This window comes from Opisthocomus hoazin, chromosome 1 (genome assembly GCF_030867145.1).
Source record: "Opisthocomus hoazin isolate bOpiHoa1 chromosome 1, bOpiHoa1.hap1, whole genome shotgun sequence".
Lineage (NCBI taxonomy): Eukaryota > Metazoa > Chordata > Aves > Opisthocomiformes > Opisthocomidae > Opisthocomus > Opisthocomus hoazin.
In genome coordinates this window covers 6,019,388-6,091,476 of record NC_134414.1, presented here as the reverse complement: position 1 = coordinate 6,091,476, position 72,089 = coordinate 6,019,388, and the positions used below count along the sequence as shown (strand labels likewise).

General features: G+C 44.1%; 1 protein-coding gene across 1 annotated transcript; it reads left to right on the top strand.

The window, feature by feature from the left end:
- The first annotated feature begins 14,733 nt into the window (after window positions 1-14,733).
- Window positions 14,734-63,424, top strand: GUCY2F (guanylate cyclase 2F, retinal). The gene is made up of 18 exons (XM_009931043.2): window positions 14,734-15,472; window positions 17,153-17,454; window positions 18,987-19,341; window positions 25,523-25,607; window positions 28,878-28,974; window positions 29,767-29,901; window positions 30,740-30,820; window positions 31,880-32,056; window positions 33,000-33,156; window positions 34,727-34,876; window positions 37,003-37,151; window positions 38,433-38,596; window positions 38,889-39,081; window positions 39,205-39,379; window positions 45,249-45,347; window positions 48,489-48,583; window positions 49,640-49,725; window positions 63,286-63,424. The coding sequence occupies exons 1-18, from the start codon at window positions 14,734-14,736 to the stop codon at window positions 63,422-63,424; spliced, it is 3,378 nt and encodes a 1,125-aa protein (XP_009929345.1).
- Window positions 63,425-72,089: the final 8,665 nt, after the last annotated feature.

Genomic DNA, 72,089 nt, shown 5'->3' with positions numbered 1-72,089 from the left:
AGAGTGGGCCATGTCTGAGCTCTTAATCAGACCTCAATTTTGCTGGGAAACCTGAACCACAATGTGTCTTTGATGCCTCCCAAAAGACTCAAAGACCTCAGTCTGATGTGTTTGGCTTCATGCATCACGTTCATGTAGCACATAAGTCTAAGCCAAAATTGCTGAGGTCCAGGCCCTACAGTCTGTGAAGATGTTTAGTTTCATTCATTGTACAGCCAGTCCTCTCTCCTGGTCTCCCTTACTAAGGTAAGTGGGTTTAAGTACACAGCTTTTTGACACTGCAATGGTGCAAACTGAAATCTGGCTAGGAGCAAACTTTATCTTACTTCATAACTCTGCTTAGTCACTGCTTGAATTGGTGTCAGGGGTTTGTTTCCCTGGAACAATGTGTGTTCTGCCCTGGAACAAGGTTTCCTTGTGAAGAGATGGATGCTGTGAACAGAGATGCCTGCCCAGCTGGAGGGTTCAGCTCCAGGCGTGAGGACTGGCAAAGTTCTGTGCAGAACGGATGCTTTGATATGGTCCTCTCTCCCACTGCAAAAGTTAACTCACTGCAAAACATGACCCTTTTGGTATTTCTTGCTGGGAACTCCTTTAGCATCAGCACAGATGTCCGCTCAGGGGAATTATTTGCTTTTCCTCTATTTATATGTTTTTCTGCCAGACAATGAAATAATAGGGGTAAGCATTCCCATCCTTTATTGGATGTTTACAACAAGCCAGTTCCAGCTAAACAAACTTGGGAGGAGATGTGCATATTTTGCAAGACCTCAGAAATAAAGAATGCTGATGAAGACACATAAAACCCTTGCAGGAGACCATGCCCTGTGGGCAGGGAGTGGCAACTAGATTTGGTGGTCTGTGCCTGGATGAACACATGGCAGGAACACCAGCGAATAAAGACCTACGTATAAACAGCGAGCAGGAGACACAAACGCATTTCCATTATCATTTCGACTTGACTCCATCCACTCATCTGTGATAATTCAACGGTTCCCGTTGCCATAGCGATGGACTGTCTCACCCTTTTCACGTATTTTTCTTTGCAACACGCCCGTGAGGTGAGGAGGTATTGTCTGTACATTACATGGGGAAATAAGGCACGACAGGAGGTGTTTTAATCCTCCATGTTCAGCACCTGAATGAACTGGCAGATTTATTTCAACACCCTGGCTCACGACACGGAGAAAGCCAGACACCAGCACTCCAACCCTGACATGTCCTAATGTCTACCTGCTCCAGAGGAGGGGGAATTGCAGATGTAAGGTTTTACCAGTTAAAGGGAGTCTAAGAACAGTGCTAGAAGACAGCAAAACTTGGCCAGAAGGTGCTAGGAGGTCTTTGGAAGACCACAAAGCTGAATACTGATCCAAAGAATCCCTCTTACCACACTCCTGATTGCTCAGATAGAGTGGTACCCACATGCTTGTGTATACTTGGACCTGGAGGCACCATCTCAGGGGGATTAACTTGTGGTGACATCCCTCCCCTTAGCTCCTATCCACTCAAGCTGGGGTGCAGCAGGAGCTTGCTTTTAAATCCCCTCTTTCTGGGCAGCTATCCAATCTCAGCCCCTTGCTGTAAAGCAGTAGCTGAACACTGATTATCATGCACACACAGGGCCCTCAGCTTTGAAAGGACAAGATAATGCGCTGTATGAGAAGGAAATGATACTAATTCACTCAGTGTCCAACCCCGTGCCACCCACAACTTAGCAATTAGCATTTTTTTTCGCTTTTTTTTCCACAGTGGTTTTGGTATAATCTGAAGATGATCCCCCTGAAAAGTAGCCAGGCTGCTCACAGCTGTAATTTGCAGAAAGAACATCTTATTTATACCCCTGGTCCTGGAATTTAGTATTTATGTTGGGATCTGAGGGCTGTGGCTGGTCACTCTCGCTGGCAGGATGGCAAGCTGAGCTCCCCAATGCACAGGGACCCGCAGTCTTTGTTACATCCCATCTGCACTGTGGCTGTAGCACAAGGAGGACCATACAGAGCTGAGCCATCTCTCTCCAGTTTTCCCCTTCGAGGCTGTGTTTGTCTGCTCTCTTCTTGCATCCCCATGCCTGTCTTCTATGTTTGACCATGATCCTCCTAGGTGGTTTTCCTCTCTGACCAGTTTCTCTCCCCTTCCCACCCTTCCCAGTCCCAGTCCTCATTGGTGGTCTCTGGTCACTGCTGCATTGCTTGCGTACATAAAATAGAGCAATGGTAGCAGGCAGCCTTCGGTGGGCAGATCAGTGCTCCTCCCCCTCACTCCCTCCCCCTAACTCCTTCCCCTCCTATCCACCAGGACCAGTAATGGGACAAAATGCCTGGTCTCCCCCTCCCTCTCCTCACTAATGAAGAATGACAAGCCCATAGCTCATCTCTACATTCTGCTCAGCCCTTTCCTGGGGATGCCAATTACAGTGTTAACTATGTGGATGTCTGTCCACTGGTGGTTGGATGGAGACCACCGGTCTGCTCTGCAGAGGCTGTCATCTGCTGGTGCCATTTAATTTGCAAGGAGTTGGACCATCAGTCTGCAGGCACTCTGGGCACTTCCAGCCTCCCAAGAGTTTTGGGCATCTTAGTCGTTTGCCTGCATCTTGCCTCTTAACAGGCTGGAAGAGAGGAAGGAGCACATCTGGGTCCAGGGACAGCTTGTACAGTTTGAGATGCCCTGGCGTATCTGAGACATCTACATGGTGCTGATGATAGGTATGACATAGCCTACGGGAGTCCCCTGCATTTTTTGAAAAGTCAATAGGAGACCAGGTGGGACAACCTGGGGACCTCAGATGGCTTTAGGAAACCAGGTAGGGGTGATTTGTGTGACCACACTCAGTTATTTAGTGGAACAGGAGATGCCCTAGGGCATTGCAGCTCCAGCGTAGTATGCAGCTCCTACCTGAGGCAGGTTAGTAGGCACGGTGGTGATGGGTTGATGGTTGGACTTGACATTCTTATAATTCTTCTCCAATCTTAATGATTCTATGTTTGACACCACACTGATGTGTCAGACCCAGAGGACATCGTATGTGTCACTGTGTACCCTGGGGTGAGGCTAAATGGAGCTATTCAGCTGCTCCAATGTTTTAAGGGGAGCTGAGTTACTTTCCAGGTTCCCTGATGGCTCCAATCCACTAACTGCCACGGGAGCTTGGGTACCCTGTGGACATGGGAACACGTCCTGGCATCAGCTGGAGAGCTCAAACGCACACCAGTGCTGCCGCAGGGGATGCATCTGCCACCAGACACAGCTGAGAGGGGATTTCTTATAGCTGAAGAGCTGTGCTGGGAGGGAAGGAAGTTTCAAAGTATGTCGGGAAAGGAGGGACAAACTGAACGTCCAAGGCATTTTTGGAGGACCCAGTGTCTCACCCAAAGTCCATTGCTGTTCATCCAAAGAGACCACTCCCTGGGCCAGCCCCTAGCCCCACCAGTAGGGTGCTGGGCCACTCAGCTCCCTGAGCTAAAGCAGCGGCTTCATCTTGCCATCCGCAATGCCTTGGCCTCACTGCTCTGGAGAGGACAGCGTTTCTTCCCCTCTCCCAGTGCAGCAGGATGGTGGATCAACCACAGGCTCCACTATGATCCAACACAGTGCATAACTTTAATCACGGCTGAGGAGGGCATTCCTGTTCCCTGGAGGAATGAGCGAAGTGTTTTTCAGGCATCACGCTTCATTAAGTGTTTTTATAGCATTACTTTGCAGCTGCAGGGTGCGGTAAGTGGGGGGCTGCACCTCTGACTTGCTCATTAGCGCAAGGACTCTTATGCACATAGCTCAATGAGACCCAGTGATCATCTGAGCAGGAGAAAACTCAGAATAACATAAAATCAGAAATGGTTTTAAATCCGGCATTTGGGGAGTCCTCTGAACTGTCTGTCATCATCAAACATTCACCAGGAGGAAAACTTGATTAAAATGAGGTGCTGAGAGAGTCTCGCCACTCTTGTCTCCAGAGCAGCTCACTGCTTAATCAGAGAAGCAAACTCTGCTCAATGGCTTAGTGGAACAACCACTGCTTTTTTTGGCAGGAGGTCCGTGAATATGAAAAGAAAGGGTGAGGGCAGTGAAATCTATTTTACCAGCACTGATTTCAGCTTGCTTTAAGGATCAAAATCTTGCTGGTGGCAGTTTAGTCTGGAAGATGGACTGGGAAATCACACCTGCACTCGGTAAAATGTGTGGCTGGGGGAACACACACCCCCTCCCGTGTTGTGCTCTCCACCCCTCTGACAGACCATATGCTGATGTGTCGTGTCTTATTCCCGGGGAGCTGATTCTGGTGGGATCTGGGCATGAGCAGAGGATTAGAGTGCAGCCCAGGGACCAAGCTACCCCAGCTGAGTTGCTTTCCAGCCTTACCAGTTGGAAAAACACAAGGTCTGCCAGCGAGGGAGCGCTCTCTCTTGGGCTACGCGGGCCATGGGCACAGCATGCGTCAGCTATCTTGGCTCAGAGGTGATTAATAAAGAAAATAAATACCGTGGAAGAAAGACATGACATAAGCCAGCACGGCAGTAAAGTGCAACCAGATGTCAGGTTGTTTTGATCTTCTCCTTAAAGAACCAAGGAAGAGGGAAGACAAATAAGCCCCTCAGTGCCAGAGCCACTTTTGGCACCCTCTGTGCTGCTTGAGGCCAGCTGAGATGAAAGAGAAGTCCGACGTGTCCTGTGCTGCTGGCTGGGGGCTGTGAACTGCAGAAGCAAGTAGGACAGCTCGCCGCAGGCACAGACATGCTGGGTTGCTCTAACTTCCCTGCAACAGGGCTTTGGCAAAGCAGCCAGCGCCTGAGGATGGCAGCAGGACCAGGAAATTTCAGGTTCTTCTGCCCATGGTGGTGAGAAGGTGGTGAACACAAGGAGGAAGGAGAAATGCAGATGATGGATGGGAAGAAGGGTCTGTTAATTGGTACAGGATGGTTTGCTCAAGGCTGACTCACTTCTCTCCTGTTAAAGTCTTGCAGCCGTGCTACTTTTGCTGTGTGGGTGAAATGATTTGCCTATGGTCTTACAAAAAGCCTGTGACAAAGCAGGAAACCCTGAAACCAGTTCTCCCATCTCCTGGAGTATCCTCCACTTGTTTGGACCTGCCTTGGTATAAGTGAAGAACGTGCAAGTTACTCTGCTCGCGTCGTACCCGCGTACACATCTCTGTTTCATCTCATGGCACAGGAGCTTTCAGAAATCAGAACAGCCACCAGAAAACCCCGGGAAGACAGCTGGAGCCTTTTCCAGCCTGAGCTAATGCGTGAAATGATGATTCTTGCAGTTAAGCATATCCTTGAATACTTCACTGTATTAAGGTTCCTCGCAGCCCAGAAGAACTTCTCCTTGGACTTTCCACTCAAAAGATAATGCTCAGAGGTTGGGACAGGACCAGAAGCAGAGTTTGAAACTGCTGTGGATGAGCATCTTCCCTCCATCAGCTGAATACCTGACGGCATACTTACACTACTCCTTGAGATCCTCCCTGCCAGTTGGCCAGATATGAAATCATTTGGCAGATCCTCACCTAAACAGTCTAGTGCTCAGGAAAAACAGTGTAAATTGCTCAATATGGGGTAAAACAGGGCTTGCACATATGTCTACAGTCTTAGGAAAGAAGCAGAAATGACAGCTCTTTGCTGCACCTGCTGCATTATCTGCTTGATATTTCAGTCACAGAGATGCTGAACCCGATGCAGGCTTGGAAGTGTTTCGTGCTCTTTAAAACACAGCAAAAGGTAATCCGGGCTCCTGTGTCTTGTTGTAGAAGACTACATGGTCTGCTTTAGAGACAGCTGCAGAAGGTAAAGTTATAGAAGAAATGAGGCAAGTACTGCATCCCCTTCCCACAGAGTGAAGCCAGTAGTGATAGTAGGAAAAGGCAAGATGCCTTCCCCATTGCCCTGCCCCTAACAAATCCATCTGAGAAGCAGGCAGTCCTAGAACCTGGGGAAGAGGTTTCTTACCAGACATCTCTGTTTTGCCTGCCTTTGAGCACTGCAGGCCTCACAGAGACACTCTGACATCGATTAGAAAGGTCAAATGAGAACTGGCCTGGCCAGGGTTGGAGTCTGGGCTCGGATCAGATGTGAGACTTAATGGTCTCTGATGGGGAGTGGAACCCAGGGAAGCTGGAACCACGGAAAGTCAGGACCAGCCCATCAGAGCCAAGGACAGATTAGGAAGAGGTTTTCCTGACCCACCTCTGAGAAATGTCCTCGCAGATAGCTGTGCAGCCTGGCCTGGCATGGAAAAGCCAGGTGGTTCCTAGGGCAGCAGATTTGCTGCTTCCCCAGACATGGCTGTTGCTCTTCCATTTTTCTCCCATGGCTCTGAGCATCCAAGATTTCCATTCTGGCTTGCAGAGCTCTCAGCAATTTTTACCTCTGTCTTGTGTCTGCTGCCCATCCACAGCAGCGCTGGAGGTAACAGAGCAACACACAGTCAGCCTGAGAGGCTTATCATTATCAGCTTAGGAGATGTAGGTCTTCAGGGAATTTTAATCAGCAGAAACACTTTCACACCCATAGAGACAAAGATATTTTCAATTCCCTTAAATGGGCACCAGAAGAGCTGAGCTGTAGCTCTTGGGGCTCTTCCTCTGTTCGTCCTGGCTGAAATAAATTGCTCTATGGACCGCAGCGATGCCATGCTGATCCCCATCTGCTGATGCTCCAACTCTTTGGCCACAGATGTACTTTTCAAAGTTTAATTTCTCTGAAGGTTTTCCTATTACATGAAGAGCACACTGTTTTTTTTTCTCACCGCTCTGGAAGCGACCCTTCGTGATGGCCACCCTGAAAATCTGTACCCGGACACAGCAGGCAGCTGCTATTTAAAAATCTTCGCCGTCTTCTGGGTCAGTGATTATTTTCACCAGTAGTTTTGATCTGTTTTTTCTCTCCCTCTCTCTGAGGGCATGCCCTGCTGTAGTGTACCATGCTGTGCAGCAACAGATAATGGGGGCTTAGCGAGGTGTTAGCCTGGATGTGCGTGTTTCAGATGAAGGGATTAATATCTCGGGGGGTGTTTGGGACTCCTGCAGACTACAGGTTTGAAATACAGCAGTGTTTACACTAGGATTTACCCTTTGTCTTGTTTCTGTCAACATCTTCATTAAATTATAATTCCTTTAAAAAAAATCACATAGTTGGCATGAAGACAGATAAAAGCAATTGATTTTTTTTTTTTTCTCCCTTCTGTGATTAGGTGAACTGCAGGTATTGCTGGTTATTTGGTAGCTGGGTGGCAGTTAGGACTGATTGTTTCTGTAGCCCCAGGAGGCAGAGAAAAAGAGATTCTGGGGGGGGGTTTGCTCTGTTGTCTCTGGTCTTGGTTTTACTGAAGAGTTCAAGCATGTGTTCAACTGACGTGTCACTGTAGCTGGGTTAACTGAGTTTGAGCAGCACTACAAAATCGCCATCTGCAACAGTCCATGTGGTTTGAATGTCCCTTGAAAACAATTGTCTCAAGGGTTGTCTTTATGAATGACAATTAAAGAGCACTAAAAAGCAGGTGTGCTTCGAAAGACAGTAAGTTGGTTCTTGCTGAGTTTTATGCAGACGCTGGAAAGGAAGTAAAATAAAAGTATTTCCTTCAGAAAGGGACCTCAGAAAGGCTTTAAATACAATTTTTAAAAATGCCAGTGGAAATTCCTACAGATTAACTTTTCTGCCAGTCTGAAACAAGGCCAGTTCACTCCCATTAAATTGAGCAGGCATTTGCCCAGCCCTGTGCACACAGAGGGCATTAGTGGGGAGGCTCAGGCAGACCACCAGCTCACTCTCATGCCAGAGCAGCCCAGAGGACATACATATAAAATTAAATATATGTATGTATGTGTGTGTAACTGAAGCAGGAGAGATGAAGCCACCAGGCTGCTGCCTGCTAAGACCTTCCATCTACCCTGGAAAGTCCATACCTGACTCTGGCTCCGTATTGATTAAACTGTTAATTTGTTTATTTATTTATTTTCTGTAAATCCCCATTATGGATGAAGTGGTGTTAGAAAATGGGGGCATGAAAAATTATTGGATGTGCTGCTGGTAAATCAATAAAGATAATTTTGACAGGAGAGCTCTTACGTAGTACAAGCTGGGTGTCAGGGAGCCCAAATGCTGTCAGAGGAGTGATTTAGTGCTGCATGGACCTGCAGCTCAGAGCCTGAGGTGGTCTCTTGCTCTGCTTCTGTACAAACGTCTGTGTAACATCTGACAGATCATGTGGAGTCCTTGCCTTAGAAATGCTGTCCTAAGTCCTATATGACAGAAGTCTACAGTTATAACAAAGGCAACATACCTCTTGGGTCTTGTTTCATCCCACACTAAAAAGAACATAAAGCTTTGGGTCTAGTACAAGTATTTCCTATGCAGCCTAGTTTAGACAGCCAAACTTTGTGTGTCCTCAGTTTCTAAACCTTTAAGTGATGCTAATAACACTATTCTACCACCAAATATTGACTAGATGTTTGGGCAGCCTGATAAAGAAGACTAAGATGTATATTGTGGTAGGCAAGGTGAGAACTGCAGGAAGATATAACACCAGCACTGTTTGGCCTGTGCTGTGATTCAGAATTCAAGTTAAAGTCTCTCCAGCAAGCATGTGAAAGCTCAGATATTGAGATAAGGTTGTAAAACTGGCTATTTTCTTCAAGCCTACGAAGATGCCAGAGGCTAAGAGAGACCTATTGGGACAGAAGATGTTCTGGGATTACTTCCTCTGTGGGATTTGTAAAGCCTTGGTGTAAAGGAAATGCAACTCAGTGTCATGTTCAAGCTTTATTTTAGGGATAAATATCATTTACCAGATCTGGAAGCATCTGATAAATGCTCCAGTGAGGTTTTGTGACTGCAGGAAAGTTTGCAACATAGTGTAGGGTAAGTCGTCATGCAGAATGTCAACCAGCCATTCATGAGTCAATTGACGCATTTGGAAGTCTTGTTACCATTCACCATGAAAAGAGTTGGCCAAAACTCATCATTCTTTGTCTGCCAGAAGATTTAGTGTGGTTTTTTTTCTTTTTGTTTTTTTTTTGGCCGCACTGCAATGAAGCAATTTATTTTTTAAATATCCGAGGAACTACAAGCTTCCTGAACTCTGCAAGTGCTGGGTGCATTTGCTGTTCCTCTCAGGTTTTCTGTTGAGGCCATCAGTGAAATCCCCATTGTCACTGAGCTGTTGTGGCTGATTTCCAGGCTTCTTCTGTGTGGGCCAGGCTTTGCAAAACATGTATCAAACACTCTTTTGATTTCAGTTTCCCTGCCTATGAGACAGACCTGCTTGATATCTTAACTCCCAGATAAGACACCTGGCAGTTTCTAAGGTCTCCAGACATAGATCCAGACATGTCTGAAGTTTTTTTGAACCTGACATATTTCAATAAATACATTTTAAACATGTTGGCAAGTGCTTTTTCAGTTAACACCATGAGACACTCCATCTCCTTCAGTACCTGGCTTTAACTTGCTTATTAAAAGTCCAGGCTCACTAAGCCTCATGTAAAGAAAATGATGTACAGTAGCCACTTCTTAGGTTGAATCATATGTGGACTCTCAGGGGTTTGGAAATGTCCCCTGGAACAGCAGCATTTCTCTGTTTATTGCTATATAATGAGCTTCTGGAGACAAGGCTGTCAAATTAAACGCTCAGGTTTTGATGCCTAAATAAATACATGTATGAATACAGTGTTATGAGACTGTTTCCTGACAGCTCTAATATTGACTGTCCAAGCTACCAGCAATGTCATATATTCCACTAATGCCAGTGACAGACACTTCGGATCTCACAGGCTACAAATGCTGCTTCCAAGAAAATCAAATAAATTTAGCCATCTGGAGAAAGAAGTGGACCCACTTGAACCTGACTCTACAGGAATCTTCAGGGTTGATCCATAGCTTGTCTGATGCAAAGACATATAGCTGCTCTGATGCAAACCAGATAATCGAAGAAAAAGGGATTCCACAAGCTGGAATGAAACTTGAAAAGAAGGATAATATGGCACAGCATGACATTCCCTCCCCAAAACAACAGCCCCACCAAAACCATGGGGCTGCATGGCCAGAAATTGATGTCAGGTTGGGTTGACATCAAGCTTACTCAAAGTCATGGAAAGGACAAAACGGAGAGGAACTTGTGAAGAATTAAAGGAGGTTAACTAATGCCAGGCAGTGAGGCTGGAGCGATAATAAAGCTTGTCAGTCTGATGTTTTACATAATTTTTGTGATTGAGTCAGAAGTCTAGCATGTAAAGTCAAGTGGTGGGTTGCCTTCTCAATCTCCTACGCATTGTCATCCTACTGAAAGGTGATATTGAGAGAGAAAATTAGTGCTACATAGGCAGTGTGCCCATGTCACAAAGAAATAAAAATGGATTAACTGATATTTTGAAATAAAATAGTAGATGAGGAGCCTCCTTTGGTAGTGTTTTCCAGTGGAGCCTCTGCGATCTCATTTTTTCCAGTACTGTTCAATAGCTGTATCATATTATCTGGAAGAAACAGAAAAATCGTTATTCATAAAACTTGCAGATTGGTTTAGACCTCTCATCAAATGGACGTGTTTGAAAAGTATCCACTAAACTAAAACCAGATGGGTTTGTATACATCTGGGAACAAAGAATACATACCACACCTCCAAGGCAGATGTTTGCATTAAGGAAAGCAGAAATGGGCCTGAAAACAGCAATGCTGCAACTGTGTTCATCTGAGCTATAGCATTCAAGTGGAGAAAAATCGAATAGGTGATAAAAGATGCCATCATCTCTATATTCAGCATTAAGGAGTGAGGCTCACTAATCGATACTGTTTTTAATTCAGAAAAGAGAAGGAAAATTTAAAATGAATGTCAACAGAGCGTTGCAAGGATGAAATCCTGAAAGCATACTCTATGGCAAAAGCCTGAAGGAGCTGTTTGGTTATCTTGCTCGGAGTATGACTAGGGTGTGAGCTAATTATGGTGTGAAAATATCTTCAGGGAGGTGATATTTATTGTGCTTCCTAGTTTTTTGTTTCACAGGCAAAGGTGGAGTGAGACTCAGTTGCAGGAAGCTGAAACCAGACACACGAGATATTAAGCAGGTATTTTTAATGTTGAGGGTAATTAACAATTGGAATAATAGATGTGGGAACCTGGTAGATCCTCCAAGGCTGGAGCACTTAATTAAGGCTCAGAGGACATGAAGAAAGGCTGACACAAGCATTACCATGATGCTCTCCCTCAATTTTCTCTATAATCAGTGGAGATAGGAGACTTTTATGCAGGGAGAGTCAGAACAGGAGTCAAGCCTTTCCCCTGTCTCTCTCTGCTGGCTGTAGAGAGTTTCCAGAGAAATCAGCTTGATTTTATTTCCAGGATGCTTGAAGAGCTCAGAGCAGCAGCAGCTCCTGGGAGGCTGTTGGGCCAGGCTGATGTGGGAGGTCAGAGCAAGAGATTAGAGCACCCTCTTCTGCTCTAAAAATTTAAAGCAAAGGGATACAGCTGTGGCTGAACCTTCCCGTGGGGAATGTTACAGCTGTATGAACGCGCGAACCACTCGCTCACCTCAGTGAGCGTGGAAGAGCGGGGGGAATCGGTCTGGTGGTGCGCAAATCACACAGCGTCACAAAGAAATCTTTGCCCTGTGTTGTGGTTGTTGCCGTAACGGTGAGCTTAAGATGTGAGAAAAAAGCAAGGCGTGGAGACGTACACAAGGTTTTAAACTTTAATGTTAATTCCAGCCAGATGAATTACCTTAATAATACTTTTTTTTGCCTCAGATGCTTGATTTACCTCACTTGTTTACTAGTGAGGCAAATTCTGCAGTGCCAGGGCCTGAGCTGCTGTGGCAAAAGCAGGAGCGTTAACCCCAGTCTTGGGTACCCTAAGCATGGGACAGATGTGGTGGAGCTACTTCCGATAACCAGCTTTTCCTGTGGAGGGTGGATTCCTGCCACTGCTATTACCGGATTGCCGGAAAGTCTTTTCTTTCGCTGACAAACAAGAAGTAGAAGAAAAGAGAGAAAGTGACAAAGATTTCAAACCACTTGGCTTTGGAAAAATATGAACTGGTAATTGTCAGATTAATGACACTAATAGAGACCTCCAAGTCAATTATTTTTTAATCTTTCATTGTTGGGTGCCTGATCCCCATTTTCTTCAACACAGGAGATTTTAATGCTATAAACATCCCCTAGAAGTGAGTCACTGGAGTTTTGCAGCTGCTCCAGGAGGCTTTGAGACTGCTGACCCTGAGTGGAATTAAACTCTGCAGCACCATTCTTGATACCAAAAGAAATGAGATAGCAGTGAGCGTTTGGTATATGGATAGAGATGTACGTATATTTATATATGGATAAATCAAACGTATAAGGTCAATTCAAAAAAATCAGACCCCTATCTGCCACTCCTTGATTAAAACCTAGTGTCAAAACCTAATGCATTAGTAGCATACCAAGCACTGTTATGAGTTTAGGCTTGATGTCAGCTTGTCTTTCAGGCACTTTCCAAATGTGAAGCTGTTTGGTAATTCCTGGTAACTATCTTGAGCTGTACCAGTCTACAAAGAAGCACTGTTCCAGGAACCTTTCCAGATCTTGGCCATGCAAGGAAATGAATGAATGGGAGGAAATGAATGAAATGAACGGAGAGCTCTGCTCTCCCCACTGCATCTGAAAGACCTTGTGGCTTCCCTCAACCATTAATCATGAAGAACTGCTGCTGAACACACACCAATGAGATGTGTATAATTTATATGATGTATTTGAAGCTAATACGGCTAAATTGTTGAAGTACGAATGGTTCTCTCTAGACCACAAGCACTCGTCCTGTGACCTCAGCTGAATTATTGCAAGGGGCTTCCTAGCTAGGACAGGTGTGAAGACATTCAAAGTCTTTCCAGGATGACAGTTTTATTGCTGGGCCCACTGGGGAAGGAAGGTGCCTGGGAGTGTGGAGAGGTTTATTGGAGGGCTCAGCTGTGGGGGATATATCTAGAGGACCCAAGAAAATACCAAGAAGACTTTAGTGCAAGCGTAAAAAGCTCTGTGTGTGCCATGATGGGTACAAGGAAGAAACATGGGAAGGGGGAATGTAACACATCAGCAGGATGGTAAAGCCTGAATTCAAATATTCTGCTTACCCCAAACCTAAGATATCTCTTGTCTCTGCTGCTTACAGGGCAGAAGAAGAGCTGTCCCTGCTGTGGTACAGAAAGACTTAAGGAGCTGTTCTGCAGGGGCAGATCCTAGGAGATAAATCCCACTAATCCAAGGGCAGAGCTTTAAGATGCCATCTCTACAGTTACTGAGTCAGATATGAGCATGCCTCTGCACTGAGGCAGTTGAGAGTGAGGCAACCTTGGAGCTCTGCAAGACCTTCCTCCAGGAACTAAGAGCTCAGGAGGATGTACCCCAAGTCATGAAATCCTGAAGGAGAAGTACGACCCTCACCAAAAGGAGCACAGGAAGCTTTTGACAGGGCTTGGAGGGTCCCAGAGCATCCACCCAGTTGGAGTGGCCCATGCAAGCAAGAAGTTGAAGGAGGTGGGCACCCAAGTGCACTTGCAGTGGAGGCTGACAATGCATTGCCTATCTTTGAGGAAGGACCCACATCTGAGGACAGCCACTGCCACCGGTGAGACACTGCTCCGCTGGTGGGTAGCTGTTTCTGGAGGTCTCTCTCCATCAGGTTAGAGGACCTGTGGGTGCATTTATAGCACAAGCTGCACTGTGGTGCTCCACGTTCCATATCTCAGTGGCTGAGGATCCAAGCTAAAAATACTCCGGTAATGAACAGGTAAGCTGGGGTAAGGGGCCTGCTATTTTTAGAGCACAAACCTGCTTGGATCAGCAAATTTTCTAAGCTACAGGGTGACACTGCAGACGGCAGGGAGCTTGTTGTGGGTTTGTAATTTCTGTGCCAGGACTTGAAGGGTGAGGTTGTTCTTCCCCCAAAAAACTATGTCTTCTAGTCTTTAACCAAGAATATTTTAAGCCAAGAGTGAACAAACGCTTTTGCCCTGACAGTTATTTAACAGTTCTTTATCTAGATTCAAATCATAATCCTCCTTTTCCCTCATTTTGTGATTACCTATTTATCCACTTTTCATTTTGCCAGGTTTAAGAGACTCTGTCTGGAGTCGTCCTTGAAAAACCTTTTCAGAAAGTTTTAAAATCGTACACACATGCATATGTATGTCTAAGTATATGCATATATGGGTCTATATATTTGTGCGCATATTTATGGGCTCCGATTCATATTCAAAAGTCACTGAGGATTTTGGATTGGCAAAAGTTACTGGCTTAGTGCATTTCAATTTTTTATTTTCTTATATGCTCACTTGTCTGTGTGATTTGGGAATTATCCTTCTGACACACCAAAAACTTAGTGTATCCACAGGCCGTGTTTACTGCTGCGACGAAAGCAGACTCACTCTTCACTGCCTGGTTTTGGAATATATTGCAAAACGTCTGAAAATGTTTAAATAAGCATGCATTTGAGGGCTACGGTATGCCTAACTGACGCTGTTTGGATGCTTGTCTGCAGGGTGCAGTGGCTTGTGTGGTGCGTGTCCATGAGTCTGTGCAGGGTTTTGGCACCCCATCGATGTGCACCTTGAGAACTGTTGTGTAATTTGGGCTGACTCAGCTGTATCTACACGCACTGGACAAATACCTATACAGGAAGGCAAATGTAATCTACTTTTCTTCCAGCGGCTGGTAATGCAGTGCCTGGCTTCCTGAAGAACTCGACGCAGATCTACCCACCTGTAAAACAATGTCCTTTCTCCTACTGTGTCCTAACAGCTTGTTCTGGGAGCTGTCAAGGCACATTAGATTGAATCAGCTCAACACTGGAAATTCATTCAAGCCATTTTTCCAGGCTCTCTGGTGGCTGCTGTTGGGAATAATCCTACTTTGCTCTCCAGTACATTGTTCTGTTTTTAAAATTGGACTGCTTGGACCCTGGAACTGTGACCCCTTCTTTTCCAAAGCTTTTCCCCACGTGGCTGCCAGGTTAGCGGTGGAACGAATTAGCAAAGATCCTTCACTAGATCTTGGCCACAGGCTGGATTATGTGGTCCTGCAAGAAGAATGTGAGACATCAAGAGCTCTGCTTAGGTTCATCGACTTTGGAAAGCTTTCGTCAGCTTTCATAGGCCCTCTGAACCCTGGCTTCTGTGAAGTGGCTACACTTTTAGGAGAAAACTGGAATAAAGCCATCTTCTCATGGATGTGTATCAATTATAAACTGGATTCCACCATCCACCACCCTACATTTGCAAGGACCCTGCCCTCTCCAACTCGTGTTTTGTTTACAATAATGAAATATTTTAACTGGGCTCACGTTGGCATCATTGCTTCCGATGAGGATATTTGGATGGACACAGCCAACAAGTTAGCAAGTGCACTCAGGAACCGGGGGCTTCCTGTAGGCATTGTTACATCCATGCGTAAAGGAGAAAAGGGCATTGAAGACACCTGGAATGAGATTAAGAAAGTTGACGGCATTAAAAGTAAGTGCTTTGAGTTTCATTCCTTTTTTTCATTTGTTTTTATTTTTTATTTTCTCCAGGGTAGGACTGCATTGTTATCCAATGGACATAGCTTAGAGAATGAAATTTTGAGGTCATTTCAGTCAAGCACAATTTTATCTCTGACCCTAATGGAGACAGGGCTTCATGCAAAAGAATGCTGAGCATTTTGTATGTGATGGAGATAGGGCAAAACAGTCTTCTGCAATGTGAAAGACTGGATCCAGCTTGTCTGAAAAAATACTTAGTGGATGGATGTCTGTGCTTGACTCTGTCAAGTGTGAAGAGAGATTTATAGGAAAGTTTCATATTTGTGGTGGTTTGGATTATAGATTACCAAAAAATCTTATGCTTTGATGCTGTGTCCTTGCTACCTGTATTCAGTGAAGGTATTAGAAGTGAAATCCAGTGGTAAACACCTCATACTAAAGCAGTGGAAAGGCCCTTGCTGAGGTACAGCAAATACTAAAGAAAAATCTTTTTTCTCTTGAGAAAATGTGGGGAAAAAAGCCATGTTTTTCTGATTCAGAGCCTTGTTAGGAAGTCTGTGATCCTGGATGTACACTTCTGCAGTCAGCACTGTGAATCCAGATGAGGATGTATTTTAGCTAAGATTTTGACTTTTATGTCAAAGACTAACAATGTTGGCAAGACACTGTCCAATTTGGAGTTTTATCAGTGCTCAAATCTATGCTTGAGGCCAAATCCACCTTGGGTGTGTTCATTTCATCACTATTACAGCTCTCCATGTGAGTTAGATGGGCTCCTTTCATAGTCAATGATTCATCTGACCATCTTAAGCTCTCTGCTATACTATGGGATGAATCACTGCCTAGAAGTACCCGTTTCTTTCCTGTAATTCAGCAACGTGAAAATGCTTTTATCCACTTCAGCTTCTACTTTGCTGAGGATGCTTTTTCTCCTAAGAAGAGACCACAGCTACTCTAGAGGTCCTGCTCCCTTCTAGTTTAGTAGCAGACAGGTCTGCTTTGCAACGTCCCTTCACATCATTGGCCTACTTTACTCCTCTCACTGATGGAGTTTTGAGATATCTTGGATGAAAGATAAAGAATGCTTCCTTTCATGATGGGCCAGTGAGCACCACGGAAAGCCTGAGAAACAGATACATCTGTATTTCAGATCTCCCCACCAGACATGGGGACATTGGCCCCAAAGCATTTTGCAGGCAAGGACACAGACTCTGGGACGGCCAAGCATGGACCAGATGTTGAAACACAACACAGTGCCCAACCTAAAATCTGTATATATGGTGACAGCATGAACGGGTGGAGCTTGGGCACTGCTAACAACTGTGTGGTGTCTGTCAGCTCAGGGCACACAAAGGGAAAGCTCACATCTCTCAGAAAAAGGCAGCACAGGACCGTGACTTCCCATCATGTTAGCCTGTGCCTCACTTTTGTCAAAATTTCTTACCGCTCCTCCTTCTGTATGGCTCCAGGAATGGATAACGCTCACAGCCTCTTTTGCTAGATGTTGCACATCTCCAGTACAGCTCCCAGCTTCCTCAGAACATCACACTGGTGGGACCATTACAGTCTGTCCTGATACAGCCATTCAGACAGCTCTTTTACTGGGGGGAGGGAGCTATTTTGTGTTGAAAACCCCACAGGGATTAACAACAATGCAATCCATGTGTTTCAGTTATACTCCTGTGCATGCATTCTGCGCTCATTGGAGGGGAAGAGCAGGCCACCTTGCTCACAAAGGCTCTGGAAATGGGACTGGCAGATGGAAGATACCTCTTCATTCCATATGACACTTTACTGTACAGTCTTCCTTACCAAAACAACTCATTCAGTGTCTTTGAGAACAACAGCAAGCTCCAGCAAGCATATGATGCTGTGCTGACTATCACACTGGCATCTGGAGAAAGAACTTTCTATGATGCATTCAGAGAAGCTAAAGAAAGTGGTGAAATAATCAGGGATTTGGAAGCCACCCAGGTAAATATTCTTTCTCTCAGGCTTTTCTGGGACTTGGTAATTGGAGACATGAGACAAACAATAGTCATAGAGAAAGGACAGGCAAGAGACAACCTAGAATGCGTGCTTTCATTTTAGGGAAACTATGGTGGAAGCTGGATGTGATCTGCACTCATTTGGAAAGGATATTTCTCCTGAATATCTGGCAATCTAACTCAGTTCAACTGCAGAACCATGTTGGGAATTCAAGAGAAAGGTGTTGTTTCTAAGGCCCTCAGATTTGGTTTGCTACCTGCTAGTTGCTGTAGATCCAAGATGAAGCAGTGTCTCCTAAAATGGATAAAGTCCTTGGAAATTTTAAGACACCAGAATAAGATGTCCACATGACTGGGAATTTAGGGAGATGTGACAGGCAAACAAAATACTGGATGTTTGTAGAGGGAAATGCTTAGGATCATTGTTCCCTCATTCATTTCAGCACTATAGTCAAAGTTATTCCCTGCCAGCACAATTATCTAAATGTCCCCAGTAGCCCGTAAGAAAGAAAGTCAGTTGCTACCTTGTAGACTTTATAAGAATAATTGGAGAATCTGTCTTTCTAGTGAAGAGATGCAGGATTCAACTGAGCTAATCTTCAAATCTCACTACGATCTTTCAAAAAACTTCAAGCAGTTTTAAGGAAAGATTTATCAGATCTGGATGCATGTTTGCTTTAGGAGGAGATGAATCATGCTTTGCAAGCATTCATTTATTACCCTTCACTATAATGAGAGCCCACATTAACTATATTGCGTGTAGGGTTCTTCATTGTAGGTGTCTACATCTGGTCAATGAATCCCACTATAGATGTCAAATTCTGTGCCTCCCAACAGCACTCCTCATTTTATCACAGGTGAATGGCTATAATCCCTCTTCACCCACCAAATGTGGATGACCACTTGATTGCAAAAGCCACCATGTGTTCTTTTAAGGGAGGGGAAATTCAAGTGTGGCGTAGAAATCAAGTCTGGCACAGAAATGCAAGGAGAAAAGGTTCTGGTACCCCAGAGAACAAGTTTGCTGTGGCTCTGCTTTGTGGTTTTTACATTTGAAGAATAAACAATGTTCTGACAGAGGGGACCAATCCTTTGGGCATGAGATTTTTCCTACCTGGATAGGGAGGCGAACCTCTGACTTTGATCTTCTGTTTGTGGAAGAAGTTTTAGCACATTGCTTTGAGCCAGGCTGTGATAAAGCACCAGCTGAACGTCAGGCTCAGAGTTTTGGCTCTTCCCATGATAAAGCGATTTTACATGGTTTTAAAAATATTTTGAAATTGTACTTTGGGAAGAAACCGTAAGAAAAGACATATATTTGAAGTTGCACACATAGTGAGTCGACCCAGAGCTACCTTCAACCTATGATTCTTCAGACCCATTACTCTGTGAGTCTTAATGCTCAGGTGTCTCAGTTCCCGAGTTCACAGCTTAGCGAGTGGGACATCTTTTGCCACAGATCTCAAACCAGAGGTTGGCAGTAGTATATCCTGACCTAAATTTCTTCTGTATTTTTAGGTTTCTCCACTTTTTGGAACAATCTATGATGCCATTTACTTCACAGCAATGGCTATAGACAGTGCTCGGAGGAAGGGAGCCAGAATCTCAGGAGCTAACATAGCTGACCACACAAAGAACTTCAGTTTCCCTGGGTTTAGTCACCAGGTAGAGACAGACAACTGTGGAAAGGGGCTGAGCAGCTATGTGGTATTGGACACAGACGGCCATGGGAACCAGCTTTTCCCAACGCATTTGCTGGACATGTCTTCAGACTCTGTGAAGTCCCTAGGCCGGGCCATCCACTTTCCCAGCGGAGCTCCACTCAAGCCAGACTCCACTTGTTGGTTTGATCCAGATGTTCTCTGCACTGGAGGTAAGAAAGACAAAAAAACAGAGTGAAATGGCACTGGGCCCATGCTTCTTATTTGTTTCATCTTTTCTCTTACTCCAGGGGAGAGCACCCCGAAGTCAAAACCCTGAACTCAAGAAATTCTTGTAAATATGATTGGTCATCATGCTGCTTGTAATGGGAGTCCTCTACAGAGATCCCACTATTGATCCTCGAGACTCTCCTGTTGTTTGTTAAGTCAGTAAGCTTGTTGCCACTGTTGTGCTCTGGAAAGAGTTTTCCAGGTCTAACAGTCCACATCTGTCTATTTTGATAGCAATTAATATATGCCAGAGGCTCCAGCCAGCACTGTGTCCCTGCCCTTCTGAGGGACAGGTCACTCAGAGGATTTGCACTGAAGACAATCAAGAAGAGACGCACAACAGCAGATGCTCTCACCATCTCTCCTGGCTAACCCCAACTTCTTTACCCAGTTAGCTATGTGGCTTTAAGGATCATCAAACTCACCTCATCAAGAAAAGATGATAATCATTATTCAAAATAATCTGAGTTACTGTAAACAACAGAGGCAATAATCGAAGACTTATGGGCAGAGGTATTTGTGCTGCTTCCTAGGTTTGTGAGACTGGGCACTGGTTTTACTTATTGTTGTTAATTTGACGCAACTGTGGTGCAGTTTTAAACTCCACAGGGAAGCCAAAATTTCAGGGTAGGATACTTAGCCTCCACTTGACATATTTACTTGTAATACTAAGCATTTACTCCTTCTGCTCCAGGATATGACTTAAACAGACAAAATTAACCACATCTACAGAACATTTCATTCAGCAGCTGAAAAAAACATTCCCCTTTGCTCAGCCATAGCTGGTTTAAATCAGTGTCGCTCTCTGGAAATTTGAGATATACTGGTCATACAGCAGCTGGCAAGCTATAGAAGAGACAAATATAATGCTACCATATATCTAATTTTGCACTGCCACTAGGAATGTCTTAGAAATTTAGTATCCCATTGCAGTCTAAAAAAAATCCCACTGATTTTTAGAGATATCAGGTTTTATGTTCATACCTTTACAAAAGCATAAAGCTCTAGGCATCTGTCAGTAAAGTGATAATTTATTATTTTTACTAATATTTCAGAGACTGAATTTTATGACTAGAATTAAATCCAGGCCTCAGTCTGGCTTTTTTATGGAGTTAGGGTTGGAGGGGGGTTAGATGTGAATCTGCCAGGGTGCTGTGGTTCCTGACCACAGGTCCACCACAAGCGGGGCTGGGCAGGTGCTCCAAGTACACACGCACACACAGAGTGCAGACACAGCCAGCCACCGACATTGCAGGAGAGAAATGTGTTTACAGACACCACTAACCACAACAAGCATTGCCAAAACATGGGACAACACAAATGGCCTGATCCTGGTCCTACACACCACTTAACTGGGCTCTAAGCTTGCAAGCACATCTCACAACCCTAGCCCCTGCACACACACAAATGCATAGTCTGGTTGGTGGTCTAGGCCTGCAATTCCCCCATAGCCAGCTCTCAGACCCTCTGGGCTCTGCAGTAGCTGGTCTCTGCAGGAGCTGCTCTCCAGACTTGTGGTCTCTCATTGATTGCAGGCTCCAGGACTTCTCACTTAACCTGTTGGTTAGGTTGACATGAAGTCTACAAATGTCACGTGCAGGCAGGGAGCACACTCATCCAGGAAGAAAAATTAGAAATAGGGGTTAAGAAGAAGGCAGTACAGATTGTGATGATCAGGTGGAGGATTTGGCTGGAAAAACGCCCAACATAATCATGTGTGACCAGCATCCCCATCCTTTTCAGTATCCCACTCTTGAGCCTCCCCAACTCACCCCTGTCCCTCCCTTTCCCCACTTTTTTCTCTTCCTCTGAACATCCCATGAGGTTTCAAATGCTCCCCCAGTCTCATTAAAGCATCCTGTAATGAGTTTAACACAATCCCACAAGTTCCCTCAAGTATGCATAGGTTTGCTCTTTCCCGTGAGCCCATGATAACTTTTCTTTTACTGCTGATTAGTCATCAGATTCTGGATGAGCTTCCTCAAGGCTCAAGGCTATGCCTCCTTCCTGCAATGGCCCATCCATCAGCAATGTGAGCACTCTGGTCTTTGGTTTTGCTTTCACTATCTCCTATTCCTTAGGGTTTGTTTATCTGGCTGTTTATTTTTCAGTTCTCTTGTCCTTTTACTGCCTCTTGTTCACTCCAGTGAATTCTGTGCTCCAGCCAGCTCTTGCTAATATCTAATCTAAATCTGCCCTCTTTTAGTTTACAGCCGTTCCCCCTTCTCCTATCACTACACACCCTTGTGAAAAGTCCCCCTACCCAGCCTTCCTGTTGGCCTTTTCAGGCACTGGCAGCTGCTCTAAGGTCACCCCAGAGCCTTCTCTTCTCCAGGGTGAGCAGCCCCAACTCCCTCAGCCCATCCTCACAGGAGAGGTGCTCTAGCCCTCGGATCATCTTCTTGGCCCTCCTCTGGACCCGCTCCAACACATCCATGTCCTTCTTATGTTGAGGGCTCCAGAGCTGGACGCAGGACTCCAGGTGGGGGTCTCACGAGAGCAGAGTAAGGAGGCAGAATCCCCTCCCTCGACATGCTGGCCATGCTTCTTGTGATGTAGCCCAGGATATGGTTGGCTTTCTGGGCTGCAAGCACACATTGCCAGCTCATGTTGAACTTCTCATCGACCAGTACCCCCAAGTCCTTCTCCTCAGGGCTGCTCTCGAGCCACTCTCCACCCAGCCTGTACTTGTGTTTTGGATTGCCCCGATCCACATGCAGGACCTTGCACTTGGCCTTGTTGAACTTCATGGGGTTCACACAGGCCCACCTCTCCAGCCTGTCAAGGTCCCTCTGAATAGCATCCCTTCCCTCCAGCAAGTTTGGCCACACCACACAGCTTGGAGTCGTTGCCAAACCTGCTGAGGGTTCACTCAGTCCCACTGTCCATGTTGCCGACAAAGATATTGAACAGCACCAGCCCCAGTACTGACCCCTGAGGCACATCACTCATCACTGGTCTCCACCTGGACATTGAGCCGTTGACTGTAACTCTTTGTGTGCGTCCATCGAACCAGTTCCTTACCCAACGAGTGGTCCATCTGTCAATTCCATGCCCTTCCAATTTAGAGACAAGGACATCATGCAGGACAGTGTTGAATGCCTTGCACAAGTCCAGGCAGACGATGTCAGTTGCCCGTCCTTTGTCCACCAACATTGTAACCCCATCCTAGAAGGATACCAAGTTGGTCAGGAACAATTTGCCCATGGACAAGCCATGCTGGCTGTCCGCACTCACCTCCTTGCTCTCCATGTGTCTTAGCATGGTTTCGAGGAGGATCTGCTCCATCATCTTGCCAGGCACAGAGGTGAGGCTGACTGGCCTCTAGTTCCCTGGGTCTTCCTTTTTTCCCTTTTTAAAAATGGGGGTGATGTTGCCCCTTCTCCAGTCAGTGGGGACCTCCCCAGACCACCACGACCTCTCAAATATGATGGAGAGTGGTTTGGCAACTTCGTCCATCAGTTACCTCAGGACCCATGGATGCATCTCATCAGGCCCCATGGACTTATGCACCTTCAGGTTCCTTAGGCAGTCTCGAACCTGGTCTTCTCCTACAGTGGGAGGTTCTTCATTCTCCCAGTCCCCGCTTTTGCCTTCTGCAACTTGGGCAGTGTGGCTAGAGCACTTGCTGTTGAAGACTGAGGTAAAAAAGTCATTCAGCACCTCATCTTTCTCCACATCCCAGGTAACCAGGTCTCCAGCTTCCTTCCAGAGAGGGCCCACACTTTCCCTAGTCTGCCTTCTGTCACTGACATACCTATAGAAGGCTTGCTTGTTCCCTTTGACGTCCTTGGCCAGATTTAATTCTGTCAGGGCTTTAGCTTTCCTAACTTGCTCCCTGGCTACTCCGACGATTTCTCTGTATTCCTCCCAAGCTACCTGTCCTTGTTTCCATCCTCTGTAGGCCTCCTTTTTCTGCTTGAGTTTGGCCAGGATCTCCTTGTTCATTCAAGCAGGTCTCCTGGCATTTCTGCCTGATTTCCTCTTGGTTGGGATGCATCACTCCTGAGCTTGGAGGAGGTGATCCTTGAAAAGTGATTAGCTTTCCTGGGCCCCTCTTCCCTCTAGGGCTTTATCCCACAATATTCTACTAAGCAAATTCCTGAGGAGGCCAAAGTCTGCTCTCCTGAAGTCCAGGGTAGCGAGCTTGCTGTGCACCCACCTCGCTGCCCTAAGGATCTTGAACTTCACCATTTCGTGGTCACTGCAGCCAAGGCTGCCCTTGACTTTCACATTCCCCGTAAGCCCCTCCTTGTTGGTGAGAACAAGGTCCAGCATCTCACCTCTCCTCGTGGGCTCCTCTATCACCTGGAGGAGGAAGTTGTCCTCAACGCATTCCAGGAGCCTCCTGGCTTGCCTTTGCCCTGCTGTGTTGTCCCTCCAACAGATGTCAGGGTGGTTGAAGTGCCCCATGAGGACCAGGGCTTTTGAATGTGAGGGTTCTCCTATCTGCCTATAGAGGGCCTCATCCACTCGCTCGTCCTGGTCTGGTGGCCTGTAGCAGAATCCCACTGTAATGTCGCCCATCCCTGCCCTGCCTTTGATCTTGGCCCATAAACTCTCTGTGGGCTCCTCATCCATCCCCAGTCAGAGCTCCATGCACTCCAGCTGCTCTTTGACATAGAGGGCAACACCTCCTTGTCGTCTCCTCTGCCTGTCTTTCCTAAACAGCCTGTATCCTCCCATCCCAATACTCCAGTCATAGGAGCTGTCCCACCATGTCTCCATGATGCGGATGATCTCGTAGCCACACAGACGTGTGCACATCTCTAGCTCATCTTGTTTATTCTCTATGCTATGTGCATTTGCATAAATATATGTCTCTGTTGCAGTTCGGTGGAGTGCAGACTTGGTCTACATGCACACTGTCTATGAGGTGGAGAAATGGATGTGCAGTATCCATTCTACTGTGCCCAGATTTCTTCTCAGATGGAGGTATACAGGGCTAGTTCCAGGCTGCAGGTCGAAAGCAGAGTGACTTCTACAGAATCATAGAATCACGGCATGGTTTGGGTTGGAAGGCACCTTTAAAGACCATCAAGTCCAACTCCCCTGCTATGGGCAGGGACACCTTCCACCAGGCCAGGTTACTCAAAGCCCCGTCCAGCATGGCCGTGAACACTGCCAGGGAGGGGGCAGCCACAGCTTCTCTGGGCAACCTGGGCCAGTGTATGTGTGAGGACAGTCAGATACTGGGACCCTGAGCTGAGGGAGAAAGTAAGTCCAAACACAACAGGCAAATTTCAGCTAAAATGCTCTCTCTTTTCTTGAAAAGGACACCAATTTTCAAAAATGCCCTCATGCTTAGGAAGCCCTAGGTTTCACTACTTGCAAAAAGTCTGGTGTTTTATGTGCAAGTGTGACATAGAGTAATAAATTTTTTATCAACCCAGATTTCTTCATGCTTGTTTGTGTGTAAGGATCTCTGAATACAGACAGAATAAAATAGAAATAAACAGAAGACAGAAGAGACAGAGACAGTAAACACTTCCCACTGGAATTTATCTCGTCCGCTCATGTCAGCTTTCCTTAGCTTTCCAGCAAAGACACTCATGAGCAAAGTGTCTGTCTCCAGTACTTTCTGTCGATGGGACTGCTGAGGAAAACATCAACCTTCTCCTCCTTCTTGTTTGCTCTTTTCAGCATTAGAAATCTGTATCAGGGAATGAAAAATCCCAGATGGGCTGGTGACTCACGCTGGCCCTCAGCTTGGTACCACATGATAAAGCTTTTTCAGTGTTCCAGTTCCTGGAGAGCAGAGGGTCAAATGTTCAAAAGTTATTAAATTTGCAGAAGCTGCCTCTAAAACTTAATTCTTCCAAGAGAGTCCAGTCTTCATTTACTTGAAGAAAATCTATTTTTCCACTGATCCATGGCTCTAGATCTGATATAGAAAAAAAATGCATGGAAATAAATTACTGAAGTTGTTCCAGTCTCATGTAAGTAAAGTGAGTAAGTATTTGTGTATTCAGAAATTAACATTGCCTAAAAACTGCCTTATAGCTTTCTCCTGGCTGGACTTCTGACATTGTAGTCTAATGGTCTGATACTGATATTTTCATTATTATTGCCTAAATCAAAGGGATTTTCTAATTCGTTCATTCTTTTCCCCTCTTTGCACAGGGATTGAGCCTACAGTCATGATTTTGGGAGCAATGCTGATATTTGCCCTGATGCTTTGTGCTGTGGGCCTGGCTTCTCTCATAAGGTGAGAATTTCAGTACGTGTTTGATTTCGTGCCACTTTGAGCTTCTGTGGGAGACTTGTACTTTAATCAACAGTTTGGACCATGTGAATGCATAGCAGGTTTGACTGTGGTCTTAGCTCTCCATCCACGTAACTCTTCATTTTATTAAGTGATAGTGGCTTAAGTACTGGGGACATTGGTTCTGCTGTCTCAGGAGGAGCCATTTTACCCTTAATCCAGTCCAGATTTGGAAGAACATTGCAGTCTGTTGCTGGAAGTATTAGGTGGATGATGGCTTTGAAGAATTAGGAAGATGACTATCACTTTGGAAGTGCAAATCATGCTCTATAAACCAACGACAGGAATGTGCTTTAAGAACATTGAGGTGGAGACTGAGTGGGCTGCCATGTTAAATGTCTTTTTTCTTATTCTGGATCATTCTTTCCTAGAATTCTGTCCCTAATATAATCGTGTTTTCTATGAAGCACCTAGGGTGACCCTCTTTGCTTTCTCCATGTACTAAAGAGAAAGAGAGAGAGAATCTCTCTGGAGAGGGTTCAGGGCAATTAATTAGGATACCTCTCTATTACCAAGCTGATTCACTCCCGGTTTTGAACTGAAGTCCAGCTCCCTGGTTATTCATATTGTGTATATAATAGTCTGTGTGTGGGATCTTTGGAGTAAATGAAGTAGTCTGCTGGGGAAATGACAGTTTCCAGCAATTGCATGGGTCACACTTGCATCCCGACTCAATATCCAAGGTGGACATAAGGCAGCATGGACTGGGTGGTCCAGGAGCTATGGCTTGTTCTTTGGCAAAGACGTTATGGCCATAACCTATGGTAATCTGCTCCAAAATGGCCTCTGGAGTAATTTATTTTTATTTGTAATAATTTTTCTCATTATTGATGTCTACATGGTGCATGACTGAAATCAGGGTGGAATTAGACTGAAATTAGAAGGCATATTTACTCAGCAGCAATGAATTCAGCAGAGCAGGGTTCCTGAATTGTCTCATCCAGCTTTGCCTCTCAGATCATCCCAAACCATGTTTTCTCTTCACTCCTGAATCATCCCTCCAAACCCAGATGATATAAGGCCACCCACCAAGCAACACCCCAAACCGTTCCCCCCTTATAACACACAGCTGCATCTGATACCTCATAACTGCAGGCACTGAGGAGGTTGCTTCCATCCACCCGCACTTTAAAGCCCTGCTCTGTTCCTTGGCCACCAGTCTCTGCAATTACGTAAATAAAAGACAATCTTTCTGCCTACTCTACTTCTAAGCTGTTCCACAAGTACCAGACTGTGCTTGGGAAGGTTCAGTCATGAGTGAGGATGTATGGCCATCTGCAAGGGGAAAAAAAAAGTCTAGCATGACTCAGACAATGAATTAAGTCAGGGAGGGGCATGTCTGGAACTAAATTTAAACCACAACATGGTCTGAGTTCAAATGTGGGAGCTCTGGTCTTCGCTCTGCCAGGGATCTGCTGCATGACCTTAAATGAGTCATTCCACTCTTTGTGCTTTGCTTTCAGCAGAGGGTGCTTTCTTCCATGCTTGGGGGAGAGGATGTGATTGACTAAACAAGGTTTTCAGGTGGATGGGTGAAAAGTATGTACGTGATGAGTTTTTAGCACGAAGCTGAGTTGCGTGGCCTGTGAAAAGTGGTTAGAGAAAGATTATGAAAAATAATTTCAGGTGATGCCTGTGGTCATATGGCCAAAGCTCCTTCTGGACTCCAAAAAGCTGTCTGTGCTCTTCTAAAATGCCTGGAATGGTACTTGCAGTGGAAAAGTGAATCATGGTGATCTATCAATATTTTTACAAAGCAGATTCCTTCCACAGTATGGTTAGCAAAAGGCATCCTATTGCCAGCTTCTTCAAGATAAGTCTCGAATGTCTACAGATCAGACATCAACTGGAGTGTAAATAAAGTTTATTGAACAAAACAAGTGACACTGGGGGCAATGGAGGATCTTTACTTTCCCTTCTCTCTTCCTGCTTATTGAGTTTTTGGCTGTCCCATAGATACAGTGGGCTTTGTGCTCAGCATTAGACCTTGACATCTACTGAAACAGTGGGTTCAAAATGATGGTGTGTGCCTTCTGCCTCTTCCCTGAGCCCCTAAAATAGCCATGTGGTGGGTATTCATGACAGAGGTATCCCAGCTAAAAACTGACAATGAAACTGTGGAACGTTTCATATTGATTTGCATGAAGTGGTCATAAGCCTCTTTGAACTATCCCACCAACACATAGTCCTTGACAATGCACCATTTCTTGTTGCGGTCTCTTCTGCCTTGCAAATTCCAGAGAAGCTGGGCAAGTAGCATGATGCAGTCAAGCAACAGATAGTCTCTTTGCTGGTCTGACTGAATTTTCTCTCTTGCCCATGGCAATTCTGCAAATCTGGTATCCTGTCAAAGAGTGCAGAGAGTCATGCCTTGGAAAATGGGCAGCAGCATCCTGTGGAGATGCCAGAAGTACATTTGTCCTGTGTTACACAGTGTGTGATAGGCATCCCATCTGGCTTAGGTCCTGGAAGAAGTAGATCTGAATCGACACAGTTTTCTTGATCTAATTACTCCTGATCAAGAGGAACAGCACTGGCTCAGCAATCCTGTTTTCAAGACCTTCACTCTGCATTGCACTACGCCACGCACAGCAAACTGCTCATCCCCTGTAGCTCTTCCCTCTGCATGAGCTTGCAGTCATTACAAGGGGGTATCTTGCTGTGTCCTTCATACTGCACCATGCTACAACATAGAGATTCAGTTAGTACATTGTGGTGGTGACTTGTGTCCGGGCAGCTTGTATAAATGATCCCTGGTTCATTTTCAGTCCCTAAGAAAGGATTGTGTGCCTAAGCGCCATTTGATCACCAGCCAGGATGGCTGGTCTAATAAAACCTGTTATTCTCTCCTAATGGATAATGACCGGAGATATGAAAAATAAAACCAAGCAAAACAAAATATGCATTACATACACATCCAATTCATATTTGTAACCAAAATGACTCAAGATGTTGCTTCATGACGAGACCTTTTGAGATCATAGCTTTTGTAGTCTGTGAATTCAATAACCCTTGCTGTTTGACTCAGGGGATTTCAGTCCAAGTCAGGGCATCATGGTTTGTCTACTGCCTTCACCCATGTCCATCCCCACTGCCACACCAGGTGCTGCACTTTGCTTATACTGTGGGGAAACCAGATGTGAAGGACTCAAAGGCAGTGTAAACCCGTTACTTACCTAAAAAATGATGACTGTGGTTCTCCAAATCTCCCAGGCATAGCATCTTGAACAGCCAGCTATTCAGGGGGCCTAACAAGATAATAATGACCTTGGATGACCTTGTCTTCATCAACCCAGAGCTACATAAAAAGGTAAGTCCTCCTGCTTGTGAAAGTAATCTGGTGGGATACTCAAAGACAGGTTTGCTGGATGGAATTTCCATACCCACGAAGTTCTGGGAAGGTCAGTCACTTCTCCATGCCTCATTTTCCCCTGCATGTCAGAAAACTTCACGTATGCTGAGTGCTTTTGAGTCTTGGATTAGATGCACACATCGTGTCAGAGCTGTACGATGGTGTAAAATAGTCCCCTTCGTTGTGTCTATTCTAACAGCCAGGGCTTATTCTCTGTTCTTGGGGTTGGATGGCATAGTTCATGTCTGTATAGCTAAACTATCTTATCCTCTGAAATAAAGTGTCTGCATCTCAACTACTTATCAGGAACTGTTCCTAGCCTGTGCTGTCTCCTGCCCAGAGCTGGGGATCTCCTGGGGGAGTGTTATTTGGCACAGACCAGAGCCATGTCCAGGACCATGCCAACAATATGGACTGCTGTGGAGCAATACCTTTGCCTAGGTCACTGGCACAGATACAGACTTCTTGTCTATGCCAGAGGAGATGCTTCCCTGTGTCCTGCTCAGGGACATACCTGCCACCCCGAGACATAGCACTTCCATCACCTAGAGTGCTGCTGTAGTGTTTCAGGGTACTAAACAGGGTCAACCTTATGAGCCTTTCAGAGGTATTCAGAGAGGTGGGATGGGCTGTTTGGGAGGTTTGGGAGGTTGCTAGCCTGGGTGAAATGCATGGCCCAAGGTAGAGCTGGAGTGGGGGTTTACATCCAGAGATGTTAACTGTCTTGCACCTGCCTTCCTTGCTTTGCAGAGGCTGACCTTGGACAGTCTGACTGATGCAAACAGCGTAGCAGCCGATGGCAGAAGCTTGAAATCCGTAACACGCTCCTTTTCCTTGAAAAGCGCAGCTGCCACCCACGAAACATCCAATGTGGCTTTGTATGAGGTAGGTAGGGACCTTGTGCAGCCTTCTCCCACTGCTCAAGTTTAGAAAGTCTTGGGATGCAGTATTATGGGTCTCTGCTGTACTGTGAATGCTGCTGACAGACCCTGAGGGTGAAAAGGAGTTACTCTCAAGCGTGGACTTACCAGTGCTTAAGGTGACTCTACCCCAACCCTCACTCCACACCTGGAGTCACGCGGGGTGGTGATATTCAACATCCCTATTTAGTGTGGCCAGGTCTAGTCCCTGTTAGAGATGTCCCCACCTAAAGGCACCATGCATAACCTTTTTTATAAGATTGAGCCTTCAGGAGGTGACAACTCTAATAATGACCTTTCTTACAAGACAGGATCCAAATACACAGAATAAAGGCCATCTAATTCCCCTTCATGCCAATAGGCCTGTATGGAGTTTAAAGAGAGGCAGTGGCCAAGCAAACTTGCCCCATCCATCTGTTCCTTCCTAAAAACACAACTTTTTGATATAATGGCATGGCAGTTTTTCCTGAAAAGGAGCAAAATAAACTGGATCATTAATGGCAGAGAAAAGCTCTGGACAGAGTTACTCTCCTTTTCAAACAGTTTATCATTGCTTATCAGATACCAATACACCTTCCAGGTACAAAGTTCTGATACAGGTGAAGGTCCTGCCTCACCCCATTTTTTGAGGGTTTTCTGTGGATATTCTTTTTTGGGTGCAGTATTGAAAGAATTTACTGGAAAGAATACTGACAATCCCCAACCACTTTCAAAGTCAAGGATCTGAAATTCAGACCTAGGTCCCAATGTTATCTGTTGCTTAGAGACTTGGTCTATCATTCACCCACCTGTATTGTGGACAGGGAGACTGGGTGTGGCTGAAAAAATTTGAGACGGGAGCAGTTCACAATCTGCGGCAAAGCTCCACCAGCATCTTGAGGAAGGTAGGAACAAGGGATGGGCATGTGGAGGGAAGGTTGCTCGGGGGACATTTGTGACTGCAGGGTATTTTTATTCTCCTTCCTATTCAATGGATGAACAGGAGTTCATCCATTGAATCATGCATCATGGTTGTCAGCGACTCTTGCTCAGTGAAATCTGGCGGAATGGACCATGCACGACTGCATCTGAAAAACTTCCCAATGACCCACATGTCAGAGTCAACAGCTTGCAAAACTCCACTCTGGACCTGGCACTTCAAAGCTGGTGCAATGCTGAACGTACAATGAGTCCTCTAAGTGGCCTTGTCCGCGAAGGCAGAGTGGTTTGGAGGCAACCATCCCTGCCTGTGTCAGGGCAGGCTAGTGCACCGGCAGCTATTTTCATGTGCTATTTGTTGACTGCCCAGCAGTGTGGCACAGACAGTCGTGCATTTCTCTGGGATTTCCTTTTGTCTCCCGCTAAGACGTCTGTTAGGAATTTATTTTAGTCTTCAATTTTATTATTATTACCAAATGACAAGCAAACACATTTATTTTCCAAACTCAAGGCCACTAGTCATTGGCAGCTACTGCTAACATAGGAGTGGCATTTTTATGCATATAAATATAATAAATTTACCAGGGCATGTCTCCAAAGGCACCATTGTTAGATGACTTTGGATCCTCCAGGCATGGTATTGCTTTGCAGATCAGATCAGAGCTGGAGCAAGACTCCACATGCTGAACTCAATTTACCCCAAAGAGGCCATTTTGTCCTACTGAAAGATCCAATCCAGCTTGCCTAAAGAAAAACAAATCTCTGGTCAGTTTGCTTTTGCCATCTTGCTTTCTTTGTTTTAATGGATAGAAAAACAAAGCTTGAAAAGAGTGTAGGACAGCTGAAAAGTAAGCAGCAAAGAGGTTGTTTGCTTCCCCATCCTTGCATGAAAGACTGTTTGGGAGTACAGGAATGATAAAGACATCTAATGATATAAGGAAGCTGCTGAGCAGATTGATATAAGGAAGCTGCTGAGCAGATGTCTAGCTGACTGGGTCTCGCTGTGATTCACTGTCTTGTTTCAGATGAAAGATCTGCGCCATGAAAATGTGAATCTGTTCCTGGGCTTTTTCTCTGACTGTGGCATCTTTGCCATAGTGACAGAGTACTGCTCCCGAGGAAGCCTGGAGGACTTGCTGAGAAACGAAGACATGAAACTGGATTGGATGTTCAAGTCATCTCTCGTGATGGATCTAATTAAAGTAAATCCTTTGCTCCAGCTGAGGCATGCCCTGCCTATGACTTTCATATTGACATAGCTATTTCATCCAGGACTTTGGGATTTTTATAGTAATGCAGGGAAAAACAAAGTGCATGTAATTACAACGATATACAAGGTCTTTAATGGAGATCACTTGTTCTTGTTTTGTTACCATCTGTGAGAAGCACTATTCAGGTTAATAGGTCTACATCCACGCAGCAGAATGAGAGGTTAAAACTACACATCAAGCTAGAATTGATTACCTAAAACAGTGAATTTGGTGGCAAATTCATACTTTCCAAAGGTCCTTTCTTGTCAGAAATTATGGATTTAGTATGGATCATGTATGGAACCAAAGTTTAACCATCCCAGTCACAGTGTGGCTACATGTAGGGTCACTTTAGAAGAGTATTCGCACACTATCAACCACGTCCCATGTGTTTTCATGCCCAAATGGTGAACTACCAATCTGGGGCAGGTGGCCTACAGAGGGTAGACTTCCAGAACCATTCATAGAGCCGATCATGGGTAGTATGAAGCTCACCTTCTGATCCTCCTTGAGGGAGGTGTGTCAGGGCATTCAGCTCTTAATGGCTTCCCTTGACCTAACAATCAGATACCACTTGTGACCACCTGTTTAACCTTGTCTAAAAGTACAACTTTTGAGTGCAATGAGTCCTAGGGCTACACAGGAAGGCATCAGATTGTTCCTAAAGCTGCCAGTCCTTTCCAGTATTACTTCAGGGTGCAGATAGGCCAGTTCTTGTTCCTAATCCTCTTCTGAACTTTTCCCACATTTTCTTGGGCTGACCAGCGCTGCACTTGACGTAGAGTCAATGCTGTCTTTGATGTCATCCAAGGTGACAATTGGGCTTTGTGTTTCCGAATGCTGACAGATAAAAGAATTCTTAAGGAACAGCTTCAATCTTTTCTGTGTTTCACAGGGAATTAGGTATTTGCATCACCGAGATTTTGCCCATGGACGTCTCAAGTCTCGTAACTGTGTTGTGGATGGCCGGTTTGTGCTGAAGATCACTGACTATGGTTATAATGAGCTCTTGGAAGCACAGAAATGCCCATATATTCAGCCACCCCCAGAAGGTAGGTGCCATAAGGAAATATTTTTAGGAGATATTTGTCTATTGGCTAAACAGATGTCAGTCCTAATGCAATTGCAGACCAGTGGCCACATCAGGATTTTTGTGCTTGATCTCATGATATCTAATTACCTATATACAATGCAGTTACAGGAAAGGGTAAGCAAAGTATTTTCATACTTCCTGAAACTGAAGTGAATAGCTGAGTGTCATGGTAATGTGTCGTATTTTAACCCAGTAGCTGGCAACTAAGCACTAGACAGCTGCTCGCTCACCCCTTCCCTTCCCCTCAGAAAAAGGTAAAACTCGTGGGTTGAGACAAAGACAATTAAAAAGACGACAAAGTAAATATTAATACTACTACTAATAATGATTATAATAAAGAATATGCAAAACAAACTATATACATACAATACAATTTTCTCATAATGCAAAGAGTTTTTACTGGAAGCAGTGACAGAACTTAAGGCTATCATAGTTGGAGAAGGATTTGAGTGCCCCTGAAATCTGATCAATCCTGAATTTCTGTGACCGGTGGAACTGGCTGTACATCCTTAGCTCAACCCTATACTTCAGGTTAACCCAGATGCAGAGAGCCTTATTTTGTAAAACTAAGCCATCTGAAAAACAGGATGATGCAGATCTCTTTGAAATAGGTCCTCTACATGCCAGTCACAAAAGGCTGCCACATGACATTCCCTCACTTAGGGACAGCATATCATGGGACCAGGTTTGGAGACTCTGATGGGATTTCTTTCACTTGGCCATTGTCTTGCGGTTCCTCTGGTATCCCAGTTTCTTTCTAAAACCTGGTGTCAAGTGGCATGTAGCCTTTCGATGCCTCAGTCATGGGATTTAGTTTCTATACATTTCCAGTGTCTCAGACAGGGCAGTTGCCAGAAGCACTTCTTCTCCTTCCTTACAAAAGTTACATATATTGCAGTAGCTGAAATGTTCCTTATTCCCATTACCCAGAATGCACTGTTACCAGGGTAACAACATCCCGGGTTGAAGAAGATTCATTTCTTGATGAGGCTGCATGTGTTTTATAGCTGTGTCTTTCATCACTTGGGCTGTTGGATTATGAAGACTGATTGTACTTTAGACAGCCACCAACAGCTTTTATGGAAACTACTTTCATCTAAGAAGAACTGGAGAAAATATTTTACTCACTGTTGCTTTGCAAAAGAACCACAACAGTAACAAGAAATCCAGGCTTCAACACCAACATTTTGTCTGAGTGATATTTTAAAAAAAAAAAGGTGTTAACGCTTTTGGCAATGATGAGAAGACTTCTAACATAGATGTTTAAGGCTGGTGTTTTAGAATGTAAATTATTGGTATAGCAAAATTTATTTAAAAGGTAGAGTGAAATTTGTAAAATTCAAATTTTTTGTCAGGGTGGAAGTTTAATACTTCTAAAACATCACAGGAAACAGAAGACTTGATCCAGTAAATAATGAAGTATGTTCCAGCCTTTCCTCAAACGACTAAAATGAAATGTTCATTTAAATACCTAATTTGCAATAGTAGCAACTCAAGTGTAAGAAATGTCATGCTCTTGCATTTTTTAGAATTGCTCTGGACAGCTCCTGAGTTACTGAGGGACCCAGACATGCGCAGAAAAGGCACATTTGAAGGAGACATCTACAGCTTTGCAATCATCCTACAAGAAGTGGTTGTTCGAGGTCCACCATACTGCATGTCAGAGCTCTCAGCTGAAGGTAGGCAACTAATTCAGTACATTTTTAAGGCTTTACACAGAGCACTCATAAAAGGTCTGGCCAAGCCTCTTGAGTAAAACTTTAGTATGGAAACAATCTCATGACCTTTCTCAGTGACAAAGGGCTGTGTTCAACAAAAAATCCATAATAAGCTTCAAAGGTGTGGTTCCGATTTCAGCCTCGGTATGTGACTCATCACTGCCGTCAATGGGGTTGGGGCTCTGGATCCCCCCCAAGATGCTCCAAAGCTGGCCAGCCATCAGGCCTCTGTAGCACCTCCAGTTCCCTGTCCAAACATTGACTTTTCATCATAGCGTGGGGTGAAATCTGATGGCAGAATTTCCCATAGCTCGGAAATTCCTTTGCTTCCCACTCATCACCCATTTTTCTGTGTCATGTGGGTCGAGGTTTTTGAGCTGGACCCCTCACCAACACGCTGTTTTGTCCATCTGCCCATCTACTTTTCCTTAATTACTCCCCCGTTTAAAGACATTCTCGCTTCAGCAGAGACCGAAGTGATACATCATGACCCCACTGACTTATATACAAGGTGGCTTGTATCAGCAATAGCAAATAGGTGAACTTCCTTGGAACTCATGGTGCAATTGTCATTACTTCAAACCATGTTGTGCAGATGTAGGAAGAGCAAACGCATCATGGTCATGGTCAGGTCACAAGCACTTGAACATGGAGGGAGTGAGAGCAATCAAAAAAGAGCTGATTTCAGTGAAAGCCCATTCTCAACACTTTTTAAGCTGGACAGTCACTAAGTGGGGTATGGACGTTCAGTATCCCCCTATTGAGCACCTGGAACAATGGGGCCCTGACGTTGCTGTGCCTGAAGCTGCTGCAACAATGCAATGACAATGATGATTATGATGTAACCTGCTCTGTAATTCAGAGCTGGACCTATGATGTAGACTATGATGTAATTAGCAGGTGTTCCCCACCTAGCCCCCATGGGGAACCTCCAGTAAATGCTGCACATAGTACACTCCAGTTTTCTGACCTGACAAAATGATGAATTTCTACTCATTGAGTCCTAATCCTCAAGGAGCTTTCACTCATGGCGTGAACTTTAAAATCATCTGGGGAAGGCATTTCCCCTTGGCTGCCCCTGGAAATACTTGGGCCAGGTGCTTTGTTTAGTTCATTTGCTAGAGACTGGTGGGATGAGCCAAAGAGCTTTAAAGTAAACTGTCAACACCGAAAAGATTTGGGTACTCACAGTAACAGCTGTGGAAGTGCAGAGCTTCTGCCAGAAAAAGAGTGGTTTTCACTCTATTTGACTGCTCTGCACAACGTCAAATGAAATCTTCAAATACAATCACCTTGGGGCTTTTTTTAAGTGGGAAGATATAGTTCTACCTTACAAAAAACATATTTCCTCCAGGATATTCTTACTAAGAAATACCTAAATTGAAGTCGGGGTTGGGTTCAGACATCCCACTCCCCCGTCCGCGCTTCAGCTGTCAATGAAACCTGCAGCTCAGCTCCTTCGATGTAGGGCTGTTTTATCTGAAAACCACAGATTCAAGGACTGACTTCACAGAATCTGAAAGCCCAAGCCCAGTTCCTTATTAGTCTTATTTCACCTCTGGATAGGGAATCACTTCCCAGACACTGTTTTGAACCCAAACTCTCCCCCTTAAAATACTTTCCACTGCGTCGATTCCCATCAACCTCCTACACACTGGTTCCCAGTTAAAGATGAAGCATCAGAGGCTGGTACCCTTCCTGTCTGGGCTCGGCCATAGCCCTCTGCTCTCTTAGAGGATCACAGATCCTAATGGAGAGAGTCAGGGGCAATTTTATTAAACACAAGCCTGCAGGTTCACACATCCATTTGTCACAAAACCTTCCCACATCCAGCCACTTTATTGCTTATAACCTGGTTTTCCAGGGACCAGAAGGCAGATAAATCTATTATCTTTTAAGTCCTCCAAAAGACTCCTGGCAGAGCAAAGCAGAAACCCCCAGATTTTTTTGACAGAGCTGTTGGGTGATGAGGAGTAACAATGATGTCTGAAGGAGCAAGCCAGCAACAGACGAAATGGTCCGTGTCCTTTCTCCCCACCCAGACCACCCATCTCATAACGTGCTTTCCATTCTTCTCTTTGTCACAGAAATTATAAAGAAAGTGAAGAAACCCCCTCCCCTGTGTCGCCCAAACATAGCCCCTGAGTTGGCCCCCCTGGAGTGCATCCAGGTAATGAAGCAATGCTGGGGTGAAGCCCCCGAACGACGTCCAACATTTGAGGAGGTTTTTCATAAGGTCGGTGAATAGAGCAGCAAGTGTAATTCTTTGTTCTTGACAGGAAAGTGCGGTTTATTTCTTTAACTGACCCCTTAGGTAATGATTGAATAAGTCCCATAGCTCTAGACTTGCCTTTGCTATTTCCTCATTTTATGGTTCGTGGTGTCTAGATACTTGTTTTTGTTGGCCAGGCCTGGCCTGTCTTACAGCTTTCCCTGAACTCGGGCTCCCATGGCACCACCATGTGGGGGGTGAAACAGGCTGGACGTGGGCTTGGTGTCTTCACATTTGCAGTGTACCCGCCTGGATGGTCTCATGGAGATGAAAGATCTGTAAATTACAATAGCACCTTCAGATCAATACATTGTTTGCTCTTCTAAAGTTTTTAAAAGGTGATTAATTTAAAAGGAAAATTCAGCAAAGATTGTTAAATGCAAAGATACAACATTTGGCATAGGATGTCTCTGAGCTGCAGCTTGGTGGAGGCTGGGAGCACAATCCAGGGAAATATGACTATGCTTGAGCCCTGTCTGAACAGCTTTCCCAGACATCTGTTACTGGCCAACCTCATGGACAGGTACTGGCAAAATAAACCCCTTGTCTGATCCAGCACTACTGTTCCTATGTTCTTATAAGGTCAAACTAAGTAAACCAATATCCATAATTTTTACCTTTCAGTTCTATGAAACTGTGATTAACTTTACACTCATATGACTCCACTGCTGAGTCTAAAGCAGCATCTGAAGCTACAGGTTATCCAAATGGTCCAGGAGGCTCATCTTCAGGTCAAGAGGAGAGAGCACAACCCAGTGGGGAGCTGGGAATGGGGGATGGCAGTACACATACTTGGCAGTGTGCAAAGGTGGATTTAAGACCAGAAAAACATAAGCAGGTTGTAAGGGTTGCTAGTGCCCTGAAATTTGCACTTCTGGATGCAAACAGCTGCAAGCTACCCTAAAGACTAGTCATGGGATAAATGAGGGTGCAAATTTGCAGCATGATAGGACTCCAGAACAACTCACATACATGTTGTCGTCTAATGGAAGGTGGTACTTCACTTAACCCTCACTGAAAGTTCGTAGAGGAGCAACATGCTCCTGGGCAGCTGTCACAGTTATTGATGCAAATTTTACCCTTCAGTTTGCCTTTTTTGTTTACTGTTGAACTCTTGCCACTGACGAAGCCAGTCTTTAGTATTTTCCCTTCAAAATATGAGTTTACTTTTTGTTCTTTTCCAATATTATGGCACTACAATGTTGTAATGAGATGGAGAAATAACTGTCTTGTTCAATTTTCCAGTTCAAAACCATCAACAAAGGGAAAAAGACCAACATCATTGACTCAATGCTCAGGATGCTTGAGCAGTATTCGAGCAACCTGGAAGATTTAATAAGGGAGAGGACCGAAGAGTTAGAGATTGAAAAACAGAAGACAGAAAAACTACTGTCACAAATGCTCCCCCCGTAAGTACTAGTACTTTAGATGTTAAAAAAAAACCCTTGGCACTACTACATAGCTAGACTGGACATAAGATTTTCCCAGAACTCCATGAGTTTGTTGAGCTGACTTCCAATTTTGGCAAACACCTTCTGATCAAAGTAAGCAACATTCATCAATGCTTCTTACAGACATATAGAAACTATTTAGTAGAAGATCTTTTGAGCACAGTAGGACAAGAGTGTCTGAGCTCTTTCTTAGGCATGTCCTACAGCAGGGGTTTGTGCCTTGTCATCTTTGCTTGTGTTGTGATTTCAGATCGGTGGCAGAAGCCCTCAAGACTGGTGGCACAGTGGAGCCAGAGTATTTCGACCAGGTGACCATCTACTTCAGTGACATTGTGGGCTTCACAACCATTTCAGCCCTCAGTGAACCCATCGAAGTAGTTGACCTTCTGAATGACCTTTACACGCTGTTTGATGCTGTTCTTGGAAACCATGATGTTTACAAGGTGAGGAGTACCTGGGCATGAGGATCAAGCCATGCCTGGGTCAAACACTCCATGTAGGTCAAACACAGCTCTTTCCCATCTTCAATTTATTTATTTATCTCTTAATGCCATGGTATTTGCCAGGTGGAGACAATCGGCGATGCCTACATGGTTGCCTCAGGGCTCCCAAAACGGAATGGAAACAAGCATGCAGCTGAGATAGCCAACATGTCCCTGGACATCCTCAGCTCAGTGGGAACATTCAAAATGAGACACATGCCAGACATACCCCTCAGGATACGAATCGGGCTACACACAGGTAGGCAGCTGCACTTACCTGTGCCTGAACATCAAAGAACCGCTGCTTTAAATGCTTTCTCCCTGCCTACCCCAAAACAAGCACCCTTAGAAGATGCTTTAAAATCAGAAACAAGGGCATTAAAAATGGAAACACAAACCTCAAGAAGGAAAATGTCTCAGTATCATTTGGGGGAGAAATTGTGTATTCCGTCAAAGTCAGGAATTACATCAAAAATGTTAGTCACAAGGGTTTTGTAGTAAGGGTGGTTCTTTGATGTGCCATAGGATCTTCACTGGTGTGATGTGGAGACATCTTTGTAACTCTGTTCTGAAATGAAAAAGCACACAAAACCAGGCAGATAGAATGAAAGAATCAAAAAGGCTGGGGAGATTTATTATGGATGGGAGGTAACTAGAAGAATATGTGACACAGGTATGAAAAAAAAGCGTGTTATAAAGAAAGTAAATTATCTCTAAAATACAGAAGTCATAATCTATACAACGAATAGAAAAGTGGCTTGTTTAAAAAGAAAATAAGGTGTGGGTTTTTTTATATATAAAATGTAATTAAACTGCAGAACAAAACAAAACGAAACGTGCAGTGAGATAGCAGTTATCATATAACTGAAAGTATGACTGGGAATTTGAACAGAGGAAACGTCATTTGTTGTTTTCATAGAATCAATATTTCTTGAAGAGATATGAACCTTCATAATTTTATACCATAGTCATCCATTGACACATTTTTCCCAGCTGTTCATCACCAGAGTTCTTGCATCTTCCTCTGAAGTACTGCGAATGACCCCATGCATCAGTACAGGCTTGGGGTGGACCTGCTGGAGAGCAGCTCTGCGGAGAGGGACCTGGGTGTCCTGGTGGACAACAGGTTAACCATGAGCCAGCAGTGTGCCCCGGCTGCCAAGAAGGCCAATGGCGTTCTGGGGTGCATTGGGAGGAGTGTGGCCAGCAGGTCGAGGGAGGTTCTCCTTCCCCTCTACACTGTCCTGGTGAGGCCTCATCTGGAGTACTGTGTCCAGTTCTGGGCTCCCCAGTTCAAGAAAGATGAAGAGCTACTGGAGAGAGTCCAGCGGAGGGCTACCAGGATGGTGAGGGGACTGGAACATCTCTCCTATGAGGAGAGGCTGAGGGAGCTGCGCTTGTTCAGCCTGAAGAAGAGAAGGCTGCGAGGGGACCTAATATATACTTACAAATATCTCAAGGGTGGGTATCAGGAGGATGGGGCCAGACTCTTTTCAGTGGTGCCCAGCGACAGGACAAGGGGCAATGGGCACAAACTGAAGCAGAGGAAGTTCCAGCTGAACATGAGGAAGAACTTCTTCCCTCTGAGGGTGACAGAGAACAGGAACAGGCTGCCCAGGGAGGTTGTGGAGTCTCCTTCTCTGGAGATATTCAAGACCCTTCTGGACAAGGTCCTCTACAGCCTGCTGTAGGTGACCCTGCTTCGGCAGGAGGGTTGGATGAGATGACCCACAGAGGTCCCTTCCAACCCCTACCATTCTGTGATTCTGTGATTCTGTGAACTGCCCATTGCGGGAAGCTGAATAATGAAGAAGATTTTCCAGGAACATGACCCAGTATTACAAGTTTTTTTACCCTTCTGCCTGTCTAAAAATGCCCACATTTTTGCACCTTTGGCATGCAAGTGTAAGTCAATATCCTGGTCCCTCTTGTATACATTGGGAAACAAGAGCAGAGAAAAGGAAGTATCTCACCCAGAATATGCCAAGCTGTGACCTGAGCAGAGCTAAAACCAATATTTCATATCTCTTAGAATATATAAGTTCTTCTTTTGGGGCTGTCTTTGAAAACTCATTGCCCTACTGTTTACTTTGTAGTTTGGGGATCTTAGCTGACCCTTCACGGAAATCTAAAGTGCTAAGGAATGATTGCAGGAGCTCTGTGGGTGTTTTACTCTGGCAGAAATGATATAAGACTACGGCCCAGGCTTTTCTTGCCCAGAGCAGGAGTTTCTGAAGCACCAGCAGCACATTTGCAACAGGGAAAGAGAAGAAATTGGTGTGCAACATCTGCTGCTGCCTGTTGACAGTAGGTCAGCAACGTGTCTTTCACGCACGCAGCCAAAAATCTGTCCCTAAGTGGTGTGTACAGGGGTAGTTAGATTTTTTCTTGTTTTTATGAGTTCTGGGTATCTGGAAAGTGGTGTTTCTCTGAGCTGTTGTGTAGGGTGCGAAAGGAAGAGGGGGAGAAATTGATGTTTGCTTTCTAAAGAAGCAGAGGCCAGATTTTGTTTTGCACAGATCTGGCAACATCATACTGTCATGGGAGCAGCGAGAAATGTGATGCTCCAAAGCAAACCAGCTCTCTGAGCCACCGAGCTGACAGCAGAGTTTGATTAACCCTAGACCCCGTTTCTCCTGAGGAAAGAAGCATGAAGAGGGAATCACCAGCATCATGAAAGCATTGAGAAAGTTCTTGGGGGAGAGGAGGACTTGGCTGACACTTTCACTGTCCTGGAAAGGATGGAGAATGGGTGTGACCACCAGTTTTGTGGCCCAAATGCTCTCTGGAAACTGGTGCCAAGAGGAGCTCGTGATCCCCTCTCTGAAAAAGCAGTAAATGCCATTTGGGCATGGGCTGCCCATGCCCCTCCAGCCCCAGTGGAGAGCTGCAGCTCTGTGAACTTCTGCTGGCCCATGCCCATGGTCTGCTTGTGGCAACATATGGGTAAGAGGACAACAAGACCAGTGTTTGGTCTGCAGTTTCTCCCCTGCTTTAAATGCACCCTGGAGCCTTGGCTCTCCTCTCTTGACTTGACTGCATGTCCAGAAAAACTCAGCTGACTCAGCTGTTTCCACACCAGCCATGTCTGGACTGGAGCTGGATAGGCGGGGAGAGCGGTGGTGAGAAGACAAAATTTTCCACGGAGTTTGAGGAGGATCTGTTTATTGGTCAGGCTCTTTGGCAGGCAGCCTCATGCTTCGATAGAGCTTATTAACCTCCTTACCACCACTGATGGCTGTTGCAGGCTCTTAGCCAGCATGGCTCATTAACTGTCCCTGCAAGCCCTGGTGAAGTGCCATTTCAAAACAAACCAGCAAACCTGTGTAATTAAACAACTCGGCCATAATGTTCTCATCACAAGGTCTCTGGTTTCCTCTGAAACTCATTACTGTTGGAGATTTATCACTGAAAGTTTTTGTTAGCCGTTTGTCTAGACAAGGGGGAACACACACAGGCAGTGAAGGCAGCGAGTGAATTAACTCTTGGATGCTTTCATCATGGAGAAGTCCTTTGGCCATGCTTATACTGTAGGGTTTGTTTTGAACTAATAACTTTCTGCAACAAAATGACAGGCTTAAAAGCAGTGCTTTAGAAAGATAGCATCTCGTCCTAAAAATCTTTCCTATCCTAGGTTGTGAGCTTTGCAGAAATTATTGGATGACTGCACTGACTGAGTAGGAAACATAAATTTAGGCATCCACGTGGAGGTGCTTCCAGCAGTGTTAGGGAGCCTGTCCTCATCTGTGGTCAGCAGAGATCTGGTGGACCCTGGAGAACTGTTCTTGTGCAGGAGTGGAACAGCTTTCACAGCTCAGCTGACTGCAATGACCAGGCCTCCACTGACTACAACAGGAGCTCAGCTACCTATGTTTCTGCTTTGAAGAAAATCCTCCTGACTGAGGGCTGGTTTTTGGCAAGGACCACTTTTTCTGTGTCCTTGCAACACCTATTATGGAAGGAGCTTTGATCCTTACTGAGATTTCTGAGTGCCGCTGTCATGTCATAACCACAAGATGAAGAGAGATGATGCCATGTGAGTTAGTGGTTTCTCAGGGAAAGCTCTTAATAAAGCATGAATTAAAATGTCTCCAACAAGACCCTTTTTTATGCATATGCCACATTAGTGTGCACACACCAGTTAGATCAGCGTTGAAACCTTGATTCAGTAGCATCAATATGGATTTACACTTCTGCTATAGAGTTGCCCATAGACTAGACCCTGAAAAAACTTCCTTTAGTGTATAAAGCTCCACTCCTGAACAGCTTGAACCAATTAGCGAGTACTGATACGAATGGGAATTAAATTAGTGGAGATTCTGAGGGACAGGGTCTTATCCAAGGTTGCACGGCACGCTGTGGTAAAAAAACAATTATATGAGGTTCTCCTGATCTCCAGCAGTCCCTGCATGCTGTGTTTGATCCAGAGATGTTGTTTAAGTCCTTGCAACATTTTTTGAATGAACCATTCTTCCTTTTTTTTTTTTTTTTTAATCTTTAAGCAAGCAATGCTTCATTAGGCAGGAATTAAAATCTCTTATCTCTCAGTTTTAATCCTCCATAAATTAACTTAAAATCCTGTTATTTTGACTCTGCAGCAACAACTTTTTGGAGGTCACATCAAGAGGGATTCTTGCAAAGTTCCCCATAGCTTTCAGCTATGGACTTTCATTGTCCTTAAGATGTATCTGAAAACTATATGAAGAATCAGTTTTTGTGATTAAGAAGGCTAAAATTGCAGCAAAATTGCATTGTCCTAAAACAAGTAGCAGATCATTTCTAAATGAGGCTATCATTATTATTATTATTATTATTATTATTATTTTAAAAACAACATTTTGACCTACAAGTTCTTATATTACGACAATCCTTATCTATAGCGTCATTTCAGATACTGTTGATGATGTACTATGTGCACATCTCTTGTAATCTTTCATGGGAAAGAAATTTCCTAGATGTCAGTTTTGTTAAATCTTAATCCAGAAGGGTCACAATACTGAAAAGGCAGGCAGAGCCTGAAAAGACATATGACATAAATACATCCAATGCAAAATACAAAGAAGCCTCTCTTTTCTCTGCAAGGAGCCCCACACCTCCTTACATTTCTCAAAGCGTTTTCTTATTTTTTCATTTTTCCCTTTTTTTTTTTCATTACTTTTGCAAGCCTGATATTTTAAATTGTGGATGATGAATTTCAGCATCTCATTGTTCAGAGCACAGTCTAAACATTAGCTAACCCAAGTGCCCCAGATGACAGTTGTCTGTGCTGTTCGGCTGTCACACATTTTATTGCTCTGTGTGTGCATGTTCGTGTGAATCCTGCACACACACCACTCCCTGAGAATTTGGCACCGGTTCTTCGGGAGCTAGTTTGGAAGGGAGTGGATCTCATCTAAAAAATGAGAGAGAGGAAAAATAAACAGTTTTTGGCTAGACAGGCGAGCTAATGATGTCTTCCTTTCCAAGGAGGGGACACAGGGTGGTCCAGCGTGCTGCCAGCATCTCTGGGTGTGCAAGGCTGATTTTCAATCCTGTTTTACTGGGACACAAGGCATGTCACAGGATCTGAACTTTATGTTTTTCAGCTGGAAAATGAGGTGTTTTTAAAATGAGATTGCAATAGTACTTGAGCTTCTGTGAACTCTGAAAAAATTTATCCCAGATGATGGTGAACAGAAGTCCTACCACAGAAAACCTTTGTCAGGCATAAAACATCAATGTGCAATCCAGAGCAATACTTAATTTCTGATTGCTTTCAGCAAGCACCAAGGCCAATGAGATCCTGAAAAATTTTGTATTCCTAAGTGGTTTTTGAATATCAGTGGAGAGGAAGAGGTTTGTTTGTCAGCAGGCATCTTAATTTAGATTCATAGAATGGTTTGGGTTGGAAGAGACCTCATAGATCGTCCTGTTCCAAATCCCCTGCCACAGACAGGGACATCTTCCACCAGACCAGGTTGCTCGGAGCTCCATCCAACCTGGCCTTGAACACTGCCAGGGAAGGGGCAGCCACAGCTTCTCTGGGCAACCTGGGCCAGGGCCTCACCACCCTCACAGTAAACAATTTCTTTCTTATATTTAATATTTGTGCAGTACCTTCTGGGTTATACAGATTCCGTGTCTTTCAGGGCCTTGTGTGGCAGGCGTTGTGGGGCTTACTATGCCACGGTACTGCCTCTTTGGAGACACGGTGAACACGGCATCAAGAATGGAGTCCACGGGCCTGCGTGAGTATTTCGGACAGTCCCTGCAGTGGGGGGTTGACAAACTTCTCAAGAGAGATGAAGAAATGCGCGTCTTTAGTTTTAAGCATTGCAACTGAATCAGCTCTGAAGAAAGGGGCAAGCCAACAACAACATTCAAAGCAGCCTGGAGGGGAGGTCATCAGCCTTGCCATCGTAGGTCAGCTTTTAAGACCTTGTCTTCCAGCTACAGTCCTCTGATTTGGATCCCATCAAACAAAATGAGCATGAATCTTGCCCTAGATTTCTCCTACATGGGTTGGATGTTGCTTTCAGTCAGTGCTGAGGACCCTTAATTCAGAGCTGTTCTTGCACAGTAAAATAATGCACTTACCTGTCATGGCCAGTACAAGGCAAGGGTTGAAGCACATGTGGGCACCGCTTCCATCACACTGGAGACAACAGGCAACGATGTCCTGCAAAATGAAGGGCATCATTTGTGATGGCTTCATTTATCAGCAGTAACAACTCCACAAACAAGTGTTGACAGGTCTTCCAAAAATCCTTAAACTTCTCTTCCTCTTCAGGTTTTCTCAATGTCTTTCTTGGTGTTCATGCTATTTTCCCCTCTAGTTCTTGCCTTTATTTTTCTGAGGCTTACAGTTATAAAAGGCAAGTCTATACTCGCAGAACCAGTAGCTGCAGCAGACAAGACAGTTCCATTGCTCAGCTATTTCTTACTGTCCCATAGCTGGAGCCTTCCAGACTTGTAAAAAGAGGTGGTAGGGAAGGAACGTTTACCTGCGCTTCAGTCATATGTGTACACAGATATGCTTTTTGTTTGTGTCCTTGGCTAAGACATGGATCTGTAAACCATAGCGGATGAACTGCAGATGACACAGTGGACAGCTAGGGACAGCAGTGTCAGAGCCCTGAATGAATTTCAAATTTGCTTTTAATGTCCAGGCTCTCAGTACAAGTTTGTTTCCACAGGCAAGGTCTTCTACATTGCAATCCCTGATCTCCTGTCTCCCTTTCAATATTTTCAACAGCTCTAAGAAATTACCCATTATGGCTAGTTTGCAAGCCACATGAAATTTATTTAATATTAAAATCTTGAGGTCTTGCCAGACTAGAAACATGTTGCAATATCTCACATAGGAGATTTTTCACTCTTTCTTACAATCCTCACATTTCTAGCTCCAGTGATTTTGATTAGACTAATTAAGACTAACAATTAGGCTAATCATTAATTAAGGAAAATTGCATTTCTTGTGATTATGGCTGGCTTATTTTAAGAGGCATGTACTGTGTTTGGAAAACAGTAGAAAAGGAGGAAATACTTTGACAGCAGATTTCTAATGGCAAGACAGATATTGGAAGATTCTCAAGGTTTAAACCCGTGGAAATGTAAAGCCCCGCTGAGACTGGGAGCACTGCAGATGCAAGAGCATCATTATACATTAATAGAAATATATAGAGATAAACAGTAATTGGAAGATCGGGGGTTAGTGTCTCAGGAAAGGTAGCTCAAAGCTGTATGGTCTTTCTTTGCGTATTTGTGCTGATGTTGCTCTTTCTGATTATTTGCAAAAAAAATTTAATCGGTTCATCCGTATCCTTCAAGGGGGAAGGGAGTGTGATTGACAGATTTGACACAAAGGCTCAACAAAAACAAAAACAAAGAAAACTATTTTTGGGGAAAATGCTTTAGAAACATTCTGTGGCTTGTTCACACCAACAGAACAACAATAAATTTCAACGAGTTCCAACAATGACTGTAAAACAGGCTGGGGGAGATGGGAATTTGATAAAGATCTCCACATTTGCCCTTTTTGTTCATAGACTGTTAATGGCAGTTCTGGATGGAATCAATTGCTGAAAATCCCGGATGGATCTAGATGCACAGTCACATTTTCATTATGTCCCCTTGCAAACTCCATTTCTCTGCTCTTCATCCCAACTTTCAAATTACATTGGGTGGCTCAAGCAGGACAGTTGGTTATTTATCTTTTCTTTCTTGCTGCCTAGTTAGACTGTGGCAATAGATAAAAATGTCATTCTTGATTCCAATTGGCAATGTTGCTGAAAAAAACACCATCTTTATCAAGAGCTGGACTTCTATACTTAGAGTGTTTGGTATCCTTCTCTGGGAAGTCCTCAGTGTAGATCTCCTCTCACCCTGTGGTCATTACAGGCCTGGATGGGATCCAGAGGGATTTGGACAGACTGGATCGATGGGCTGAGGTCAACTGCATGAGTTTCAGCAAGGCTAAATGCCAGGTCCTGCACTTGTGTCACAACAACCCCATGCAACGCTACAGCCTCGGGGAAGAGTGGCTGGAAAGTTGCCTGGTGGAAAAAGATCTTGGGGTGTTGGTTGACAGCCGGCTGAACATGAGCGAGCAGTGTCCCAAGGTGGACAAGAAGGCCAATGGCATCCTGGCTTAGATCAGGAATGGTGTGGCCAGCAGGAGTAGGGAGGGGATCGTGCCACTGCACTCGGCACTGGTGAGGCCGCACCTGGAGTACTGTGATCAGTTTTGGGCCCCTCACTACAAGTAAGACATTGAGGTGCTGGAGCATGTCCAGAGAAGGGCAATGAGGCTGGTGAGGGGCCTAGAGAATAAGTCTTACAAGGAGCAGCTGAGGGAGCTGGGGCTGTTTATTCTGGAGAAGAGGAGGCTGAGGGGGAACCTTATTGAACTCTACAACTACCTGAAAGGAGGGTGTAGTGAGGTGGGGGTTAGTCTCTTCTCCCAAGTAACCAGCGATAGGATGAGAGGCAATGGCCTCAAGTTGCGGCAGGGGAGGTTTAGAGTGTAAATAGGAAAAATTTCTCTACTGAAAGAGTGGTCAGGTGTTGGACCAGGCTGCCCAGGGCAGTGGTGGAGTCCCCATCCCTGGAGGAGCTAAAAAACCATGTAGATGTGGCACTTCAGGACATGGTTTAGTAGGCATGGTGGTGTTGGTTTGAGGGTTGAACTTGATGATCTCAGAGGTCTTTTGTAACCTATGATTCTATGATTTTATCAGCATCACACTCTATGTAGAGGAGCACCACGCAGCTACGTCAGCTACGTGCCTGCATGCCCTGGAGCACTTTTCCTTGCCCGTATGAAGCAGTGGGGAATTCACAGTGTGTGTGCAGTATAGTGATACAGCTGTTTTGCTCTCCGTTCCCAGCTTACAGAATTCATGTCAGCCAAAGCACAGTGGACACGCTGTGGAGTCTAAATGAAGGCTATGAAATCGTACCTAGGGGAAAAACAGAACTGAAGGTAAGAAGGCCAGGACTGTGTGAAATGTTTCATAGTGGAAACTTTTTGCTTAAGGAATTTTCATATTAAGCTCTAGTTTGGCATTTATCCACCACTATTGTGCTGGATCCTTTCCAAATTGTCCCCACCAGTTGTTTCAGTGCATGAGGTAATTCTTGAAGGACCATGGGATTGAACAATAAGCTGTATGTGCTGGATCTAAGTATTTAGCACTCTATGATGTAGTCCACCCTTGACAGAAGCCACTACTTTTCACAGTGTTCAAAAGAGACAACACAAAATCATTCAAAGCATCACTTCTCCCCTTACATAGTCAAAAGGCAGAGGTAGGAGCTTTCCTCATCTTAAGCATCTACAATAAGAGGTCTGAATATTGCCCGAGCTCCCTCAAAAATCTTTCATGACAAGTAGAATCATCTAACATGAGTTCATATGTCTGCAAGTAGAGATCTGAGGTAATTTTTCCAGGTGTACTCAATGGAAAGAAAACTTTACATAGTGGAGATAAATTGGCACTTTAGCAAATTATTAACCTGACTTGTTTTCAGGGTCCAGTTTATATAAAGATGAATGTTGCCCTAGAAGTATCTGTTTTCCTGCACTGCTCCTGTCAAGGGTGATTGACTCCGATACAGATGCCTACATTTCATCAGGTGCATCTCACCTTAAAAGCTAAATCATCGGTGGTCAGAGAGGAAGTTATTAGTCTGACAGTTAACCCAGCAACAGCTGTAAAATCTCTCAATTAATGATGTTAGTGCTGCCAAATAAGATCATTAGAGATCATGTGGCTTCTCATTTCTATTAAGCTATGTAGTTTCCATGACCAAGATCAACGAGGATCTTTTGTAGATGACAGTTTGAACAAGGTCTCTTCTTTTGGGATAGTGAAATTCAAATTATCCCTGAACGACTGTGAAGGAGATCTCAAGTTTTCCAGCCATGCTCTGTCTCTGGATATATATGAAGCCTTCAGAAACCCAGTAAAGAAATTACTTATTGAGCAGAAGGTGGTCAGAAAGCTGCTCTTTATCTGGATTTTTGTTTTTGTTTTAGGGTAAAGGAGTAGAAGACACATATTGGCTAGTTGGGAAAAAAGGCTTTCAGAAGCCCTTACCTAAACCTCCTGAAATAAAGGCAGGGTAAGTGTGACTTCATCACTGTTGAGTACATTCATTGAAAGGTCCTTGTCGGAATCCACAGGAAGAATAGCTGTCTTTCTGTGGTACCTGTTTGCAAAGTCTGCATAATTTTCCTTTGGTGACTTACATGTTCAGGCATAGTACTGCGACTCAGAAGTGATGCGGTTTCTTCAACTTCTCTCCTTAATCACAGCTCCCAAGAAGTGGCATGGGAACTTTCTGCTTCTCCCCTACAGTCACTTGGAGATGGAGCGTGAGGGAGTTCCTTCCTGAATCTCCTTCTTACTCTGTGAGCGTATGGGAGATGCATAGATAGGGACATTTTCATAACTCTCATGTCATCAGCGTGTGGGTGACACTCAGATTTTTCTCTCCTTTGATCAAATTCCTGCAGAAAACACCAGGCTCATTCACCACAGAAACATGTTTCTTCCCTTTAGCACTGTTCGTTCAAACAGAACAATAAGGAGACTTTGTGTTGTAAAAATATGGTGCTGTTCTGCAATTAAAGACTTAATGATGTTGCCTCCATGCAAGAGGTGGTGAGCAAAGATTGAACACTTGAAATTCCTCAAGCCATTTTGTGGCTTTGCAATGCCTGACTTTGCAAACGGAGTACTCCCTGTTCACCTGTCACATGCTGTATGCCTGGAAAGGATGTTGTGGTCAGGACATAAAAAACAGGAGTGGGATTTTTTTGACAAGAACAGTGTAGTCACCCACATTAAAGCTAGTCAGCCTTGACTCCCTTTATATTCAGCAAAGAGAAATACACACTCATGGGTCTTATTCGACTTGCCTGCTTGGACGTCTGTATTAGATGATTCGTCCTTGAAAGATGCCTGTTTTATTGACTGAAAAGAGGTCCTACAGTGACTAGCTCAGACACAGATGTCTGACAACAAACAGGGTCTGTTTTTTTCTTGGCTCTGACTTCCCCTGAGCAATCTTGTTCTAAATTTTGCCTCATTTCCTCTTAGTAAAATGAAGACAATTTTTATGTCCCTTTACAGAAAACAGTTAATTACTTTGGCAGGTGCATACAGAGCAGTCCATGTGCTCAGAGCCCTCCCAGAGCTTTCTTGGAGTAACATGGAATTAACAGCATTTTGGGCCATAACTTTTAATTTATTTGGGTGTCCATGAGGAAGAGAAGATAGAAGGTTACTGGAAGATTATTTTGAAAGACAGTATTTCGTAGGCTTGGAGGAATTTTATTGTTGATACTTGATGGAAATGAGCTATTGAGTAATGTCTGTTGATACCAATGATGCATTATTCATGGGAAGTATGAAACTTGGAGGAGCTTTGCCAGATCACAAAGGTGGGTTGGCTTACCATTCAACCAAAGAAGCACCAAGACTTCTACCTTGAGAGTAGGTGCTTAGAAGAGCAACGAGGCTAGTGAATGGTCTAGAGGACAAGTCTTATGAGGAGCAGCTGAAGGAACTGGGGTTATTTAGTCCAGAGACTAAAGGGAGACCTTATTACTCTCTAAGACTACCTGAAAGGAGGTTGTAGTGAGGTGAGTGTTGGTCTCTTCTCCCAAGTAACTAGTGACAGGATGAGAGGAAACAGCCTCAAATTTCATCTGGGGAGGTTTAGATTGGATATTAGGCAAAATTTTATTTACTGAAAGAGTGGTCACACATTGGAATAGGCTGTCCAGGGCAGTGGTGGAGTCCCCATCCCTGGAGGTGTTCAGAAAATGTGTAGATATGGCACTTCAGGGCATGGTTTAGCAGGCATGGTGGTGTTGGTTTGAGGGTTGGACTTGATGATCTTAGAGGTCTTTTCCAATCTTACTGATTCTATGATTCTATGATTCTCACCCTGGCTTTACCATCTAAAAGTCATGTGTTAGATTTCTGTTGATTGTTGAGGTTAATTTCACAGTCCTCAAAGCGCCTGTCCTCTGGTCCTGTGTGCCAAAGTCAGACTTATGCAGGCCCGAGCTGTTTCTATGCATGGATTTTAAATGACAGAAAATACATCAGGTCCAGGGGAACAACAAGAGGAGACAAAAAAATTTCCCACATTCCAAGGATCAGAGGATCTTGAGCATTCTTGAGTAACCTTGGAAGAATCCACCAACAGAACTGCAGAGAGGGAGGCAACCTTCTGCTCTTGTCCCAAGGCCCTGATCTTCACTGTTCTTTTGCAGTTTTTCTGTCCCCATAGATGGTCATACAGAAGTTAAATGAATGTGAAAGTAAACAGAGGAAAAAGCAGAGTTATATCAAACTGAATCTGTCCTAGTGAAGGGTCAAAACAAAAGCTATACCCTGTAGAAGTCAAATGGTGGAAAGAAGTAACTGGATCAAGCAAAGCAAATCTTTGGAGAACTGCCTTGTGCACAGGCTGTGCTGTTATCAAAGACATGTCAGACATGGTGTCTTATTTTTCAGCCTTATCTTGATGGTTCAATTTTATGCTGGTTTATGAGAGGTTGGAAGTTGTTTCTCTGTGATGTCTATATGTTGGCCCATATGGTGGTTTGAAGACACTGCTTGATACACTTCTATAGGAATTTCCTCATCTATAGGCTTTTGTGCTGAGGAAGCAGGTGCTGAGCAAAGTCCTCTTCTAGTCATCTTTTCATTCTGCCCTGAAGCAACTCATCTTCTATTTAGGTCTTCCCTTTCCATGAGGTCTTGCACAACCCAGACCCTCATATCTGGAGAGATCAGTGGGCAGCAGCAGGTTTTCTCCTCCTATTCATAAGAGCAAGGGACACATTCCTCATCATTTCATTTGTCGTGGCTCACTGAAACTAGTGGCCTCCTCTGAGAAATGTGCTCGAGACTCCCAGTCCAGTTTGGCTCGCTGTCTGAGTTCTTGACTTAGACCACCACAGGGAATCACATTCAAGTAATAAACAACAAGGAAGGGGAATTTGCTTCAATGAAGCAAGCTTCAGCTTCCATGTTTCTCACTGCCGTGACAAGTCATAACCCTTGAGTTATGGAGTATTTCAGGCCTTCACTGCAGTGGTTTGTCGAAAAGACAGCAGTTAACATAAAAAAAAGTGCTAACATCCTATTGTTTCCCATGACATAAAACCCATCAGCCAATCAAAGCTGTAAGTACAGTCCTCCTTGTAGAAGAGGCTCCTTGGCAGGAGGAATTCTTGCCATGTGAAGGCAATTTTCCATCTCTGGTATGCAGTCATGAGCAGATCTATGATCAAGTAGCTCATAGAGCTGTTCATATATGTCTAGGGACAAATCAAGCTTCATCATCCTGCTGTGCTTGCAGTAGTCTTGACACCCTAGACCTGGAGAACAGTCCTTGACCTTACAAAGGTGATTTTCTACAGAAGTTAGAAACGAAACTTCAGCAAACTTAAAAATATGGAAGAACATTTAATTATGTGATTGGGTTAATACTAATGGTCCAGTAAATGCCGTGTTAGCAACCACTTCTGGTATTGCTGAAATTGCTGAGAGAATACATCTGATTGTCTAGTTATAAACCTCAAGCCACCACAAAATGACTAACAAAGGAACAATTGTTGCACCTGCATAATTTGAATTTAATTGATATGCATCACCTCTCTGTTTAATCCCAGTTACAGACTTATTGGAGGCATTAGTTGGAACATTCTCATTGATTTCCATTGTCTGCACGAGGCTTTCATACATTTACTGTTGCGTAAGGACGTTCGGATAAATGTAATTTACTCTTGAAATGCTGTGGGTGCGATGGCTCACACAGGATACAAAGCATTTTAATTAAGAAGAAACATAGTTCAATTAAAAGACCTAATATGCTTCTACTACTTCTACCCCTACTTCTATTCCTACTTTGTTCCAACCATGTATAAAATCAAGTTCACTAAAAGGTTATTCTTAAAATTAACCTTACGTGAAGCTGCTCAGGGTCTGTGTAGCTGTTTTCAGAAGTAAAAGCTTACTTGAAATGTCTTGCTTCAACACGCTCTTTTCATGGGATGGTGTGGAGGTTTTGTAGTCCCAGGACACGGGGCAAGTACAAGCTTAATGTCCATATAGTAGTGCTAGTTCCTGGCCCAGAGAATTTTCCTTTTTGAAGGATAACCTCCTTCTTTCTGGGTCAAGTCAAATCTCAGTTTTACCTGCTTTGCATGGGAGTTTTAGGTTAACTTTATATCCCATAGAACAGGGCAGGGAGTTCAATAGGCTCCTTAGTCCATTCCTTGCTCCAAGGCAAATTTCTACACCTTCCCTGGCAGATGTTTCCCTTGTGATGAATATTATTTTTCCTTCTTCCTTGCAGCTTGTTAGGATTTGTACTGCTGCATCTCAGGATCTCGTGGGTTGGGGGTGAATTGTGCAATAGTCACAGAGGGTAGTTTTCTCTGGAAGCTTTCCCTTTCTAACACTATTGTAAATTAGCTACAAAAAGTTAACCAGAGGAAAAAAAAAAAGGATACAGTTCAGCAAAGAAAAATAGAGATCGAGAGTCCTCTCAAGCATTTTTAACCATGAACCCAGTGCCCAGGGAAAGAACATATGAGAGTTTCAGATTTTTATCATCAAACCCAGATCCATTCTCTTGTATGAAACCATTCAGTAGGTCTTCAGTTCAGAAGAGCTGGTAGAGCATCTAATCCACTACCATCCACAATGATATGTACAACCTAACGTGAGAAACCACTAAAATCTGAAGATGCAGCCAGGGACAGGAGGAAGTTTTTGGGCTCTCCTGTCCTCACATACGTGAGGATCAACCCTAGAGAAAGGATCAAGATCCTTGTTTGAAGGTGAAATGTGTGAAAAGCAGTGAAGTATACTCAAAGAATCCATCTCCTAACACCAGATGAGAAACATCTTTTTACGAGCCAGGAAAAAGACATCCTTTAGGATGGCATGGTTTCTTCTTATACCCCATGCAAATCTCTCACTGCTTCATCTATGCTGAGATACCCTGGCAGGATGGGAGACAATCAGCAGAAAGCCTCTGCTGTTGCTGTTGCTGCTGATGTGTCTCTCTGGGCGGAAAAGTGAAAGGATTTCCTTTCAGGGTTCTATTTGAAATTTTTGACTCAATTCACTTTTAAATCAGAAATAAAAAAAGCTTGTGAAGAAAAAATCAGTGAAAAGCTTTTGTTGTCCTTACATAGCTGGAATTATATAACAACATCACCACATTTCCTAAGTAAAATTTACATAACATATACCAAGAGTTACTTGGGGAAATCAAAGCATCCTGTGGCTCATAGGCTTGATCACCCAATTTCAGGACAGATGCTTTTTGCTTCACAATCAGTGCTTTATTTTCAAGTTATTTCTGAACCCCTAATACAACAGCAAAATGAAGAAAAAGGAATATTATGGTCATGGCTATGGCACAATGCAGGTGAGAAAGAAGAATTATTCTCTGAAATGTGATTGAGGAGAGAAAGGGAAAGAAAGCCAGTAACTCGTCTCCCTTTGAACAAGGCTCTCTGACTTGGAATGTGGTTGCTCCAGCTGTTACATTTCAACAAGATCTTTTTGAGCAAGCTGAGGTTTCTGGAAGAACTGACTGGAATATTAGATTAAAGAATTACTGCCGATAGCAAGAAATCCTAAATGCAGTGTTCAGAAGGAAAGCAAAGGCAGCCAGTGGCATTGTTTGGCTGGAAGATGTGATTCAATTCATCGCCCTTTCTTCCGTGGATATTTCTATGAATTTAGGGAAAGCTAGTTCTGAAACTGCTCAGCAGCTGGTTAGCTTTGTGGAATGTATTCTGGTTTGCAGGTATGGCCTCAGGTGTGGCTGAGGTGTGCCCAGATGTGCCTGGATGTGCCCACTAGTTTCTCCTGTCTCACCCAGGCAGGCTGGGAGGTGAAGTTGGAGGTGAAGACCCCTTTGAAGGGTGTTTTTGCAGAGGGACAGAGAGAGAGCAGCAGTCAGCACCTCAACTGCAGGAGAGGCTGTCTAGAGTAGGTCCTGGCTGCAGGAGTTCATTTGAGGGTGTTTCTCCCTGGATCCGCCCATACTTCCCTCATAAAGAGAAGTGGGGGAAGTCTGAACAGGACCCAGCTTGAGTCTAGGAATGTTTTTGTGGTGTTGCACCCACTATATGGGCTGGCCAGGTGATATCTCTATCCCCTCAGAGTACCTTGCTGTCCCTTGTTTCACCTAGATGGGCTTGCTCCTTAAGTAGCAGCCCAAAAGCTCTTATCTGAACAACAGTGCTGAGGGCCAGAAGAGAAGGGTACCGAGAAGAAACCATCTCAGTGCTGCTTTTAACCTCCTCTGCTCCCCAGCCATCCATTTCTGCAATGCTACTAGCCATTTAAACTAAGATAAACCGGAGTACAATGAAACACGCGTTAAAATAAAATAAAGTATCATCTCAGGAACAAGCAACCCCAGAGAAAATCCTGGCTGGTTTCAAGACAAAGGTGTGTAAGGGCACCAGGGCCAGTTGGAGCAGAACCACAGAGCTGAGATGTAATGGGCTGCCCAGGACACCTGCACCTGGCAACACGACACACATTGCTCCAGCATACAGGTTTCTCCAAAGCAGGGATAAAAGAAAGACGAAGGAGGGCAGAAAAGACTATATCTGCATTCATATGGCTCAGGTCTCAAGGCAATTTGTTGCAGTTCCTCTCACCAAAGGGTATACAGTGGACAAGTCAAAAAGATGCTCGGTCTATGGGTCTGAGCCTTTTCCCCTGTAACTGGAAACTAGAAGCTGTGCTGGCTACCTAAGGTTCAAGCCAGGGGCTTGTGTTTCAAATGCTCGGAAAAAATCATTGTAACACACCACATTCAGAAAAGAGAAGGCAAATTTCTTAACTTTCCAGGGAGCTGGGGTGCAGAACCTTGCAGATTTTCTCCTGCTGGCTTCGGAAGCAAGGTGGTATGAAGAGAGGACCTTGGAAGAATAACAGCTGACTTCAGACAGAGAGGTTTTGCGAGAGGTTGGGATGGAGGGTGCAGAATCAGCCCTCTCCAGATGCTCAGACATTAGTGAGTTCAGGAGATGTGTCAGAGCTGTTTGCACTGGATCTTTCTTCTTGTTATTTTGCCGTGGATGAACATCAAGTTATTAAGAAAATAGTTGTTTGATACTTGCATGAACAGTGTTTGGAGGTGCAGCTCAGGCAATCTGATACTGTGCTTGATCCCCAAATACCCTGGTCAGGTCTTCACCTTCTGTGGGTCACAGCCTGCTGCCCTACTATACAGAAACAGGCAGCAACCTCCTTCACTCTGCTGTGGATGAAGTCCTGCTGGGTGGACTCAAAAAACAAGCCCCTTGTGCTTACCCATGCATGGCCGAATTTTGCTACTGCTTGCATAAAGGCTGGAGACAAAGCATTCCTCTTCCCCCTTCAACTGGAGGATATAATCTTATTAGAAGTTATTTACCTCTAGCATAGACACCTTCATCTGAGTTGGTCATCTTGCACAATTTTTAGAGTCAACGCAGTGAAACAGGCACTTCTAGGTGCAGCTCTTCTGCCCCACAGAGGACATCGACTTTGGGATAAACCTCCACTGTGGTCCACCAGTGCCTGCTTCCCTCCACTGGCTCAGAAGAGACCCCAAGATATTTGGCTCAGGTGGAGATATCTCTGTTACAGATAGATAGCTAAATTTCAGAGGTGAATCCCACCTGAGTTGTAGATTCCCAAAAGAAGTCATCCCTCATTCAGCCCATCAGGATTATATCCTCCTGGCTTCCATGTCCTTGGGACCCAGTCCTAAAGGCTCCAGCACTCATGGGAGGGTTTATGAATAAGGAACAATGTTTGTATAAAAAGGAAAGATGTTCCCAGAGTTGAGAATGTAGGTAAGGCATGGAAGGACAGCTTGGTTAGATATCGCCATTTGTAGGACAGAATTGGCAAAAGAGCTGAAACTTGACTCTAGTCTCCCTTGGGAAAGGCTGTTGAATTTGTGCTAAGCTTTCACGGAAGACTGGCTATCTCTATGGACAACAGTTAAATAGGATTTCCATCTGGAAATATGCCCATAGCTTTGAGAGCTGAGAGTTTCTGAAAGCAACACCCCTGGAAGACCAAAAGACACTGAGACAGGAGATGAACTAACCAAAAGCAAGATCTTCACAGAAGTTTTGCTTTGCTTTTCCCTTTGATGAATGAGGGGGATGATTGGAGGAATAATGGAATAATTCTCCCAGGAGACATCTTGTCTAATAGATTCAGGAAACAGCCACGACAGATATCTAGTCTGTGCTCCTCAATCACAGAAGTCATTAATCTTGTCCTGGGAGAAGTGTCTAGGATGTGTCAAGAGCCCTGTGGAAGTGCCTGGCTATCCAGATTAAAAAAGGTGCCTGTCTCAGAGCAGGCACCTAACTTCAGGACACTTAAAATTAAATTAGGTGGCCTCACCCTTTGCTATAAGTCGAGCTGAAGCAATACAAGAGGGGAATAGTAAAATATGAACCAGGCCCAATATTTTATTTTCTTTTTGCACCAGAAGACATTTACCTTTCACACGGTCTCTGTTACGGTCTGTTCTTTATTGCAGATGAAACTGAACTGGTTCTTTCTCTAATGGCCTACATGTTCACTGCAGGTGTAGAGCTCATGGGTTACCCTCGGAAGAAATTGCAGAGTTCAAAAGGAGGAAAGCTGCAAAACTCCTTGGCAAAAAGGCCTAGATCTGAGGTAGTAGCTGTAGGACAGTCCCAACGTAGCTCTGCTATTTAGTGTCTGCTTATGTGTTCTTTGTCTGCCCTTTGCTGGTTTTAGTGTCATGCCTTCTTTTTTTTCCTTTTTTTGGTCAAAAATATGTATTATTCTTTTAAAGTGCCTCATTCAAAAGGTGCTTGGGACAGCAACAAAGCTGTCTCAGGATAGTAGTAGCCTTGTTGGGTGATTTCCTGGCAAATTTATGACCTGTTACCACATTCATTCTTGAAAGACATACAATATTACTGTGTTTACCTGCAATGTATTATCAATCCACTGGATGTCGATGTGCACTGTGCCAGGAAGAGCCCAGTCTATGGTAAACAGAGATAACGCTGGAGTTCAAGCCTGGAAGAATCCAAGTAGCCTAATGCTGCTTTCCTGTAATTGATGTCTCCTGCCTAGTGTGATTCCATATCTCATGACATGAAACAGGATGCAGCTCTGTTGTTCATCACTGTGGCACCTACTGGTACGAGAAAGAAACGGGGATTTAGGGTGATTTGGTTGGAATTCAGAAGTTACATGGAGTATAAAAGCATGGCCTGAGGTGCCTGATCAAATAGGTGCTGCCAGATCAAGGCTGGCATGCATATCCACGCATGCACATAGAGGGTCTGATGTAGGGTGAAAAGGCTGTGTGGTTGTTTTTTTAATAATATCTCTGAGAGCAGCAATAATGCTTCTGCTCAGTGCCTCTGAACTAACTTCTACTTAATTTCCTTTTGATTAGAAAAAGGCAGAGGTGGATGAAGGCCCAGAGTGCCTAGATATAGGCTGGTAACAAACCACTAAGATACACCATATCAAGCTGATAGATTACCCTAAAGACGAAAACTCTATTCAATTTTCTCACAAGAATAGAATCCAACAGAGCACTTCTGGCTGTGTTACTCATTCCCAACCACAACTTTTAAAGATTCAGAGGAAGTTACTAGGCTGCTTTATCTCCCTTAAGAGATTTTTGAATTTTTGTCTGAGGCTCTCCCTATTCTAGTAGCTGGGCAGGAATTCCCTGTTTAAAAAAAGATTTAAATATGGGACAGGCTGTGTAGTGACCTGCATAAGCACTACCATATGTGAACACTCACTGCTAAATATAAGCTCCAAGGCACAGAAGACCTCCCTGATGACCTGCACCTATGAGTGCAAGCTACTCCTCCAAGGGCAGAGGTAAAGAGGATCTCTCATTTGGGATAGCCCTGCTTGACAAAAACTGCACATGTACTGATTGAAAGATATTTAGCATATATGTCACCCAGAGACTGAAGCTTCTGCACTGAAGCAAGGCTGATTAGCAGTACATTATGGAGAACAGCAGATCCTCATTAACCCACTTGGCTCAATTCATGGGAAACAGCAGAAGAATCAATAAGGAGTTTATACCTTTTCAACAGTCCTCGTTCAATCCTTCTTGTGTGCATGAAGCTTTCAAAAGAGGCAATGTCCTCAACAGCCACCTATTCCCATGTGCCTGTTTGGTGGCCTAGAGACACTTCCAGCTAATCTGTCTTAGATGTTTACAATCAAAAAGATCATGCCATCAATAAGCTTGTTTTTCCTTGACAGCAATAAAAGGACACTCTACGAGGATCTCAGATGTAGAGATTTGTAGTCTATTCACCCATTTTACAGTTCCATTACTCTGAGACTGTAAACTGTTAATAGTCTCACAGGGTTCTTGCTGCGATAAGATAGGGATCCCCATCTCAGTACTTTTGGAGTATTCATCTGGCCTGCAGTCTAGAGGAAGGCCAAGACTCTGCTCTTCATGCTCAGGAAGCAAATCCTTTAACTTTGAAAGAGCGACTGTGAACTGTTTTCCTTGGTGGACGCCTGTTTTTGAAGACAAATGATGATTCTTGCTGGATCTTGATAAAAATGTGCAACAAAGCATGAAGAACCCCAAAGTGCACCTCCGGTTATCTGGAGATAAACCTCTTGGCTATACCACTAGTGATCCTTCTACTTTCTGCTAGAGTAGGATATGGGATCTTAACATGGACCTACCAACCCACCATGCAAGTGGGATTCAACCATGGTTGTCAGAGACACTTGTGCAAGGCTGGCAGATGAAACAGCAGCTGAAGACCAAGTAGAATGAACCATAGCATCTCAAATACTGCTAGACAGTATCCTCAGGCAGCTGAATCCCACCTCTATCATCTTACAGTGCTTCTAATATGGAGAAAAGGATTTCTCTCTCCAAGGCCCAGCAGAAAACTGTCCCACAGAGAGGTCGATGACTCCCTGTGATCCCTAGATTGATCTCACTTTAGAGATGAGACTTAGACCCCATGCAAGTCATTCAAATTTCATTATGGAGTTCAAGGGTGTGAGGTTTCACCTCAATGTGATTGGTAGCTGCTGTATTTAGGGAGGGATCCATGGTGTATAAACCTTAGTGTCTCCCGTATTGCTCTTTCCTGAAATTTAGATATATGAGCATAGAAGTAGTGTGTCCTGCATGGACAAAGGACCAGTCTGGGATCACCTAAAAGTATTGAAGCTGAATTTGTAAAGTTATTTCCAGCCCCTATTTTTTTTTCCCTCTGAACTTTGCTTTTCCTTCTGTTCTGACCTCTTGTCCCATGAAGTCAGCTCAGTGACAGGAGATCCTTCAAGGTTCTTTCTTGTTCAGGAAATACAGTAAACACCCAAACCTTTGCATCTTGCTGGCCAAGCCATAGACTAGCAAGGTGTGGCTGACCAGCAGTTAAAATCTGAAAGCTCATTCAGGATGGAGGTTTTGATAAAGAGTCTCTCTGTCTTCAAAGGTGAAACCCACACCTACACAGAAACCCATACAATTACAGCTTACCCCTTCAGCCCCAATGCAGGGAGAATTTCAGATGATTTTGCCTGCATAATCTCTCCAAACATTGAAACAGAACTGCAGAAATAAAACTGTGGCTTCTATTGATTTTTTTTCCCCATCATATTGCTCTTCACTTCCCCCTTTCTTCTACTCTGCATGAGCTACTTCTTCTCTCTTGGTAGGCAGGGACATCTCCCAGCAACATTCTAGAAGGCGTATCTTCTTTGCCCAATATCAGAAAGGGTTTTAAATAAAAGAAGAAAAAAAAAGGCTCGTTTTTTCCCCTTGTTTCCTTAGTGGTTGCAAAAGGTTTGTGATCATCTTTAACAAGGACATCAGCTCTTTCTCATGATGTCCAATGATTGAATTGTCAAGGTGGCAGATGAATCCTGAACCTCATTGTGTTGATACATTTGTGATTGCTTAAGATTAATGATTTTTCCATTAGATTTCTTTCCTGTTTTTTGCCCTTGGTTGCCCTTGGCTGCCCTTAGCTGTCCTTGGTCTCCCGCAGACTGTGATAGTGAAGGGAATATGATGTGCTGAGTTTGAAGGCCCTGGTTCTTCTCTTCTTGCACCCAGACTTAACAGCCAGTCCGCAACAGCAGGTAACCAGACAATCCAACACCATCTGCAGAACTTTAGGTCAAATAATAAATTACCATTCCCTTGAATAATAACAAAAAAGCATTAGATATGCAGTGCTGCAGTACAAGCTCTCAGAGCGGTCAACCCTGCATACCTGGTTGTGGTGCCAGTGCTATTAGTTGACATTGCTACAGTTTTATATATACTTTAAAATATATGTATATACTTTATAGATATCTAATGGATACTTTAAAGACAGGTCATCCTGTGATGTCACTAAAGCCAGTTTCATCACGCTGCATAACTATTCTATATTAATAATTGGTCATTAGTGCAAATAGTCCTTGGGCATAAGAACAATCATTTTCCTCCTTTCATGACCTCATATCTAACATTTTTGTGATCCCTGCTTCATGTAGTCAGTTTTACATATATATCTATTCTAAAGTAATTGCATGTTCATTGTACACGACAACGGTGTATACCATTTAAAACGATATATATATATGTATGTATATACACAACTATTTCTCAACTAGTTCTTTTTAGTATCTATATAATGACAAAGGTGTGTGGGTTAGAATTTGCTTCTCTTCAGTTTATAACAGCTGGAATTATATTTCTATCTATTATACACAATAACTTCAATTTCATGTGACGCTTTACATAGGACAGGACAGCTGCAGAGTTAAGACCTACCTAAAGCCCTGCTATTCACTCAGTTTCTGGCCTTCTAAAAGTCCTTGATGTTTGTTTTGTTTCTGAAACCTCCATGATGTTGTAATAAATCTGTGCCTACGAACAGATAGTAGAATCTGGGCATCATGGACACTTAGAGCATCATAGCAAATGATCCTCTTCAGCTCCATCATATCCATTTAGTGTCCTGGATCTAGATGTAGTCTCTCAGTTAGACCAGCTCTTAAGTCCTGCTACTCAGCAGAGCTTATTTTCTCAGCAACAGTGCCAGTATAAGGCACTGAAATGACACCTGGATCTGAGATGATAGATGTCAGGGCTTTCTAGTTCTCTGCCCATCGCACCTTGGGCTTGGTGAGATCATTGGGCTTCCAGAGCAGCTGTACTTTCAGATTTCTCATTGGTGGCAGCGAATGGCCTCAAACCCAGAGAAACCCAATTGGTTAACAGTGAAACTCTGTTATTACCAGCTAAGGGCTTTATGAGGCTTGTGATGCATAGTTGGGAATGTTTTTCATGAGCAGCTGAAGCCCTCTGGTTGTTTTTACGTAAATGTAATTTACATTTGTAAAGTGAATATCCTTGGATGAAAGCTCTATGTATCCCATTAACCCATGCAACAGCTCCAGTGGTTGTATGGTCTGCTGGGACCACCACATCCCTGCAGTTCTCTACCAACATCCCTCCTTGCCTGATGTTTCTTGATGGCTTTGAGAATGTGTAATGTTTCTGCTTTGTCTGACAGAAAATGAAAAACGAAAAGCTATTCCTTAGCGAGCAAGGTTGCTAACTCCTCTCTTCTTCGTTTTACAGCCACAACTGGTCAGATGCGCTGACCAGGAAACTCAAATCTGTCCTGAATGGCACAAAGCGGACACTGACAAAAGCAACCTTTAAAGAGCTGGGGAGCATGAAGGAGGCTGGAATAAGTATTCAAGAGGATGAAATCTGAGAAAAGCACAGCAAAGAATGAGTAAGGTCAGGACGGACACCTTGAAGCCAACCCAGCAGAGCAGCTCACACCCTCCATTTAATTCCCTTCCAGCCAAAAGCAGTATAATTGATGAAGCCTCTTAGCTCTTGCAGAGGGTGAACCTGAGCAACAGATGAATCCTGACCATCATTCTATGATTCTCTGATTCTATGTTCATCTCTGGTGAAACTGGGTACCAGCTCAGAACTGTGTGTGTGCATTTTTGGCAGGGATCCACTGGGGAGGAAAGTGATGGTGATGGTAGTGCCAGCTCTTCATCAGCATCTGTCACAAAGATGAGCCCAAAGAAAATTTTAGCTAGGTCTGCATGGTGGCACAAACACGTCCAGCTGCACTTGGGCCTGGATACGAACAATAATGCCAAGTGCTAAAATGGTTTAACTGTTTTGCATTAAATCAATTTTGTTCTTATTGTTGTAGAAAACTCTGGTTTCATGAAAATCAATGCAATTCGGAAGAAAATTATTTTGACAACCAAAAAAAATATTTTTTTACTCCCCCACAAGGGAAAATTTTAAATCAAAATGTTTTGTTCCTGTATATCAATTTAAGTTGAAACATTTTCTTTTAATTTGACATTTCAGCTGCAAATGACATTTTAATGCTATTTTCAAACTGAAATGACGGTTTTGAAATGAAACAGTTTGGTGGTATGAATCAATATTTGTTTCCAAATGCCAAAATGTGATTCTACTCAAAATGTCAAAATATGTCATCTTCGCAATTCCAGATCTAATCTGGAAGAACATTCTGTTTTGCTGTAGACACACACACATATAGCATATCTAAAACATTTTATGCTTTTCATCCCAAAGCAGGATGAAAACGGAATGCCAAGATACTGGAAAACTTAGATGCCGAGAATGACATTCTGCAGTTCCTTTAGCTGCGTAATACTAACAAGATATGAATTTTCTTTCCTGCAAACATGGGGCTGAGGGAGTGAAAAGTGCATCACTTCAGCAGTGCAAAGCCTAAAACACATCACTCTTTTTCCTTCCCAATCTCCAAGTGATCTCAAAGGCACTTGTCTTCAACGTAAGCCTCCCAGCAGGTAAAAATACTGTTCTGCAAAGGGCCAGCATTTGGCCTGTAGGCACTTCTCACAGACCACACTCCATCGAGGTCAAAGAATTTTGTTGTTGGCCACTTCTTCTTCTTCAAGGTTTTTTTCTCCTGTTCAACATCTGGCTTCTAACAGACTTCTGGGAATTGTTGTTCTCTCTTCTGCAAGGCTGAAGAGAACAGCAGATATGGTAATTTAATCAATATTACCACCAGAAGGTGCTCACTAAAAACACGGAGACCTTTCTCAGGCTCAGTGTGAACTCTTCTCCTCAGAGCAACAGGATTAGATTTTTATCATTCAGATGATAAATAAGAGTTAACAACCAATTGCCAAACCTTCTCTGATTGTTGCAAATATCTTTAAGAAATGAGGAAACCAGAATCCACAAAGACTAGGAAGTTACTATTTTCATGACTAATTCATAGTAGAAAGTTTAAAACAAATGTACTGTCAGAGTACAAACATCCAAAAAGTAAAAATGGAAGGGAAATGTTTAAATGTTCTTTAATAATGAGATTTCACTGTTGTGGCATCTGGATTTGTAACAGGAGCTTTTGCTTATTTTGTGATAGGAGTTGATATTCCGGGTGGGACAAGCTGGCCCTTGAAAGACATCTGTCTCATACGACAGCTGAGCTGTCAAACAGGGTTTAAGAAAGCTGTCACCTTCTGCACTGCGCTCACCCTCTGCTTCCAACTTCATTCAGGAATAAGTCCTATGGAAGAGACACGAGCCAGGTGGTTCTGTCTAGATATACCTCAATACACAGTTCCAGGGAGGGACATACTCTGGATTGGTCTGTGCAACTGTGAGGTTAAAATGAAACAATTTCTGCATAATTCATGTCATTTTCATTATGTTCCCATATTAAAAACATTGATCAGTGCTGTTCTGTTCCATAATGGGGGTGGGTTACATCAGCCTGACCTTTTGTCTTGGCTAAAGAGGCTTGCAAGGTGTGTCAGGCAGAAGCCACGTCCTCTCTGTGGGGGACAGATGCTCTCTCCTTCTGCTCTTGGCATGGTATTTCCATGCAAGTGAGTGTTGCATAGAGGAGTTATCCCTGGAAAGGCCTAAGTGTAGTCAAGGTTGGCCTCCAAATGCAGAGAAATACCCACAACTATGTGCAAAAGGGGAATCATCTGGCTAACTATAGCCCTGTAAGGTAAGGACAGTCACCCAAACAGGTCATCTATCAGTCAGAGAAGGGAAACAGGCACTTTCCAAGCATGTTTCTGAGGCTCCTACATTTGTATACCTCTGTGTGCTGGGTGTCTCAGCTCCTGTTATAGTTAATGGAGATTGAGTCTAAAAGCCCAAGGAGCCTAATGATTCAGCTGAGCCTAAAATCGGTGCCTACATTCATCTAGCACAGTCACCTCTAAACTTTACTGGCTCTTGCTAAGGTCTCCATTCGAGCAATGGTCCCTGGGTGCACACAGACATATCCAAATGGAGACATCTGTGATACAATTCAGCTGCCTAAATGCAGGTACTTAATGCCATTTAGGATGCTCTAGAGTACCTACAATATCCAGACAGGGTTAACAAATAAGACACCGGACCAGATCCTTTTGCAATGGCAGCTGGAGGGCAGACTGCAGACACTAAGACGTGAAATAATACTCGACAGATGTGTTTAGTGAGATACACCTTTAAAGTTGGGTGTATTCACCCAAAAGTGAAACCCATCCTAGATATCTGCATTCAGATGGATGAGCCATGCCGTAAAAGTACTTGCCATCGACTCTAACAGGAGTTAATCTGATGAGCTCAGGTGGAGAAACCTACTTCACAAATGACTAAAGTCAAGTTGGATGAACCTCACTGACACCACGGGTCTGGAAACTATGTCATTTGGCTCGTCTAGATGTGTTAATTGCCTCTGAAACACTTGTTCTTCCCAGCACATGGGCAAAATGGATGCAAAGGATGATACGTACGAGCAGAAAACATAAAATCTGTGAAGCAACTTGCCCTCTGAAAAACTTCCCATCGATCCATTTAGCTGGCAATGTGACAGTGAGAAGGAGGGACAGTGACCTTCTATTTCTGGTTTATATCAGATTAAAAATTTGTAAATACATGAGAAAGAAACCAATCTTCAATCTACCACTATACATATATTCTCCCTTTCAACACCTACACATATGTACATATATAAACTAATTTTGTGGGTACCCAGTTTTTTACTTCATACTTACACACTAAGAAATAATCTTTCAAGTGTGTGCTTTTGTTAGTCCAAGAAAAGAAAAATTTAAGAAAATGTTGGGCAGCCAAAACCGGAATTTTCCAGCTGAACACCATTTAAGCAAGGGGATTTGAATCTGCTCTTCTGCACACAGTTTTTTCGATTCTTCCTTTAGCCTGTAGTCTTCTAAAATAAACAACATTCTTTGAATTTATTTAAAAAATATAAAATAGTAAATCTGTGGGAAAGAGTAGCAGAGAAGCAAAGTTCTGATCAGTGACGACTTTAGTAATCCCAGGACAATTCTTAATTCTCTTTGAAGACAGTGGTATTTTTTTCCTCTTAATTTCAACAGGAAGAAGCCAAGGACTCATCCTTGAGTGTGATAACCTCTGCTGTTAGAAAGCCATAAAATATATTTATATTTTCCTGTCATTGTCCTGTTTAGACAGGTTTAGGTTTACTCATGAAATTTCTTCACATAGTAACTGTGATTACTGTATCAGGCTCTTTCCTTGTTATTTTGCTCCTAAAACTAGCATTTGGACATTGTAATGAGGAAGATGGAGGCTGGAAGCAGCATATGTGAATTTTCTAGCTCTGCAGCGGACTTCTCAGGTGATTGTGGGCAAGTCACTTTGTGGATTTCTCGGAGAGTGAAGCACACACTCTAGAAGCCACTACCAACAAGAACCTACCATGTGATTGCCAGAGGTTTTACCACTAGTGTTATAGGGTGAATTTTAATGTAATCATTGAAACCTGCTAAGAGCTGTAGAAGATGTATTTATGCACAATACAAACTGTCTGAATATAGTTCGTATTTCATACAGTGTTTTTAACAGTGAATCCATACCAAATGCCAATAAAGATCCTTGGAGACCTATCCCTCCACCTGAAACTCTCGATCTTGCTTGTATATTTGTCTTCAGCTTACTTCTCAGCTTACTTTCCAGCTCTCTCTGCAGATAAGGCAGCTATGGAGACACCTGTTCACATATTCACTCAGTTATTCAAGAATTCAGAGGCAGGTGTCAAAATCATGGAACCATAGAATAGAACCATAGAATCATTAAGATTGGAAAAGACCTCTAAGATCATTAAGTCCAACCGTCAACCCAACACCACCACGCCTGCGAAACCATGCCCTGAAGTCCCATATCTACATTTTTTTTGAACACCCCCATGGATGGTGACTCCATCACTACCCTGGGCAGCCTGGTCCAATCCCTTACAGCTCCTTCAGTAAAGAAATTTTTCCTAATATCCAATCTAAACCTCCCCTAAGCAAGTCAGTAGCAGGACAGTCAGGCAGAGGAGGTATGAGAAGATACAGAAGAACCCAACGAAGGTATGGCGCACCCATGGCATGGATGGGTGTCAAAACAGCTGAGAGAACTTACGTCTGCGGAAGTTTCCCATGGCAAGGGATACTAAAGTGAGGAGGGGGGCAACAGCACTCCCTACAGCACATTTCTGATTGGAAAATGTCAAGATATCTCTCTAGGGTTTGAGACTACAACTGTGTGAAGGCAGGAGTAGGGCTGACGGCAAATCTTCTGCAGCATTACCCCTCTTTGAACTCATGAAACTATATTGTCTCTGTACTGACATCCTCATGCAAAAACATCAGCACGTCTGCCTTCCTGAAGCTCTGGTTATTTACCTTGGTAGAGACATGTCCTTCAGTGGTGGGGTCAGGGACAGCTCCACAGTCAGTACAGCAGGAGTTCTCCCTTCCATGCAACCATCTGTCCTCACACTGGCAATGGATTTTTCTCTTTGTTGAATGCACGGGAGACATCAGGGCAAGCTGCTCCCTTCCGTCCATGCAACCAAGAACATGGTCTGACAAGGTTCTATGCACAGGCAAACCCTTACCTCCCCTTCATCTACCTACTCACACACTGTAACAGTGGTCAGCAGCTGGGTGCAAGTCCATGGGCGTCATTCGTGAAGGTGGGCTAAGGATTTCCTACTGTTGTAGCCACACATCCTTGCATTCCCCTTCAGTCAGGACAAAAAGACCTAGTGCGACTCTCGTCTCTGAGCTCATTTGTATTAAAAATAATTGTTTGAATAAAAGAATAGGTGGGAGAAGGCAGAGGAACTACAAATCTTCACATTTACACTGAAGCCATGTGAAATGGTGGCCTTAGATAAAGCTCTTGCAGGCAAAACTCAGCCTGATGAAGAGCTATAGGATTGCTGTGTCAGCTTGTGGGGACAGCGCTGTAGGACACCAAGAGCTTGATGTAAGGGGAGGCTGGGTTAGCACACGCTGGACTTGGACCAGACCTCCCAAAATGCACTGAGCCATTGCATACAGGATGATTTCCAGACCCTGGGTCATTGAAATCCTCTCCTCCAGTCTCCTGCAGCTGGTGGGTGAGCAGGGGCATGCAGCATGCAGCAGCATGCAGGGCTCCTGGGCCAGTGACTGCTGAGATAGGCAGGCAGGTGAAGCTTTTCAGTGTTTGTCCCACACCAGCAGGACAATTCCACCCCAGTCTTCTTGCAGTGACCACAAGGGAGGGTTCCCTAGCTGATGAAATCATCTCAATGTTCTGTGCAGTGTAGAAAGCAACTAACACTTTTCCTCTGATGCTCATTACTTTACATCTGTTGTATTAAACTTCATTCACCACTCTTTTCCTCATTCACTAGAGTTCCTCACAGTGCTCCCCAAGCCTGACTTCATGATATCTGCAGATGTCAGCGTCCCTTGGTTCTCCTTTCTTCCTTGACCGATGTCTCCAAACACCTCTAAATTCTGCTAAACAGCACAGGACGCAGCAGGCCACTGCGAGGACCACCCTCAAAAGCTGTTGCACAATGAATCCTGATCATGCAATCCTCCTCTTTGCTTCCTGTCTCCACAACAGTCTTGATCCACGACATTTGCCCTTCACTTTGTCATTATTTGGTGCAAGACAGTCTCTTTTCCTGCACAGGACCTGTTTAGGCACTCCTGAAAGTCAAGAAAAATTTTATCAGCTGGTTCTCTTTTATTGCCTGCTTCCATCAACACATTAAAATTATTTCATTCAAAGGAATTAAATCCTCCTTTTGCCATTATCTCTTCTCATCTTGGGGCTGTCCAGGAGCCAAACTAGATAGTAGAGACTGCAGGCACATTTAAGAAAACTGTACAACAGACTCTGAAAACAAATACACTCATATTCACAAAGCTAGATGTCTGAAACCTTTTCCATTAACATATGCAGAGAAGCTCAGGGAAAGCCGACATAGGACCAAGGACCAATGCTGAAATATGTTATATCTACACAGGCCTGATGTCCAATGAAAACCACAATACGATGCATGAAATTCCAGTTGGTCTTGAACAGAAGGCACTTATTAGCGTTGAAGTTGTTTTGCTATTGTTGTTAGAATTTGCCAAGTTGCAAATGTTCTGCAGCTTTCAAATGGAAAATGGTCTGGTTATCTAACAGTTTGTTTGCCAGACACCCCAGCTGCCTGTCTGCTGGGCTATCTTGGTCACCGATTCCAGCCTCTCACTGCAAAGCAACCCTGGAAGCAGATGTCTCCGATCCAACATCCACATCCAATTTCCTTCTTTATTTTTTTCGTTCAAAAGCTGGAACTGAAATAGCATTTCAAAATATTGAAATTCTGCAGGAAACCAACTGACCTTTCTCCACTCTAGTCAGAAAACTGTGGGCAGGAAGAGCAGGCAGCAAACAGATTCCGCGTGGCTGAAGCTCCAGTCTTAAGGGCTTTGCTCACCAGGAGCAGTGCACCGTCCGAACGTCACACAGCACAGAATAGTATCTGATGGCAGATGTACTGCAATTAACTGCTTTAATAGCCATGCCTTATTGAATATTTCTTCTGTTGTAGTACCAGAGGGGTTTAAACATGTATGAGAGTCTGGTGGTATAGAAATTCCTTATGCCTCTCTGTATGTAAGCTTTGCTCTGGTGCCTTATTTCTTTAAAGAATAAACCTGAAAATTGCTAATCTGAACACTTTTGACTTTAAAGGAAGCTCAGCCTTGGCTCTGAACATGCATTTTGTGACTCAGGGCTGTTTGCAATAAGAAAGCATCACAGGAGCAGAGCATTCCTTGCCAATCCTTGTTTTGAGCCGCCTGTGAAATCTTGGCACCGCGTCCCAAGAACACAGAGTGGAAATAAAGCTTTTGTTTAACCTACTTGTGTGGGCTCCCTGTGGAGGTGATTGTCTGCCCGGCCAAATCTGTAACTCTAGCTCCCAAACACCATCATCACATAGAAAGAACTGGAGGGAATAGTCGCAGGTTGCTGTCCAAATAAGATGCCAAATTTATTCATGGAGAGATGTCATAAAGGTTGCTCTGGTTGACTGCACCTGTCAGAACTGCAACACAGTCAGGACAAGAGGGAAATATGACTTGATACTCATGGTGGGTCCAAGCCTCAGGTCCAGTCTGCAGGGTGACCCAGCAAATGCTGTTTCTTGGGCTATGGAGAGGAGGGATCAGCCTGAAAACCTTTTCCTCTCTAGCCCTGCTGCTGTGGCTTTGTCCTAGTGGCTGAGCATTGGGAAGAGTGCAGACTGTCCAACACTGGTGTCTGTGGAAATGGACAGGAGACACGAGACCAGGTGAGGTTAGAAGACAAAGGTCTTCATTTAGGTGGGATGAACCTGCCTTGGTTTCCTGTTTAGGCACTGCTGTCCACATATGCCCAGCCAGCAGAAGATGGGCAGGTAGAAACCAACTGAGTGAAGAACCTCCATAGATGAGGATTCGTCCAGCTGTGGTGGGACAATAGGTTTCACAGCCTGAGAGGTGTCCAGCAAATCATTCCCCAAATCTGGAACAACAGGAAGCCCTGAGCATTGAGAGCAACCAACCTTGCATGGTGATTCTGTGGACTTAGGAAACAAAAAGCACAGAGATTCTTCTCAGAGAGCAATGGTGCCACTTGCATGATTAAAAGACACTTGCCTGGCACCCTTCCCTGGCACTGGAGTCAGATAATAAACTTCCTTCCCCTCCCAAACACCCAAACTACATAGTGGGAATATCGCTGGGCCCAGATATGCCCCAAGATTGTTTGGGGTGATTCTTGTTGGCCTAGGGACCACTGGTGGCAACAATTTAGCCGTTGAATCCCTCACCCAGGAACAGGTCACTGGCTCAAATGGAGCCACCATGAGACAGAATGGTAGACAAGCACTGCCACAGTCACTGGACAATGTACTACAAATGGTGGGTTTGGACACTACAGACACCACCTTCGTGTTGCCTAAGGCTACATGAGTCCAGGGACATGGTGTACTCATCCTTGTGCACGGCTTCAAAACACAGTCCAAGGCAAATATGAAATCAGGATAATAATCTATTGAAAAG

Excerpts from the sequence above, each read along its gene's own strand:
- GUCY2F (XM_009931043.2), top strand. The coding sequence starts at position 14,734 with ATGTCCTTTCTCCTACTGTGTCCTAACAGCTTGTTCTGGGAGCTGTCA. Across the intron at positions 25,608-28,877 it reads GGCCTGGCTTCTCTCATAAG|GCATAGCATCTTGAACAGCC; the intron begins GTGAGAATTTCA and ends CAAATCTCCCAG. Across the intron at positions 45,348-48,488 it reads AATGGAGTCCACGGGCCTGC|CTTACAGAATTCATGTCAGC; the intron begins GTGAGTATTTCG and ends CTCCGTTCCCAG.